Here is a 72,089-nt window from a genome sequence, read left to right on the forward strand (position 1 = left end):
TTAATTTCTAGTATCAGCTGATGTTTGCTGGAGCCACAGCTGTAAAAGCTGCTGGTCATGATATCAGTTTGGATATGTGGTGAGAGGGAAACATGAAGAGCTGAACAGGTGATGGAGAAACAGGTTTACCTTTTAGGTCACATGAATGAGTTGAAGGGAAGTTATGAACTGTTTCTGACAAATAACACCAGGATCCTTTTTTTACGTAGCTGACAGCTGGTAACTGTGCAGGGGCGGATCTACCAAAGTTTTTCTATACATTTCTTTCTTATTCTCATTTAAAATGTCTAGCTTTTATTAAATAATTATCTGAATCTTACATTATCTGATGTAAAATGTATAGAAATCTTAAATATACAAGAAGACAGTGTACATCATTGTCACAACAGCATCTGCTTTCATCCAAAGGCTTTATGGCTTTTCCTGTAATACCTGGTGGGCCGGTCTCTAGTCAAAATGCCCGGGCCAATTTTTTGTCCCAGTCCGGCCCTGGTTGTTTATATTTACTGCGGGAAGAAACGGTACAAACGGCGCTTTATAAGGAAAACGCTCAAAAGCACTCTCCACCTTTGCAAAAACAAAACCAAAAAAAACCCCACCCTTTCCTATTGGTCGAAAAATGAACCATGTCAAATCAAAAAATTATATGGCATTTAGTTGTTAAGAAATGGGAGGAAGTTTTAGGAGTGACGGCGGTGTTTTGAGATGTGAGTGATTTGAGACGTTTAGCGCAAATCTTGTTTAGTTAGTGTGTAGTGTAGTCAATAGTTTTGTTGTGTGTGTCAGAACAATGAGGCGACTGCTGAATTTTACAGGTGTTACAGGAGTGCTACATCTCCTGTTGTCAGGCCTGCAGGTATCAGGCTGTTGTTCTCCTTTATCTCATAGTGGACAGAAATTATTTTTTGGAGTGGCACAAATAATTTGTGTGGCATCAGATTTGATGCAGAACAGCTGATTGTTCTGTAAATATTTTGAAATGTTTGTTTAAAAAATGTCTTGGCTGCATTTTTAGGTAAACAGGTGCAAAAAACTTTGCTGTTTGCAAAACTCAGTAACTTTTTTGAAGAAGTAACTATGTAATTAATTGCTCAACATTGGTCATTGTATACTGTATTTTGCAGACAGAGAGTTACAGGACTCTCTCCCAGACCACAGACTTATAGTCATAATACAAATCAGAGCTTTATAAAAAAATAATAAAAAAAAGTTGTGTTTTCGAAATTGGAGTTCAAATTATTTTTACTTCCAATAGTGTTAACATACTACACAGCTCATGAACAAGATTTTTTTTATTAATTTTTATTGTAAGTGGGCTAAAGCAGTTAATTAAAAGTAGTCTAACATAAATGTAAATGCTGTAATTTGATTATTTTAATAAACCATGTAACTTCGACGGATTTGATGCTGGCGTGACCACAGTGCACAAGTCTGCTGTTGGTCACAGTGGTCCAAGGGATCGCTCAGGGAGTTTGTGTGTTCGCTAAGACACATGAAAAATTAGAGGGAACATTGGCGACCATTCTCTCGAATTTCTCCCGATTTTCCACCTGGACAACAAAATTGAAAAACCATATCCCAGATTGGTCCAGCCAATTCCAGTTTCCAACAATGGCTACTATTACCGCAGCTACCTAGTTTTAATATTACTCTTATTACTCTTTCTAGGTCGCAAAATAAACTTTTAACATATTTTCAGGTGACAATGTAGCTGTGTAAACTTCAAATATCTGAGCCGACAAGAACAGCAAACTCCCGGCAAATGATTTTCAAACCCCCACGGTCTTTTGCTACTCAGGTTAAACATGATATTTAAGTCACTTAACTTAAAAATGTTATTGTTTGGCCTGTGTCAGTGTTTTATTTGTTTGTGAGTAAATCGGTTTGGCAGAGATTAAAGTTGTTAGATTAGATTGGATAAAACTTTATTGATCCCTCGGGAGGGTTCCTCCTGGGTTTTCACACAGCTGAATAATCGTCAAACAGAAAACTGATTAAACAGAAGTGTTACATGGTCGAAAATTTACGCCAGCATCCGGTTATATTTAGACAGCAAGGAGCAGACGGTGACGTAATTCTGAAGGCTAGACTGTCCAATTTCACAGTGGCTCATTTCGAGGTCTACCTGGCAGTCGGAGGACCCGGCCCACTTAGATCGCGAAGGCCGGGTCCTCAGGTGGACACAGCCTCTGAATTTGGACTCCCCTGTTGTTTCTGGCCGATAAATAAACATTGTAAAATTCAAGTTTTTTGTATATGTATATATATATATATATATATATATATATATATATATATATATATATATATATATATATATTAGAGGTGCAATGATACACAAAATTCACGGTTCAGTTCGGTTCGATACTTTCGTGTCACGGTTCGATATTTTTTCGATACAAAAAAAAATGTTCATGCCTTTTTAATTTGTCATTTATTAAAATTATAAATATATATTTTAACTCAAAAAGTACAGTTTTTTAAATTTAATGTTGCCTGAAACAACAAATTAATAAAAAAAATAAATATATCTGATTGAGAAATCACTCATCTTTGGAAGAAGAGAGTTTATTACAGAGAAATTGGCTCTTTCCAAAATAAAAGCTATACTATACGTTGCTTCTCCTGGGCTATATTCTGCAGCACATATTAAACATATCAGGTCCCCATAAGGAGAATCATGTGCTAACGGCTGTCTAAATGACTCGGGGTAAAGTTTCGTTAGCCATGCGTGCTTGTTGTTTTTGTCTGCTTCCACTTGTCTTTTGCACTAGGATGCTGTCGGCGTAAAATGTGCAGTCATAATTCGTTGGTGTTCCCAGTAGTGCTGTCAGCGTTAATCTAATTGAAATGATGTTAAAGCCACAACACGGCAAATCTCCGTTAACGAGCTACCGCGGATCGCCCCGTGCGTGGGGCTGGACGGCCAACGCGTTAACCGAGCTAACTGCGCTAACACACTAGTTCCAACCGCAATGTAATTGAGCATTGCGTGGCACATCCAACATACTGTTTTACTTTAGTCCATGCCGCGCTTACCTTCAGGGTCATACGTCACATGAAGACCAAAATAGTTCCAAACGCCACTCTGAATTAGGGTGGGGGAGGTTCAATTTGCCAAGTTGCAACGACAGGCTATCTTTCCCTGCGCTCAGTGAATCTGTGATCGACTACTCCGCCTAGGCCGCACTGTCAAGCGCAGATCCACTGAGCGCTCAACACAGACAGCATCGTCAGAAGGAAAGTTGATAAAATAAATTAAAAATTTTGTATTGTTCGATAAATATGCGTACCGAACCGAAAGCACTGTATCGAACGGTTCACATTGATACGAGCATCGTTGCACCCCTAATATATATATACATATATATAATATATATATATATATATATATTCAGATAATTATTTATTAAAAGCGAGACGTTTTAAATGAAGATAAGAAAGACAACTATTTCTTTGTGCCCCTTTCCCTGTTAATGCCCTAACTGGCTCCCTGGCAAAACTTTGCTAGACCCGCCCCTGCACAGTTACCAGCTGTCAGCTATGTAAAAAAGGATCCTGGGTTATTTGTCTCTCAGAAACAGGTCATAACTTCCCTTCAACTCATTAATGTCACCTAAAAGGTAAACCTGTTTCTCCATCACCTGCTCAGCTCTGATGATTCAGTAAGGACATCTCCTGGTTTCATCTTCATGTTTCCCTCTCACCAGATAACCAAACCGATATCATGACCAGCAGCTTTTACAAACATCAGCTGATACTAGAAAGTAATATTAATACATTCTAACAACAGCTGATCAAACGTGCTGCTGTTGTTTAACGCGACAGCCGCTGGTTTCCTCTTTCTGGCGCAAAGTGGGCGATAAACAAACAAGAGAGAAAAGCCGATCAGCTGATCATTGATCAGTTTCATGATTGAAGTAGGAACAGGAGAGGGAGGGGAGAGAATGAGAGAAGAAGAGGCAGCTGTGCAGCGTAAAGATGCACAATAAATCCAGCTTTTGTGTCTTTTTTCCATTGTAGCTGAAGTTCGGGACATACTGTGTTCCTTTTTCAGCTCAATAACGAAACGTGTAATATTTTCTCTGAATACGGGACGATTGGCAACTCTACTAACTAACCTTGTGAATAAATAAAGTTCACTATCAGTAATCATCATAGCACCCACCCAGCTGTATAGAAACTCCATCATGCTAGCTAGAACGCAGTATAAGTTATTGTAACTTGACGGTAAAAAGTCAGCACAACGAAAATAAACTCACCTAAACTTGGTTTATATTTGACCCAGATAGACTGCAGGTCATAACTTCTTACCTGCAGTTTAGTTCACCTGACACTCGGACCGGGGCAGCCGCCTGGGTCTCTCCTTCTCCCTCCCTTTCCTCATTCACTTGCTGGCCTCTGTGAAAGCTCCGCCGTAGAAACCACTACCAAACAACTGAGTTATTTTTACACATCGGCCAGTATCTGGCCAATCCACCAGCTATCTTGTTTATACTGTTACAAAAACAAACAAACAAACAAAAATAAAAATGAAAAATCACCATCGGCCACTGGGCAAATGCCAGTATGCCCAAAGGCCAGTCCAGCTATGTTGGACTGCCCATATGAGTGCTCAGCCTTCTTGGGTTAATTGGGTGGAGTGCTGGGAATTGCGCCACCTGTGATCAGTTGTGGCAGAAAATTCTGGACAGACTGGTGAGGGTATGCTGGGGCAGGGGCCATGAAGAGAGAGAGAGTATGCATTGTATGCAAACGGCTATAAACAGCCATCATAATTCGTCATACAACGAGAACAGGACAAACAACAATTGACAATGACTAATTAATATTAAACATCTGTAACATAATGTATTGTTTGGAGTTTAGTCTGTTACTGTTACTATTTTTACCATTTCTTCTTGGAGCAACTGTAACACACATAATTTCCTTAGGGATTATAAAGTATTCTGATCTGATTGTTTCAGGATGACCTGCCATTATCCAACGACATATCTGCTTATCTGTATCTTTTGCTCGTTTCCGCCTTGCCTTTTCTATTTTTTTTTCTAAACTGAGCAACTGATGGCTTTGAACTTTTCTTGTCCATCTTCCTGGTTTTAATTTTGCACTCCAGTATGAACACAACTTGAGGATCGCCACAACTTAACCTAATAGACCTACATCTTAGTTCACAAATTCACTTTGTCTAAGGTGTATTTCTGGGATTTCACACAACCAGGACTCAGATCGTGAGACATAATGGCTTGGATTTACATCATTATGAATGAAATGTGCTCTATTTGGAAGCAGCCGCCCCCCTCCCCTTTCAATGGGTTGTGTGTGAGACTTTAAATCATCAAACTGTAAATTATAAATTTTAAATTGTTATTGATCCCTTTACCCCGAGTCCTAAAGTGCATATTTATTTTCTTACTCTTCTTATATTTATTGTTTGTTTACTTGCACTGCTGTAACTGGAGCCTCGTCTCTCTATATACTGGACTGTATGTAGCGGAGATGACAATAAAGTTTACTTTGACTTCAGGGCTCTCGCTCACTTTTCGCATATAGAATTTTGAAAAAACATAGTTCAAATTATAAGTCTGCAGCCCCGCCCTCTCCTCCCTGTGTCGCAAGCAGCAGGTGCACCTCGCAAACGGAGGGCGCCCTTACTCTCAGCAAATGTGCGATAGAAAACCGATCAGTCTATGCCATCTCCAGTATGCGCTGGCTGATGTCGGGGCAGCATGAGTACGAGCAATTTATTTTTTTGCCGATGCCCGTGATGCCCCCCCACCGATGCCGCCCGGGCAACCGCCCGTGTCACCCGTATCAAAAACCGCTACTGCGTCTACCATTGTTTACAGCGCAGTCGGCCACAGTTTTTTTCTTTTTACTTACCTTCCGAAAAGAAAACGTCATTCATGCTATTCAATAAGGCTACTGAACAAATTTAAACTTTTTAAAAATATGCAAAATTGCAAAATGCTTAGCTGTGTCACTAATAAAAACCTCTGTAACTTTGCTCTGCTTCACTTCAGCAGAATCAGGTAATATTCAAATGTTAATGACTTTCTTACGTTTTTGATCTATTGCAGAATATTTATAAGGTTATCTGCTATAAGATCCCAGGCCAGGAAAATCGCCTTCATCTTTTCTGTGTTTTTTGACACAAAGGCATCTGCTGTGATGCTTACACCTTTGATTAAGTCTTGCAAGTGTCAGCTTTCTTTTTATACATATAAAAATATGGAAATGTACTGATAGTTGATCAGAATTATAATATTTCTGACTGAGGCAAAATTTCACCGATTACAATCGAATCGAATCAAATTGTGGATCGAAAACTATTCAGGACCTTGTGAATCGGAATCTAATCAATTCTAGATATCAGTGACGATACCCAGCCCTAAACATGACTCAAGTGCGGGACCCAGGCAAAACAAAGCAGAATAATCAGTTAAAAACTTAATTCAATCTGGAGATATTTACAAATAATTTAAACTGTGGCAAGTGACTAATTCGACTTGAACAAACACAAACACGAGTGATCTTTTGCATGGGCAAGAGTCTTGACTAAACACAAAGATCAGATTAACTTGAGTGAGTCCTGTCAGTAGCACATTAAGCTAGCCAATATACTTTTTTTTTAGATAACATCTGTGTAAAATAAAAATTGTAATCTCAAAAGACTGATAAAAAGTTAGAAGACAAGACATATACATGTATTCCTTTTACTTACAAGGTATCTTGACACCTTTTAAAAAATCCTACCCTGCAAAACTTTTTTTTTTTTTACACCTTTTAAGTTATAATGGTTTTCCCTTTAACTTGCCTCCATAGCTCCATACAATTTCAGACATTGTCTCCTCAATCAGCGTAGCATTGGTGGTTTTACATGAATCTTATTTAGTAAAGTTCAGGACTTCATATTCTCATTGTCAATTATCAGTAACTAATGTATTTTGGCTGGACAGCACGGAAGCATGGTAGTTAACACTGTTGCATCACAGCAAGAAGGTCCTAAATTCATCTCCACCATCTACTGTATTTTTGTGCGGAGTTTGCATGTTCTCTCTGTGTTTTCACTGGTTCTCTTGTATACTCTGGCTTCCTCCCAGAAGCCAAACACATGCAGTTAATGAGGTTAGGTTAACTGGTGATTCTAAACTGCCTGTGAATGTGAGTGCCAATAGTTGTCTATATGTATGTGTTAGGCCTACGACGGAGTGGCGACCCACCCTGTTCTCCCAATAAGGATAAGCACAAGAGAATGGATGGGTGAATAATTTAATTAGGAAAACCACTTTCCTAATTAGTCAGAATAAATTACTCTGAATTAAAGACTACTCCTGTTATATTATAAGTCCTTTCAGAGAAATTACCAGCAGTATTATATTACTGTGAATAATATATAATTTGTCACATCTATTGGCACTTAGCCATAAGCAATTAAACTTCATTTTAAAGCTAATGTAAAGTTGTTTGGTTTGAATTCACAGGTTCTGGAGAGACAAAACTGACTATTGAGTCTAGCACCTTGTCGGTCCTCAATGACCTGCTGGCCAAAGTGTCCTATACCAGCACCATCTACCATATAAACACTGGAGACCTTGGTATGTGTCAAAATGTGAAGAGCTATAACCCACATTTTTAAATGACAATTGAATTTGCAAAATGTCGTGTGCATTTTACATTAGCATTAATGTATGAGTCCTGTGTGTTATATTTAAAATAACTGAAATAATGAGTCCTGAATTGCTTCTTTGTTATTTTTCTTCAAACAAAAGTCCCGCTTGTTCTGAACCTAAACAAATGTTATTTTTGTGTTCAGTCACTTTCCAGTTTGAAAACTATGAAGCCGTGTTTCCCATTACCATCCAGCAGCCTCATGTACCAGTCCTGTATGACATGGGAACAGGTAGAAGTGTACTCTTCATCAGGGGTCAAAAGCCAAGTCCATATTCATTTAAATGCTTCTTTATTATTTGCATCTTGTTTATCATTGCATACAATTAAGAACATTAGTTATGTTGAGGCAGAATTATTGTCTCCTTCCATCATTGTCATTTTCTCATTAACCTACACTTGTGGAACCCCCCCCCCCCCCAAAAACAAAACAAACAAACAAACAAACAAACAAACACTATACTCTCAAAACTCTTCTTCATTCCTAGTTGTTTCCAGCTGAAAAACTTTGCTTAGTTAAGAACTAGTAACTGATTAGTTAGAAATATCATCCTAAAGATGTAGGAAATCCACAAGAATATAATAATTATGTCAGAATGTTTGAAACGGACTCACGCGCAGACCAGGTATCCTTGGCAAAGAGAAAGTGCGTTTATTTACAGTGAGACACCAGGTGAGGATATATATACAGTGCGGCGGGGGAAAGGGTCTGGGGCTCCAGGGTCCAGGGAGAAACAGGGATTAATCCAATACACGCTCTCAGTGGGTTCCAAACATACACACGCTCGCTCGGGTCCAGGGTAGACCTATATACACACAGAGAAAGAAGTCCAGGTTAGGGATAGTCTCAAACTCACAGATACCGATTCAGAAACAGATTCTGTTTCAGAGCGACTGACGCTGATGGCTCAACAATCCAGTGAAGGATGACACAGGTCCTTCATCATAAATAGTGCTCCAAATCAGCTGGGATCGGCTGCAGGTGTGACTGTGAGCACAGGTGCGTGGGCCAGGGGTGGAAGCCCGTAATGAGCACTGCCCCGGCAGAGGAGAGAGAGCGCAAAGGAAAAACAAACAAAACATGTTGCCAAACACAGAGTCAGCCAGTGAGGCACGGGGACCATGACAGTACCCCCCTCAACGGGAGCACCAGGCTTACCCGAATGCGAAAGGTGGAACTCCAGCAGCATGCGCTTATCCAGAATGGCCGCTCGCGGGACCCAAGAACGCTCTTCCATGCCATACCCCTCCCAATCCACTAGGTATTGGCACACCACGCCAACACACGTTGAGTCTTTTGGCAGATTGCAGGTAGGCCAGGTTTTTGTGGTTGGTCCAAACGACGAAGGGTTGAGCCGTGCCCTCCAACCAGTGCCGCCACTCCTCCAAAGCGAGTTTTATTGCCAGCAGCTCTCGGTCTCCAACGTCGTAGTTTCGTTCCGCTGGGGATAGCTGGTGGGAGAAGAAAGCACATGGATGAAGTTTACCTGTCTGTTGCTGTGACAGCACGGCCCCCACGCCTGAGTTAGAGGGGTCGACCTCGACCACGAATGGTAATGTGAGGTCAGGCTGGACCAGGACGGGTGCTGAAGAGAACAGGTTCTTAAGTTCTTAAAAAGCAGACTGGCTGCGTCGGTCCACTTAAAAGGAACTTTTGGAGAGGTTAGTTGAGTGAGAGTCAAGGCAACTCAGCTGAAGTCCCGAATAAACCTCCTGTACAAGTTTGCAAATCCAAGAAACTACTGCAACTGGAGTCGATTCGGAGGCTTTGGCCACTCCACAACAGCTTTTACCTTGGCTGGGTCCGGATGGAGGTTCCCTCGGTCGATTATGTAACCTAGAAAGGCAACTGTGGAGACATGGAATTCACATTTTTCTCCCTTGACAAACAGTCGATTCTCAAGGAGGCATTGTAGAACCTGCCTGACGTGGTTTTTGTGTTCTGAATGGGATTTTGAAAAGATCAGAATGTCGTCTAAGTAGACGAAAACGAAGCGGTTAATAAAATCCCGAAGCACATCATTAACTAATGCCTGAAAAACTGCCGGGACGTTGGTTAAGCCAAAGGGCATAACCAAATACTCGAAATGCCCCAGGTGGGTGTTAAAGGCAGTTTTCCACTCATCACCTTCGCGAATGCGGACCAGATTGTAAGCGTTTCTCAAATCCAACTTGCTAAAAATGGTTACTCCCTGAAGGAGTTCGAAGGCGGAGGTGAGAAGGGGCAGCGAGTATTTGTTCTTGACGGTGATTTTATTCAGCCCGCGGTAATCGATGCATGGTCGGAGTGTTTTGTCTTTTTTTTCCACAAAGAAAACCCCCGCGGAAACAGGAGAGGAGGAAGGGCGAATTATGCCGGCAAAAAGGGATTCAGAGATGTATTTCTCCATAGCCTCTCACTCAGGGAGGGAGAGGCTATAGAAACGACTGGTTGGCAACGGAGTGCCGGGGAGCAGGTCAATAGCACAGTCATAAGGATGGTGGGGAGGGAGTGACTGTGCACGGTCTTTCTGAAAAACCTCAGCAAGGTCATGATAAACCGAGGGAACATTGGCTAAGTCGAAAGTCACAGGCGGCTCGGATGGAGAGGCCACCCAGCTGGAAGTCGAGGCAGCTCTTAGGCAAGTCATGTGGAACTCCTCCCCCCACCTAGTGATACATCCCTTCTGCCAATTGATACGTGGGTTGTGTTGTTGAAGCCAGGGGTGCCCCAAAACCAGCGGAGTTTGAGTGGCTCGGAAGACAAAAAAACAAATCTCTTCCGAATGGTTGCCTGACAGGGTGAGTGTTACAGGTTCGGAAACGTGCGTGATGTCGGGAAGACACTGTCCTGACAAAATGGTGACACGCAGGGCATGAGGCAAGAGGTCCAGATTCAGACAGAGCTATTGACCTAATTCCGAGTCAATAAAGTTCTGTTCGGCAGCAGAGAGATGCGCTCGGCCGCAGAGAGATGAGAGCTGCCTATCTGCATGGGTTCTTCCTCACTGCCCCCACTCCCTAGGTGCTCAGGAAAAAACAGATTCGGGCGCAGCTCCCGCTCCCAGTTGCCCCAGTGCCTCATGGGAGGTGTAGTGTCGCTGCATCCGGTGAGCCCGCAGCTGCTCATCCACCTTAATGCATAAAGACATTAATTCATTAACAGAAGTTGGCAGGTCACGCATGATTAATTCATCCTTTAATTCTTCCCATGTGTTGTTCAAAAGCACGCTTCTCAGCGCTTCCTGACCCCAGCCTGTTTCTTCGTCCAGAATCCAAAAATCTATTGCATAGTCAGACATGCGCCGCTTACCTTGTTTGAAGTTCAATAAGCGGAGTGCAGCTGTTTCAGTGCCGGAGCCTTGGGAGAACACAGTCTTAAACTTAGATAAAAAAATCTGTATATGTTATCTCAGGGTCTGAATTCAATATGACCTGAGCCCATTTCAGTGCTCGATCTCTCAGCAGTTGAACGAAAAACGTTGTTTTAGCTCCGTCATTGTTATGAAAACGTCACTGTTCTCTGAAGATCAATGAGCATTGCGCTAGGAAACCGGCACATTTGTCTGACTCACCCGAGAACGGCTCCGGCATAGGCAGGGGTCCCTCCGGAGAAGGTTTAACGCCCGGAGGTGGACTGGCTGCCGCAGCGGCAGTCGGAGAGGCTGGAGGGGCTGCGTTCGCAGACGGGAGATTCCCTGTCTGTACGTCAGCCTCCAGAGGAGTAAGTCGGGCGGCAGCATGAGTTAATGCAGCGATCTCATTCCTCAATTGCATTAGCATTTGTTCGTGACGAGCTAACGCCACCTCCTGAGCAGCCAATGCCTGAGCCACAGGATCCTGACCCGCTGAGCCCATGTTGGCTGGATAGTTCTGTCACAATGTTTGAAACAGACTCACGCGCAGACGAGGTATATATATATATATAAAAAAAAACCACCCAGCACGCCCCTGCGGGCGGTTTATCCTTCAAGCTCGGGTCCTCTACCAGAGGCCTGGGAGCTTGAGGGTCCTGCACAGTATCTTAGCTGTTCCCAGGACTGCGCTCTTCTGGACAGAGATCTCCGATGTTGTTCCCGGGATCTGCTGGAGCCACTCGCCTAGCTTGGAAGTCACCGCACCTAGTGCTCCGATTACCACGGGGACCACCGTTACCTTCACCCTCCACATCCTCTCGAGCTCTTCTCTGTGCCCTTGGTATTTCTCCAGCTTCTCGTGTTCCTTCTTCCTGATATTGCTCTCATTCGGAACCGCTACATCGATCACTACGGCCGTCTTCTTCTGTTTGTCTACCACCACTATGTCCGGTTGGTTAGCCACCACCATTTTGTCCGTCTGTATCTGGAAGTCCCACAGGATCTTAGCTCGGTCATTCTCCACCACCCTTGGGGGCATCTCCCATTTTGACCTCGGGACTTCCAGGTTATACTCGGCACAGATGTTCTGTACACTATGCCGGCCACTTGGTTATGGCGTTCCATGTATGCCTTGCCTGCTAGCATCTTGCACCCTGCTGTTATGTGCTGGATTGTCTCTGGGGCATCTTTACACAGCCTGCACCTGGGGTCTTGCCTGGTGTGATAGACCCCAGCCTCTATGGATCTTGTGCTCAGAGCTTGTTCTTGTGCTGCCATGATTAGTGCCTCTGTGCTGTCTTTCAGTCCAGCTTTGTCCAGCCACTGGTAGGATTTCTGGATATCAGCCACCTCCTCTATCTGCCGGTGGTACATACCGTGCAAGGGCCTGTCCTTCCATGATGGTTCCTCGTCTCCCTCCTCTTTCTTGGGTTTCTGCTGCCTGAGGTATTCACTGAGCACTCGGTCAGTTGGGGCCATCTTCCCAATGTATTCTTGGATGTTCCTTGTCTCATCCTGGACTGTGGTGCTGACACTCACCAGTCCCCGGCCCCCTTCCTTCCGCTTAGCGTACAGCCTCAGGGTGCTGGACTTGGGGTGAAACCCTCCATGCATGGTAAGGAGCTTTCTTGTCTTTATGTCAGTGGCTTCTATCTCCTCCTTTGGCCAGCCTATTACCCCAGCAGGGTACCTGATCACGGGCAGGGCGTACGTGTTGATGGCCCGGATCTTGTTCTTACCATTCAGCTGACTCCTCAGGACTTGCCTGACCCTCTGCAGGTACTTGGTGGTTGCAGCTTTTCTAGCAGCCTCTTCATGGTTCCCATTCGCCTGCGGGATCCCCAAGTACTTGTAACTGTCCTCTATGTCTGCAATGTTGCCTTCTGGTAGTTCAATCCCCTCAGTTCTGACTACCTTCCCTCTCTTTGTTACCATCCGACTACACTTCTCCAGTCCGAACGACATTCCAATGTCATTGCTGTATAGCCTGGTAGTGTGGATCAGTGAATCGATGTCTCGTTCACTCTTGGCATACAGCTTGATGTCATCCATGTACAGGAGGTGGCTGACAACTGCTCCGTTCCGTAGTCGGTATCCGTAGCCAGTCATGTTAATGATCTCACTGAGGGGGTTCAGGCCTATGCAGAACAGCAGTGGGGACAGAGCATCTCCTTGGTAGATCCCGCACTTGATGGTGACTTGTGCTATGGGCTTGGAGTTGGCCTCTAGTGTTGTACGCCACATCCCCATTGAGTTCCTGATGAAGGCTCTTAGGGTCCCATTGATCTTGTACAATTCTAGGCATTCCAGTATCCAGCTGTGGGGCATTGAGTCATAGGCCTTCTTGTAATCAATCCAGGCAGTGCACAGGTTGGTCAGTCTGGTCTTGCAGTCTCGGCTGATTGTTCTGTCTACCAGTAGCTGGTGTTTTGCGCCTCTGGTATTCTTGCCAATTCCTTTCTGTGTCCCTCTCATGTATTGACCCATGTGCCTGTTCATCTTAGCCGATATGATGCCAGACAGGAGCTTCCATGTAGTACTGAGGCAGGTTTTATTTATATATATATATATATATATATATATATATATATAGCAGCTGGATAGCGTAGTGGTTAAACTACACGCCTTTGGAACAGAGGATCGCAAGTTCGATTCCTGCCTGGGGGCGTCTGTATCCAGTAAGGGTCCTAAGGCTAGACCCCCTATGCTAAGCAAGCCTACCGCAGACATGAGCGAGACAGATAAATATGAAGGCATGCCGGCTTGGACGTCGCCCGGATCAACAAGGTCCGCGTCAGGTGTTGAGGAACCAGGGCACCCTGACGAAAAGTGGGCTACTGGAACAAGAAGGCATCGGTGGGCAAGAGACGAAAACAGGGTGTTGTTGGAATGCTACTACGCAAGTAACACCGGTGGAAGGGGCTACATGAATAGGATGAGGGACCTATGGATTCTTCGATACCCAACATCCACAATGACGGCGAAACAACTAGTAGCTCAGTGTTCCAACATTCGAAAGAAGGGACTGCTCTCACAGCTAGAGATTGACGAGGTACAACATAAATGCTATGGCAAGGAGGAGTCAGGACGCCAGGTCAGGGGGGAGATATCATCACCCCCACCCGAGATTGGGTACATAGCCCCAAGTGCGATAGGAGAAGGATCGTTGAGTGCGAGAGGAACTGACCTGAAAAATAGGATCATGGCCAAGCTTGAAACCTGGATCCCCCGTAGCAGGTTACCAAGATTACGTGAAGTACCCTCAGAAGGTCTGCTAGATGATGTTAATGCAGCACTACGGGCAATACCTACAACCACGATTACCGACACTAACAAGCTGATCTACAATACGGCAGCAGTGATCAGTGAGATGCTTGGCTACAAGTTGAACAGCCACAAGGGGCAGTACCCTCCATGGAGAAGGAGGCTAGAGGGCAAGATCAAAGTAGCACGGAGGGAGGTTAGCCAACTAACGGAGTTGCAGAAACGTGCGACAAATAAGGTGCCTAAGAAATACAGCAAGCTATCCATACCTGAGGCCTTGGAAACTGCCAAGCAAAGACTCACAGCCTTGGCCAGCCGCTTGAGGAGGTACACCAGAGAGATAGAAGGCAGGAGAATAAACCAGCTGTTCTCCACAGAACCAGCAATACTGGAAGAGCATATGGGAGAAGGATGCAACCCATAACGGCAATGCTCAGTGGCTAGAGGATCTGAGGGCAGACCACAGCGACCTCCCTGAACAGGGTCCAGTAACCATCACAGTGGCAGATATCCAAGAAAGGGTCTCCAGTATGAAGAGTTGGACAGCACCAGGGCCTGACATGGTTCACGCCTACTGGCTGAAGAAGCTGACTGCACTCCACGAGCGTCTGGCAGCACAAATGAACCAGCTGCTAGTTAACGAGAGACACCCGGAATGGCTAACTGAAGGCCGGACGGTCCTGATCCCCAAGGACCCCAAGAAGGGACCGGTCCCCTCCAACTACCGACCAATAACCTGCCTCAGTACTACATGGAAGCTCCTGTCAGGCATCATATCGGCTAAGATGAACAGGCACATGGGTCAATACATGAGCGGGACACAGAAAGGAATTGGCAAGAATACCAGAGGCGCAAAACACCAGCTACTGGTAGACAGAACAATCAGCCGAGACTGCAAGACCAGACTGACCAACCTGTGCACTGCCTGGATTGATTACAAGAAGGCCTATGACTCAATGCCCCACAGCTGGATACTGGAATGCCTAGAATTGTACAAGATCAATGGGACCCTAAGAGCCTTCATCAGGAACTCAATGGGGATGTGGCGTACAACACTAGAGGCCAACTCCAAGCCCATAGCACAAGTCACCATCAAGTGCGGGATCTACCAAGGAGATGCTCTGTCCCCACTGCTGTTCTGCATAGGCCTGAACCCCCTCAGTGAGATCATTAACATGACTGGCTACGGATACCGACTACGGAACGGAGCAGTTGTCAGCCACCTCCTGTACATGGATGACATCAAGCTGTATGCCAAGAGTGAACGAGACATCGATTCACTGATCCACACTACCAGGCTATACAGCAATGACATTGGAATGTCGTTCGGACTGGAGAAGTGTAGTCGGATGGTATCAAAGAGAGGGAAGGTAGTCAGAACTGAGGGGATTGAACTACCAGACGGCAACATTGCAGAAATAGAGGACAGTTACAAGTACCTGGGGATCCCGCAGGTGAATGGGAACCATGAAGAGGCCGCTAGAAAAGCTGCAACCACCAAGTACCTGCAGAGAGTCAGGCAAGTCCTGAGGAGTCAGCTGAATGGTAAGAACAAGATCCGGGCCATCAACACGTACGCCCTGCCCGTGATCAGGTACCCTGCTGGGGTAATAGGCTGGCCAAAGGAGGAGATAGAAGCCACTGACATAAAGACAAGAAAGCTCCTTACCATGCATGGAGGGTTTCACCCCAAGTCCAGCACCCTGAGGCTGTACGCTAAGCGGAAGGAAGGGGGCCGGGGACTGGTGAGTATCAGCACCACAGTCCAGGATGAGACAAGGAACATCCAAGAATACATTGGGAAGATGGCCCCAACTGACCGAGTGCTCAGTGAATACCTCAGGCAGCAGAAACCCAAGAAAGAGGAGGGAGACGAGGAACCATCATGGAAGGACAGGCCCTTGCACGGTATGTACCACCGGCAGATAGAGGAGGTGGCTGATATCCAGAAATCCTACCAGTGGCTGGACAAAGCTGGACTGAAAGACAGCACAGAGGCACTAATCATGGCAGCACAAGAACAAGCTCTGAGCACAAGATCCATAGAGGCTGGGGTCTATCACACCAGGCAAGACCCCAGGTGCAGGCTGTGTAAAGATGCCCCAGAGACAATCCAGCACATAACAGCAGGGTGCAAGATGCTAGCAGGCAAGGCATACATGGAACGCCATAACCAAGTGGCCGGCATAGTGTACAGGAACATCTGTGCCGAGTATAACCTGGAAGTCCCGAGGTCAAAATGGGAGATGCCCCCAAGGGTGGTGGAGAATGACCGAGCTAAGATCCTGTGGGACTTCCAGATACAGACGGACAAAATGGTGGTGGCTAACCAACCGGACATAGTGGTGGTAGACAAACAGAAGAAGACGGCCGTAGTGATCGATGTAGCAGTTCCGGATGACAGCAATATCAGGAAGAAGGAACACGAGAAGCTGGAGAAATACCAAGGGCTCAGAGAAGAGCTCGAGAGGATGTGGAGGGTGAAGGTAATGGTGGTCCCCGTGGTAATCGGAGCACTAGGTGCGGTGACTCCCAAGCTAGGCGAGTGGCTCCAGCAGATCCCGGGAACAACATCGGAGATCTCTGTCCAGAAGAGCGCAGTCCTGGGAACAGCTAAGATACTGCGCAGGACCCTCAAGCTCCCAGGCCTCTGGTAGAGGACCCGAGCTTGAAGGATAAAACCGCCCGCATGGGCGTGCTGGGTGTTTTTATATATATATAAAGGTGGCAGGTAATAGATGCCCGCATAGCAGAGAGGTCTGGCCCTGATCTTGTGTCAAGCCAGCATTGCTGGCTGACTTCTGGCTTGGTAGATGGTATGTCATCCAGATATGGGCCAGGCCTGGCATAAATGGCACTGTCTATGTGATGGCATGCCACATCTGGCCTGATTGTGGTTTGGTTTATGTGGCCCAGGCTCATAGAAAACAGGTCTGGCCCGGATCCGGCATCAAGCTGGCACTTCTGACTGACTGGTGTCATGGCAGGGTGTATATCAACCAGATGTGGGCCAGGTCTGGCAATGATGGCACTGTTTAAGGTACACATTAGGCTGACATCTGGGGCCAGAGGTGAAACTGTTCCGGGCCAGCACAGGACCAGCAGTGTGTCTGCAACTGGCCCATGGCTGCACACAACATACACATGACCCGTATACCCAGTTGTATCAGTCTTTACATCCTCCGAGCAGGGGGTAACTGCTCATGCACTCAAGGGAAGTCTAGGATTCCCACCGCAGCGAGGAGCGCTTGTGGTGCAGATGACGTTTCCTCTTAGAAGTGGGCGAAAGGGAAGCTGATGCCACATGAGCTGAAGATGTAGTGGCAGCAACCTCCTCATCATCTGACCTCATGCGAGATCCATCTGAGGCAGTGAGGGCAAGTGACTTGTGCGTGACGTAAAGGTGTATTTAGGCGACTCTGGGCAGAGGAAGAGGCTCAGCGAGCCAACCCTGAGCTGGCCAATGTCAGCCTGCGCCAGCACAAGGGCATAGAGCCCCTCTTTCAACAGAACCAGGGAGTCCAACACTTTTGCCAGTTGATGAATGGTGATGCGGCTCCCTTCTGCGTCCGTGGCCTCCAGCACGATGGACATTGTCCTGGAGTCTGAGGACCTGCTGATGAGTGCTCAATTCTGCACAGACTGCCTACCTCAACTGCTTAGTCCATGCTGGTCAGGTTGTGCTGTCATGGTGGACCAAAAACGCAGACTTGGGAGAAAAACAAGGTAGCAAAGGGCGAGATGGTTATTTAGGCTGATGTCAAAACAAAAATAAAGCAAGGCAAAAGCTAAAACTAAAACATGAGAACTGTGACTTGAACATTGCCTTAACAGGAACATGAGAAACTATGACATTAGAGAACTAGAACATGAACACTAACCTGAACAGGAGAAAGAAAACTCTGTGACGAGACCTGACTTGGCGTGGAGACAAACAGACAACCCAACAAAGAACAGGTGATAAATATACAGAAGGGTAATGAGGGAAGAGGAAACATCTGGGGAGACACAGCTGACACAAATAGACGTGATGCCACAGGGGAAAGTAAAACAAAGCACATTTAACATGGAAGTACTAGACTCTTCAAAATAAAATGGCAGGGCTCGCAAAATTTCAAAATCCCTGGTAGCCCTTCGGGCAGGCACTCTTCAGTTTTTGGTTGCCCAAAATAAATTTAAGTAGCCCGAATAAAAAAAGAAGAGGACAATTTTTTGATAGATGTTTTGTTTCCTTTACAATATTATACTTTAATGTATAATATTGTAAAGGAAACAAAACATCAATCTAAAAATATTTAAAACACAAATTACAACAACAAATTACAATCATCAACTCAAATATTTGGTTCTAATTGAACAGAAATTTCTATGAACTTGCAAGAACTGTGTAGAACATGAATCAGTGTTCAGTAAGAGGCAAGTGGAACCAAGATCTAGGACATTTGCGTTTTGAAAATTGCAAAGACTGCTAAATCTTGCCAATGGTAGTTCACTCTGTGCAACATAGTACGCTGTTCTAAACAGCTTTTTCAGGACTTCTTGTTATGCTTGGTTTGTTTTTAGTATGTTTTTTGCAATTGGTTCTGGGAGAGATACTGCAGACTGGGCAATAATGCATTTCTTGCATTTCTCATGGGTTCTGATGGAGTCTTTCTTAAAATGACTAGTCCCAGTAACAAAGGCGCTTGTCGACTCAGAAATTGAGGGAAACTCACAACAGGCCTGGCAGAACATCATGTTATTTAGCTTGTCATATTCCAGCCACATAAATTATTTTGTCCATGAAACCAAAAAAGCTGTGCTTTCCTTTTGCCTCATAGTCTGATTTGTCATAACTTTTCCGATTTGTGGTAAGCTTTTCTTTGGCTGCCCCTTCTTCACCCTGACCTGTCTTGTTTGGCTCTGCAGAACTAAAATACCTGCGGAAAGCCATCTGCTTTTACACACATATATACATAACGATCAGCAAGTCTGTGCGCAATCAACCTCTATCACGTTTAAGCTTGCTGCAGGAGATTTCACTTGTCATGTTTGATAGTAAGCTAACCATTGATAAGAAAATGCCAGAGGAATTGGTGCGCAATTAATCTGTGACTTACCAATCAGTGCTGCCGCTCTCTATACACAGTTCGCGCGATCGCAAAGTGAAAGTGAAAGTAAAAAACAAGCGCAAATTCAAACGCGATTTTAATGTGTCACATATTGACAGTGGCTCATCGATGCTGATGACATAATTACTCAGCTACATTTGCGAAAGAATGGAAAAGCATTGACATATCTTTCCTTCCTATGATAGCCTGACAGGCAGGGCTGAGATGGATTTTGGTAGCCCGACTGGAAAAATCGCTAGTCCCGGGACGTCGGGCTAGTGATTTTGTGAGCCCTGAATGGGATACGTTGAGAGACATAGACATCACACACAATCTTGATGTGGACACAACACTGACATGAGAAACATGACAGACTGGACAGGAAACATGATACATAACTAAGGAGACACAGATGGCACAAAACCCAAAATAAAACTCAACTAAATCCTAGCTAATTATAAAAACACAAGACATTAACATATTTCCAATGTAACATACGGAATAAAAGAACCCTCACTATAGGGTTTGAGAAAGTCTTTCAGTTACAATGTTCCTATTACATATTATTATTATTATTATAATTAATAAAAATAATCTGTTTATTGTATAAGATTAAAATAAAATGATAAACTTTAAGGGAAATGTTTACTGAGGTTATAAATCAAGTGAGCATAAGGGTAATGTTTTGAGACTTTATTACCAGTGTTGGAAAGGTTACTTTTAAAAAGTATTCCACTACAGTTTACAGAATACATGCTCCAAAATGTATTTTGTAACGTATTCTGTTACATTACTCAATGAGAGCAACGTATTTTGAATACTTTGGATTATATTAATATATTATCAAGCTTTTTACAACTAGATGAATGCACTATTGCTGTGTGATTTCTAATTTTTAATGAAGGATACTCGCCATACCAACACCAACTAGATTTTTAAATCTTAATATAAAATGAGTAACACTAGGGTGGGCATTAGGTAAGACTGCACTTTTTGCTTCCATCTTGTATAGAAAACTATTTTGCGCATGTATAAAACAGGTCTGCGGCTCCAAACTGTAGTTAAGGGACATCTGGCTAATACATTGGGTTCTGTGTCTGGCTCATTACCGAAAAATAGCTTTACTTTGTTGTGTGGGTCAACTTTGCTAGCGAGAGACATCCATTAGATTTTTTTAAACCAGAGAATGCACCTACTGCTGGTTATTAGAAGGAATGCACATTTAATTTATTTTGAATGATTCAGAAATCTAATGCTACTCGGTGCCATTACTAGTAATCCATCTTTTATAACAATATTCTCTGTATACTTCTGTTTGTTAGATATCAGCTCTCAAGTTACCATTGTCACAAAGACCTTCCTGCGCTACAAACAACTGAGGGTGTTGTTGGATAGCATCCGGAAATTCTATAGTAACATAAAAGTGATTATTGCAGATGACAGCTTAGAACCAGAGAGCATTACTGGAGAAAACATCCAGCATTACATCATGCCTCCAGCACAGGTATGCACATGCAATAATTTCATGATTTATGAGTATTTAGCAATATTTTGGACTAAAATTACATTTATAGAACATAAGATATGCAATTGTCGATTAAATTTATGGAAGATTTATCAAGTACAATTTCAGTCAAACCATCAAACCAGGTACCATTCCGATATATGAATTCGGGATGTTTTTTTTTCCCTCAGGGCTGGTTTGCAGGCAGAAATCTGGCTGTGTCGCAGGTTACCACCAAGTACTTCTTGTGGGTGGATGACGACTTTTTGTTTTCTGAGAAGACAAAGATAGAGAAACTTGTGGAGGTGATGGAGGCAGTCCCAGAACTAGATATGGTAAGGATAAAATAGCTTGTGTTGGATCGTTCAATTTGTTTTAACTGGTTTAAGTAGAACTGTAACAGCTACAGTAGTAGGCTGATGACCCTAACGTTGTACTTTTAGAATATGCAGTCTTTGTTGTTCTCCTAGGTTTTTGTATTCAGGTGGCAAAAACTAACAATTCTAACTGACACAGAGAAAAATTATTTTCAAGATTCAAGAATTAGGGTGAAGGGGTTGGGATGGTATTTTTACAGGTGATACCATACACTTAATGAGTTAAAAAGGAAGGGGAAAAGAGGAAGAGAGCTGAGTATATAACAAACTGAGATGGTCTTTTGTTTTTAAAAGTAATTTAAGATTATTCTTCTCAATCACCAGTTTTGAACATCTGTTACATCTGTTTAGGGTTGACTTTATAATGAGTTGTTTGGTTTTTCTCTAATTAGGTTGGTGGGTCAGTGCAAGGGAACACGTTTCACTTTTCTATTCTGTATGAGGAAGGAGATGCAAACGAAGGTGGCTGCCTCTACAGGAAGTCTGGTGGGAAATTCCATTCCCTTCCTAGTTACCCACAATGCCATTTGGCCAGTGGAGTGGTCAACTTCTTCCTGGCTCGTACAGATGCCATGCAGAGGGTGAGATTTGACCCGAAGCTCCAGCGAGTAGCACATTCAGGTAAGTCCAGATCTCAAAACAGTTTACATTGAAAATTGCAGTATGATTTTTTGTCAAATGGCAAATCTCTCTTTCTGACTTTAGAGTTCTTCATGGATGGCCTGGGCTCTTTGATGGTTGCCTCATGTGGTGATGTGACAATTGACCATCAACCTAAAACAGGCGAAAACCGTAATCCTACCTACAACAAATTCAGAAGCCCTGGAAGAAATGATAGAGAATTCAAACTGCAGCTTCACTTTTTCAAAAACTACCTTAAGTGCATTAGATATGGATAGAAGACTATAAACGAACATAAGAGTCAGTTGTTGTCATACATGTTGCACTTCATCTGAACATTTTCTTATCTTTCATTTTTATTGTTTTGTCATTGTTCCAGAATTGACAGAGCTTGGGATTATTAGTGAAAATAGCTATTTTGTGGCTTTCTGTTGGGTTTTATTGTTCCTGATTTGATTTCTTAATTATTCTATAGAAAGTTTGATGTCTTATGCTATTGTTAATAAGGTTAGGGTTATTTAATCTAGTATATTGAACTTTTATTGTTCTGTTTTCTCCACTATTTCTTTTTCTTCAATATAGCAATGCTTTTGTTGCTAGCAGATAGTCATAATCACCCATAGTTTGCATGGATCACACAAACATTTACTATTTACTCTCTGAACATAAAAAATGAAAACCAAAAATATGTCACACAAATCAGAAATGGATAATGCTCACTTTCAAAGAACTCTTCATAATTTCAGTACTGTTGAAATAGTAAGCAAGTGCTTGTGGTCACTTTCATACAAAATATGCATACAAAATATGTGGAATTTGGCATCCTGCTAGGGACGAAAGCAATAGTAAATTGTAAATGGCGTTTATTTGTATAGCGCTTTACTTAGTCCCTAAGGACCTTTAGACTGCTTTACATGACATTCAGTCCAAGGGCGTCGATTTGGCATGGACGGAAGGGACATGTCCCCACCAATATTCAGCGATTATTGAATTGTCCCTACCAATAATTTGATCTATTCGAGTAAAGAAAATCAAACCCTATAAAAAGAAAAAAAAGAAAAAGATCTGTCAACGTCTCATTCACCTAGCGGTGCAGAAAGGGTTAAATTACGTCCTCTACTGGAGTCCTACCTCATGTGACAAATATGGCCAATGTGATTGGCTGTGCCTTTCAGGGAGCTCTGTTTAGTTTTTGCAGCGGCAAGCCTGCGCTGCGAGGAAGAGAGGAGGATGGCAGCAAAAAGGAAGAACCTGGATATAAGTATTTTTCAAAGAAACCTGCAAGTCACTTGATGGGTTGAGATTTTATTATTGTCATTTGTATTAGGAAATATTTAACCATATATGCTTAGAGGTGGATAATCAATTGTGTAGTGATAGGATGTGTGATCTTTAGCAGGCTGCAAAGGCTACATCCTGGGAGCATGGGAAGAGGTCGTACCTTGTTTTATTGTTTTACGGTAGGATTAGCGTAGCTATGTTAGTTTTAGTCTAAGTGCCTTTTTACATATAGATGAACTGTTGGATTTTCCAGACCAGCAGGTTAAGGGAAGTCGTTTATGGGGCCATACTCTGACCCCACACACACACGCACACACACACACACACACACACACACACACACACACACACACACACACACACACACATACAGTATTCTCTGTTCACATGTATACCTATGTAAGATGTTATATATTAATGACCCTATGCATATTCATTTAACCACAATAAAAGGAGTGCTATGGGGGGGGGGGGGGGGTCATATGATTGTTGGGTTTTTCTCTGTATCTATGAAGCGCCTTGAGGTGACTTATGTTGTGATTTGGCGCTATATAAATAAAATTGAATTGAATTGAAATTGAATGAAGTGTATGGGCAGAAATCTGTGCCATCAGAAACTGAATTTGAATAAGTTCAATTTGAATTTGAATTGCTCAGATTGAATCTGAATTGTAACTTGAATAAATGCTTTTGAAAACTGAATTTGAATTAGTCTAATTTGAAATTGAATTTATGGTTTGAAAATGATCATCACTAAATTGAAATTGAATTTTATATTTTGAAAATGAATTGATTTGCTTTGAAACTGCATTTTATCCTTTAAAAATTCAGCTCTCGAATAATTTCAGTTTCACTTCTCACCATTCAGTTTCAGTTCTACAATTCAATTTCAGTTCCAAAATTCAGTTTTTTGGAACTTACATCCAGTTCCGGTTCAAGCTCAGATGAATAGAACTACGTTTTACTAGCGGACCGAAAGTGTTACTGACGGGAATCTACAGCGTCTTGAGCTGAATTAAGACTTCAGAAGTCATTCGTCATGTCGAATGACCAGCGGATAAACTCTCAGGTTGGTAATAAATGTATTACATGTATAAGAACAAGCGTCATGTTAACAAAAGATAGCCGTACAGTAACTGTTATGCTTATTGTAGCTGTTAGCTAAAAACGGTAATTTAGCGTAGTTTGCCCTGAATTCAGCTTTGACAAACGAATATAATCGACTGTTTCTAGTAGAATTCCAAAGTTGTCATCTTGTACCCTCTCAGAATGCTTGCAGAGACCCCTACAGTAGGGAAACATGCAAAACGGTGCCCAAACCTTTGTATTTTAGCTTTATTTATGCCTTACACAGCATCCCAACTCTTTAGCTAACTTCATCACTTTAGCTAAAGTGAATAGTTAGTCTAATTCATTAGTGCAGCATTACTGGATCACCTCTGTTTGAAGTGATATAATGTGATATACAACTATCACTGAAACAGCAAACTTTGTAAATAAGCAAACAACACTTCTCATTCTCTAAACGTTTGGCCACAGCTGTAGATTACACTATCAGTGCTTGTTCACTCTTGACAATAATTACATTTCTAAATTTACTTTGTGCATTTACAGGTAAACAATATCTAATATTTTATCTAAATGACTGCTTTGTCTTTGAAAAGGGTGAAGAGCCTGAGGCCGGTGACAGTCCAGTTCTACTTTAAGTACATCCTTACAGTGGCTCACAGGACAAGGCCACATTCCTGTCCTGCCAGAAGAGAAGAGAAACTTCAGAGTCTTCATGCAGTTCAACCACACCTGTCATATTCCATATGACAGGGGTCTCAAACTCCAGTCATCAAGGGTCAAAGTGTCATGCAACTTTTCCATGCCCTCGAGGACTGGAGTTTGAGACACCTGCCGTATGGTGTTCATGCTGTTTTCTACCCCACAGTTACAGCATGTCTGACTGCCTGTTCAGCATATGCAAAAATATATGATGAGTTTAAGCATGTGATGACTAAGGCCTTCCATTATGGTGTTTGTCATCACATGTCACAGACATCTGGATGATCATTTGTAATAAATAAAATACTAAAAACGTGTTACTTCATCTTTTATCTTTATTATTATTATTATTGTTCTTATTTTACACTTTTCATTGTTAGGCATTAGGTTTATTTGTAGTAGTCCTTTCCAACGTCTTTCCCTCTTCCATGTTACTGTGTCAGCTTGTCAGCATCTATTTGGGTTTGGAAGTTGAACAGAAAGTAAAGAAATCCAAAGTGCCATTAAAACCAGCAGAGGTTCTTATATTTCAGAAGAAGGGATTAATTCAAAAGAAATGACCTCAATGCCATATTTTATTTAGGAACCCTAGAGAGCACTTTGCAAAATAACACATTCTTATAATTTCACCCTCAGATGAGCCAAGCTACGACTGTCAGGGAAAGTGATGTAGGTACAGAGCATATGAGAGTGGTTAAGTTTGTCTCTTGTCTAGATGAAGGCACAAGAGGGATCAATGGCAAGGCGTAGAGATTCAGTATCTTCAGTCTTGAGTGGACACTCCATTTCTGGCACAAAACACCTGTAAAAGATGGTCGATTTAGGAGGTGACCCGACAACTTCAGCCTGTCAAACATAGTAATGGAGCAGTGTGTTTTTTAAAAAGAATAAATAAATAAATAAAATCTAATTAAGCATGCACTCAGTACCCTAAAAATTATTACGGTAGTTAAACACAGTGATAGTCACATATCATATCACTTCAAACAGAGGTGATCCAGTAATGCTGCACTAATGAATTAGACTAACTATTCACTTTAGCTAAAGTGATGAAGTTAGCTAAAGAGTTGGGATGCTGTGTAAGGCATAAATAAAGCTAAAATACAAAGGTTTGGGCACCGTTTTGCATGTTTCCCTACTGTAGGGGTCTCTGCAAGCATTCTGAGAGGGTACAAGATGACAACTTTGGAATTCTACTAGAAACAGTCGATTATATTCGTTTGTCAAAGCTGAATTCAGGGCAAACTACGCTAAATTACCGTTTTTAGCTAACAGCTACAATAAGCATAACAGTTACTGTACGGCTATCTTTTGTTAACATGACGCTTGTTCTTATACATGTAATACATTTATTACCAACCTGAGAGTTTATCCGCTGGTCATTCGACATGACGAATGACTTCTGAAGTCTTAATTCAGCTCAAGACGCTGTAGATTCCCGTCAGTACCACTTTCGGTCCGCTAGTAAAACGTAGTTCTATTCATCTGAGCTTGAACCGGAACTGGATGTAAGTTCCAAAAAACTGAATTTTGGAACTGAAATTGAATTGTAGAACTGAAACTGAATGGTGAGAAGTGAAACTGAAATTATTCGAGAGCTGAATTTTTAAAGGATAAAATGCAGTTTCAAAGCAAATCAATTCATTTTCAAAATATAAAATTCAATTTCAATTTAGTGATGATCATTTTCAAACCATAAATTGAATTTCAAATTAGACTAATTCAAATTCAGTTTTCAAAAGCATTTATTCAAGTTACAATTCAGATTCAATCTGAGCAATTCAAATTCAAATTGAACTTGTTCAAATTCAGTTTCTGATGGCACAGATTTCTGCCCATAGAAGTGTTTCGAGTGATTAGGTTAGGTTGATTAGGAACATCAGAGACTGCCTATATCCCTCTCTCCACCCCCACCCGTTTCCTTACAGAGCGTATCTGGCCACGGGGAATACCATCACAATCACCCTTCACAGAGCGGTGGGAAATCTGGAGAACAGGTAGAGCTATGTGAGGATCTTTGTGGACTACAGCTAAGCATTCAACACCAAAATTCTCACTACCAAACTGTACCACCTTCAGATCTCCCCTGCCACCTGCTCCTGGATCAAAGACTTCCTCACCAATTTGGACTTTCAATAAACACTATGTTACTGCATGTGAGAAGTAGCAAGTTGGAACAGTGTCCTGACCCTGGTTCATATGTACAATCTGTACTAATATTTATCAACTTTAATCAATCAATCAAAGCTTTATTTGTCACAAGCAGGTTGCCCTGCAGTGAAATGGGACCCCCCCCCCAACAATCTTACACACATAACACAGACATCACATGGGGTTACAAGTCGGAGATCGGTAGCGTTACAGAAAAACACTGAAATGTACACAACAACGGGAAGGTATAAGAGGAAAAAAGAGACCTCCACTCATGCTGTGCTTCCATGGCAGGACAGCACGAGAACGGGAAACAAAAAAACTCCTCTGCACAAAAAAGCACATGAATGTCCACAGCACAACATTGTGAAAGACGTGACAAGCCACAGGGTTGCTTAGGGGATGAGGAGTAATCCCAGGCAACTGTAACGCTAAGTTATTTAAGGACTAGTTTATTTCAGTGGATGAGTTTACTGACTGACGCGCAGAAGAAATAGTTCTTTATGGAGCCTAGATGGTGTGAATCATGAGACCAAAGACTGCAATGTCTTGTACCAAAAATATATTGAATAAATAGGGGAAAGGGGAAATGGAACAAAATAATTGATACAACACACAGCGTAAATGTCCACAATTAAATAATAAATCAATGCTGTGATTTTTCTGTGCAAGAGTCCTTTTGCCAAGAGTCCTTTTTTGGTCCTTTTCTTTTTAAAGTTCACTTTTAAGGTATTCCTCCTTAGGGTCCAGCTTCATACAATGGGGAAATATGTCCGTAATCCACAGACGGCTAAGTGGGGGAAAAGAGGGGAAAACAAAGAATGGTCCTACCGGCTCACCACTTCAATATGAAGAAGATCAATTCAAAGGGGGGAAAAAAAACCTGACCGCTGAGTTGAAATGAGTTTATAAATGAATTGAGGGGAGAAAACGCTTTTTTTTCCAACACCGTTCTAAATGCCATAAGCTCACAGCCACAGCAGGAGTCGAACCCAGAAGTATCCCTCCACAGCCGGTTTTCAGAGTTGCCGCGACGTCGAAGGAGCCAATCAGAAGAGGGACCTCAAATCAGTCATGTGACAGGGAGTAGTTGACATGGGTTACACAACACAGCAGCCATCCTGCAACGGCGCCGTCTCCAGCGCCGGCCCAGACCCGCCTCGTGTTCCCAGGGGGCAAGAAGCATCGAAGGCGTTGGAAAGGGAGGGGGGATGAGTGAGTGCTTATTAGTGTAAGTGTATGTGTGTGCGTGTCCATAGTTCAGCTGAGACAGTGTCCTTCGCCCTATCAGGCTTAGTAAACAGTCCTCCAGCCAATCCAGGTGGCCTTGCATGGGATGGGAAGAATAGTCACTCATTTAGGCCGCAGATCTATTTTATTCAATTTTCCTTTTTTTCCCTTCATCATAAAACATGTGACATGCTGTCATGCACTTCACAAAAGAAGTTTGTTCTGACGTATTCAGAGTTGTGTATCTAAATACAGGATTCACTCGCACATCAAAACAGGAAACTCAGTGTTTTAGAGTCTCTACTCAACACACAACAAACTCCAACACATCTCATTCACTCGTGCTAGAATTCAGTCACCTTTCATTAATCTAAAACCGATCAACTAATTTGCATATCAGCTATTAACCCACTAAGTTGACAGGACGACAGGAAAGCATGTTCAAAATATTATCACAAAAGACAATTTCCCTCATACAGTAAATCTATATTAACAACTAAATTTATTGTCTGATCACTGGTTGGTCAAACCAGGATCTTTTTTCCCACAAAAGTTTAAATTGTTGTCCTGCAACCTAGAGAGTCATTTTTTTTTGCATTGGATAAATTCAGTATTTGATAACAAGTGTCTGCTAAATTGACACTATTTTAACACTGATGAAAGATAACAAGCTAATTTTCATTGCATGGGTGTTTGTGTTATTAGGCAGGTCTAATACATGTCTGTGGAGCTGCATATCCAGCAGAGCATGTAATGTGCTATGAGTTCCACTGGTCTTTGCATCACACGAGGTGACTTAGACAAGATGATAAACAGACTCACACGCTTAAGATGTTGTCTAATCTTCATGAGTTATTTCGTGTTTGGAAGTGTTAGTATGGTTAATGCATATTCTGCTTGTGTGTGTGTGATTTTGTATGTTTCTATTTTTGCAGTGTTTCAGACTCCTTCTCAATTTTCCCACTTAAGCAGTCAGTTTTCTTTTCCCAGGTTTTTTTACCCCAAATTTTAATTTCCCACATTAAATAACAAAATTTGTGTTCTCACCACTCTCACTGAGGCGACTTCTTAGCAGCTGCTGCCGGTTTCTTGGCTTTGGCCGCGGCGGGCGTTTTGGCTTTGGTCTTAGTAGCCTTGTTCATCTTGAAGGATCCGGAAGCCCCGGTGCCCTTGGTCTGCACCAGAGTGCCCTTCGCCACCAGGCTCTTGATGGCGGTCTTGACACGGGCCTTGTTCTTGTCCACATCGTAGCCTCCGGCAGCCAGAGCCTGCTTGAGAGCGGCCGCGGACACGCCGTTGCGCTCCTTGGAAGCGGCCACGGCTTTCACAATCAGCTCGCCCACGCTGGGGCCGACCTTCTTGGGCTTGGAAGTCGTCGTCTTCTTCTTCTTGGCCTGCACCTCTGCGCAGGGCGTGTTTATGATGGAGCCTTTCCCACCACAGCGCCGGCACGTTGAGCGCATCACGAAGGGTCCATTTTTTTCATGTAGCTATGGTCGCTAGCAAGCATGCTAGCCGCATGTGGCTTGCCCGAGTCACTCAGTCCTTTCTGAGCATTTCGACATGCTGCCGCCGCAGAACCTGGCCTCAGATCCAGCAGGTTTAGCGCGCTGATCTCCAAAAAAGTCCCGAAAGCCAGAAAGACGTCAAATAAGTGTCTCGTGCTAAGCGCTCGAACAAAAACTCCTCTTCACGCCGCCATCATGCTCGCCCCTCCGTGGAATTCATCCAATCAGATAGGAAGATGGGTTTGCTTTCTTCTTCTGCTGCTTTTTTTTTTTTAGATTGCTTCTGCAGCCTCTGCTCCGATACTGCCGCTGCTGATCAGGTTTTTTTCAAGTAAGAGTGAGAGTTTTGAGACAGATCGTGCTGTAAATAAGTCAGCCAGAAACTTGGCTTGAACGTTTCCAATGATGTTTAACTATAAATTTCTTCCGTCCGACCGCTGCATGTGGAAAATTGATACAGGTCTGCTTTTCACCTGAAAGTGACAAACTAAGACATTTTCATTATCATCATCACTGCTTAATCAACACACATCTCTCTCTCTCTCTCTCTCTCTCTCTCTCTCTCTCTCGCTCTCTCTCTCTCTGTGTGTGTTTGTGTGAACAATCCTTTCTTAAAAGCAGAAAATGACATTATAGTTGTTTTTTTGGCTGATCAACACAAAACCTTTTTCCTATAATTATTTTTCATCTACCATGTACATTTTGTCTCTTTTTCACTCTTTTTTTTTTTTTAATAATAGCTGGTGACCTGCAGAATCACCGCTCTCACAATCAGAGGCAATTACTTTTACACAGCGCACAAAAACACTGTGACGTCAAACACATTCACACTCACTTTTTCAGCTGCATAAATAAATCACATGGCTGATGATATGTGCCATGGTGATCCATAAATATGATCACCAGTTTATTTAACTATTTTTCAACCCAACAAAACAAATAAACAAAAACATGATGCTGATGTTATGAACACTCTACACACAAGTCAAGATGCAGGAAAACTGCTCACGGAAACGCTGCACACTCCAGTTATCACAGTTATCACAGTTCTGTTTGTGTGAATTATCTGCTTTCATTATTAATACCAGTTTATAGGTTATCCTTTTTATTATTAGTTTGAATGCATTAAAATTAAGTTGTAATTTAGCTTTTTGTTTATTTTACTTTATTCCTCTTGCATTTATATCTATTCAGTCGGGTCTGTTTCCAACCCTTTTTTAAACTACTTCAAACTACTGTGATCTCTAATTTTTGCTGGGTGAGGGATTATTATGTTCTTCCTAGTCTGAACTGCTCTCTTTACCTGAGCTGCTATCGTATTCTGAGTTACTGTCTTCTTTGTTTCTTACAGTCACGTACAAAATGTCCCTCTTTTCCACACCTCCAGCATGTAGTGTTAAAGCCACTGTTTGGTGTGTGTGTGTAGCCTCTACCTCTTGCTCTTCCACTATGCATTCCTCTCTCTTTCTTTTGGATTAGTCCTGCTCCGGCTTGCTGTTTTTCTAGACATTTCTCATCAGGTGTTAATTTTTCTTGTTTATCACCCATTTTCAAAGATTTTGCTGGGCCGTCGCTGGCACGCTTGACTTCAGAGTGGTTTACTGATACGGCCTTCGACTTCACCCTAACGGTGAAGCGGTATCAGTTTTATGAGATGAAACTCAACCGTTCTCCTTTGTCACCAGCACATGAGCCTCAGCAAAGAAAACAAAAATGGAAGTAGTTCAGCAGCGTATTGTGCTGTAAAATCAACTTACTTCCAGACACATACACACACATAGACAGTTGCGCGCTAATTTGTCACGAGATAATTTCAGCTACCTCTAAAACTGGTCGAAACATAGTTCCTTTTGCCGAACTTAAACCTAATTTTTGACGTTACTTTAAACCTTTGCAGCCATTTTATACTTGTTTTTATTTACTTAAACATATTTGAATTCGTCACGAAGTAATTTCAGCTACCTCTAAAACTGGTCGAAACACGGTTCCTTTTGGCGAACTTAAACCTTTTTTTTTTATCACATTTCTTTAAACTTTTGCGGCCGTCTTATATACCAAAATAGTGTTTCTCACTCTCCGACGTCTCACTGGTGGTTCAGATCATTGGACTGAATCCCACCGCCGTGGACCAGATTAAAAACACCGGCCCAGACCCGAATTTAACGTCCTGGGGCTCTCTCCTCGTCCAAGAGGGCTGTGCACAGGCTTCGGTGCTGGCTCCCCACGGCGTCAGGAATCAGTGCTGGATCCTGGAACAGAGTCACAGATAACAGTTCTGATAATTTCTGCTCCGGCTACGAAGGACCAAATAAATGTTAAGGAATATACTCTAAAACACTTCTTCAGTAAAGACTCAGAAAAGAGAAACACACAGAGTTCTTGCTAGCAAGGGCAGCTCCCTACTGAGAGACTCGCACTAAGAAACTGCCCCGGTCTTTATTTATACTTCTGTGTGTGTCCTGCTGATCAAAGGGTCATGAAAGCACAAAAGGTACATCCTTGGTCAGGAAGTCCAGCAGTTCATCTATATGTAAAGAAGCACTTAAACTAAAACAAACATAGCTACGTTAATCCTACCGTAAAACAATAAAACAAGGTACGAACTCTCATGCTCCCAGGACGTGGGGGTGCATTCTGGGAGTGCACACCAAGCCTGCAGCCTGTTAGAGATCACACACAATTGATTATATGCCTCTAAGTATACATGGTTGAATATTTCCTAATACAAATAACTACATGCAGTATTCTACCATATGCAAACTTATATCACTAAAAGATTATACTGACTACTAAATACAATTTTCCATTGACAGGTAGTTTTTGTACTGGCAATTAAATGGTTGAATAAATTCATCCATATAGAACGACTCTGGCCTCCCTGACTGTACTGAGCATTCCGGGCAACTAAGGTGGTCATCAGTTATGCCTGTGATGTTGATTAGTTTTAGGGAAAAACTCTGTTCCGATGGAATAACAGCACCAATGACAGTGGCGAAGATCCCCTGGAGTCATGGCCAGAGGGAAATATAAGCAAAAGGTGGCAGAACACCAGAAGTGTTATACCATGGCTTCAATTATATGGTTCTTTCGAGCAGCTAACCCTAACCCCAACCCCCATTAACCAGGCAGACCAGAACATGACAGATAAGATTGACAGATAAGATTTGTTCTTGGTCCCTCCAATGCCACCCGAGTTTTTTCTTTTTTTTAAATGACACTCTTCTGTAGGTTTAGGTTTACTTTGCTACTAAGCAAAGTATCTCAAAATATTTCCCCTAGATTGTCTTGCAGTACAGAATTTACATCAAATGCAAAAATAGAATGCCAGTGCATGAATTTAACATGTACGCAGATTAAAAGGATTTGGCTGATGGATGTAGTGTGAGGTGAAATAAGGTGAATTTCTATATCAAACCATTACTCTGATCCTTCTCCATGCCTTTTTTTAGCTTTGTTTTTTTTAACCCTTGTATGGTGTTCGGGTCTGTGAGACCCGTTTTCAGTTTTTCTCAAGAGAAAAATTAAACAATGAATTATTTTTTCAACCTGAAATTCATTGGCTTTGGCTTATTTTCTGTGAAGAACATAAATCCGAACTAATTTTCAATGACCGAATGCTGTACCTCCCCCCACGCATTTACATTACATACAAGGTGTTCGGGTCCACTGGACCCAGGTCTAGTAAAAGTGTTGAAAGTGTAGGTCCTGTGTTCCCACACTCTGTCTTCCTCCTTTCTGGTGCTGCTGATAGTGTTTTCTTCCCCTCCTGCTCCGCACAAAGTTGCAACATTGTTGAAAATTCAACCATCAACACCGTCTGCTCTGACATTCCCACACATTTTACCCTCTTTCTTGAGGGATCCAAATTTTATTTTCTCATACCCTGTCCCACCTGCAAATTAGGGGCAAAATACTATAAATAAGACTTTGCCAGTGTGGTTCTTTATGACAACTGATCAAGATGGCAAAAGATTATCTACTGCGAGGGCCATGCAATTGATTTTGGAAGAGAGAGGGGCTTCAGATGATGATGTTGACAAAGAGGTTTCAGAATATTTCACATTTCTGAAAATTCAGAGTCTGACAGTGACTTTGAAGAAGAGGATGAGGTTGAGCACCATTTAGTAACAAAACGAAGACGAGTACCCCATCTGCAGCCAGCTCCAGGACCAGAACAAGCCCACCAGACAGCAAGTGAAGAAATATGGATGTCAGTAACTGGTGACATTGAATGGTCTTCTTGCCCAAGAAATGAGCCACCCTGCAGAGCTGTTACTGTGATAAGCCAGGGCCAACACGGCTGAAGTTACTCATGTGCAGGACATCAAGTCTTCATTTGAGCTTTTCATCCCAGATTCCATCCAGAAATTTTTTCTGCATTGCAGTAATCTAGAAGGAAGGTGTGTTTTTGGAGAGAGGTGGAAGGAGATGGACCAAATTCATCTAAGAACCCCAAAGGCCTACTTTGGGGTTCTTATCCTTGCAGGAGTTTTCAGGTCCAAAGGGGAATCCACAGAATCCCTGTGGGATGCAGAAACCGGCAAGAACCTTTCCGTGCATCAATGTCTCTGGAAAACTTCCACAAAATTTCCAGGATTATTCCTTTTTGATAACCGAGACGACAGACCAGCTCGACGGCAGAGAGACGAGCTAGCTGCCATCAGGACAGTGTGGGATAAGTGGGTGCACCACCTCCCCTGTTTTACAACCCTGGGCCTAATGTCACCATTGATGAGCAGCTGATCCCATTTAGTTGTGAAACATATTGCTTCACGTGTAAATGTGTTGTGTCTTTCCACTCACTCCACTTGATTATAACTGATTTATTTTTTTATAACATTTTATAATAAAAAAAAAAAAAAAACGAGAAGCACATTCATTCATAAATGTGATCTAACAAAGGTAAAGGGAAAAAAATTAATCATGTTTGCTGTTCATATGGCTTGTAATTGGGATGAAGTAAACATCTGTTGAGTAATTTAACATAAAATTGTTTGATAGTGTTAATTTGGAAAGCCAAAACTCTAGCGGGTCCACCAGACCCATGAACACTGGCTGAGTAACAAAAATACGAACACCACACAAAGGTTAAACACCTACTTTATATGTTTCAATGTCATGCTGTTTCCAACAGGTCATATATGCCAGTGAAATCAAAGATAAAAACTAACAAGGATTTGGTGAGTAACGTCAACGGCAAAGCAATGGTAATATTTAAAAATAAAAAATGTTTAATAATAAATTTTTTTGATTCTTGCACTTCACATTTGTGATTAGGTAAGTAGAAAGTTTTCAGTCTCTGAAGTGCCAGAAGTACGAAGTAAAATATGTTTTTTATAGTGCTGTCATCGTTAATCTCACACCCCGTGCTTGGGGCTGATTCGCGCTAACATGTTGACACCGTACAGCCCCACGCACTGGGTGATCCGCGCTAACTCGCTAACGGAGATTTGCTGTGTTAATGCGGTTGTGGCATTAACGTCATTTTAACAAGATTAACACTGACAGCACTAGTTTTTTATTGTCATACAAGCTGGTCCATTTGAGTCTTTACTAATCTGTTCATCATTTTATTTTGTATTGCCTTTTTAAATAGATCTGCATTTCAAAAGTTATTCAAAAGTTCAAAACGTCTTTGGTGAAGAACAGAACTGGTTTAAACACCAGTATCACTTGATTAAAGAACTCTGATTAAATCTGTGAATCGTTAAATTTCAATTCACATGCCCTATGAAAGTGAAAGCTTCTGCAAGTCTTTCTGATGTTTCCTGTTCTTGATGTGACTAGACTACAATGTAGAGGACAGTCCTTCATGGAAAGCTTTTTAGCTAAACTTGCCATTGTACAGGGAGTGCAAAATTATTAGGCAAATGAGTATTTTGTCCACATCATCCTCTTCATGCATGTTGTCTCACTCCAAGCTGTATAGGCTCGAAAGCCTACTACCAATTAAGCATATTAGGTGATGTGCATCTCTGTAATGAGAATGGGTGTGGTCTAATGACATCAACACCCTATATCAGGTGTGCATAATTATTAGGCAACGTCCTTTCCTTTGGCAAAATGGGTCAAAAGAAGGACTTGACAGGCTCAGAAAAGTCAAAAATAGTGAGATATCTTGCAGAGGGATGCAGCGGTCTCAAAATTGCAAAGCTTCTGAAGCGTGATCAGCGAACAATCAAGCGTTTCATTCTAAATAGTCAACAGGGTCGCAAGAAGCGTGTGGAAAAACCAAGGCGCAAAATAACTGCCCATGAACTGACAAAAGTCAAGCGTGCAGCTGCCAAGATGCCACTTGCCACCAGTTTGGCCATATTTCAGAGCTGCAACATCACTGGAATGCCCAAAAGCACAAGGTGTGCAATACTCAGAGACATGGCCAAGGTAAGAAAGGCTGAAAGACGACCACCACTGAATAGGACACACAAGCTGAAACGTCAAGACTGGGCCAAGAAATATCTCAAGACTGGTTTTTCTAAGGTTTTATGGACTGATGAAATGAGAGTGAGTCTTGATGGGCCAGATGGATGGGCCCGTGGCTGGACTGGTAAAGGGCAGAGAGCTCCAGTCCGACTCAGACGCCAGCAAGGTGGAGGTGGAGTACTGGTTTGGGCTGGTATCATCAAAGATGAGCTTGTGGGGCCTTTTCGGGGTGAGGATGGAGTCAAGCTCAACTCCCAGTCCTACTGCCAGTTTCTGGAAGACACCTTCTTCAAGCAGTGGTACAGGAAGAAGTCTGCATCCTTCAAGAAAAACATGATTTTCATGCAGGACAATGCTCCATCACACGCGTCCAAGTACTCCACAGCGTGGCTGGCAAGAAAGGGTATAAAAGAAGAAAAACTAATGACATGGCCACTTTGTTCATCTGATCTGAACCCCACTGGGAACCTGTGGTCCATCATCAAATGTGAGATTTACAAGGAGGGAAAACAGTACACCTCTCTGAACAGTGTCTGGGAGGCTGTGGTTTCTGCTGCACGCAATGTTGATGGTGAACAGATAAAAACACTGACAGAATCCATGGATGGCAGGCTTTTGAGTGTCCTTGCAAAGAAAGGTGGCTATATTGGTTGTTGATTTGTTTTTGTTTTGTTTTTGAATGTCAGGAATGTATATTTGTGAATGTGGAGATATTATATTGGTGTCACTGGTAAAAATAAATAATTGAAATGGGCATATATTTGTTTTTTGTTAAGTTGCCTAATAATTATGCACAGTAATAGTCACCTGCACACACAGATATCCCCCTAAAATAGCTAAAACTAAAAACAAACTAAAAACTACTTCAAAAAACATTCAGCTTTGATATTAATGAGTTTTTTGGGTTCATTGAAAACATGGTTGTTCTTCAATAATAAAATTATTCCTCAAAAATACAACTTGCCTAATAATTCTGCACTCCCTGTATAATCATGGTGTTTCCATTTAGTGCTTGCTCAGGTCGCTGTCCAACTGTTCATTTCATTTTTCAGCAGCCATTGTGTGGAGTTTGGTTAGAAAAGGGACATTTTGTTCATGCATTTGTTTCTCATTCATTCATATGTTCATTTTTTGTCTTCCTAGGTTAATGTGTTTGGTTATGGTGCTGACCGTGATGGAAACTGGAGTCACTACTGGGAAATACTCACACAATACTAACATAAGGTTAAGAACTGGAGTACATCCTGGAAATTATGAGTATAACATCATCCAGCAACTGTTAGGGTTTGGTTTCAGCTAGAACTTTTAAAAGAAAAGTTTTTTTTAAAGAAAGACTTTGTTGATGTTGTGTTGTATAAATATATCTTAAATATATCTTAGTCATTTGTTAAGTGTTATGTTTGGAAAGAAAAAGGAAATTTTTGTTCCAATGTAGCTGTTGCTGTTCTGTGAGTCTATTGTGCAAGTGGTGTGATATGCCCATGTAGAAAGGATGGCAGTGCAACGCTGGACTTGCCCTTACTCTGGGCTCTGTTGAAATCTCCCAATTCTTTGAATCTTTGGGCTGAAGGAAGGACAATACTCGGTGTATTTATGCTCAATCAACAATCATTTATTTCCATACAATTCAACACTTAAGAGCATAAGGACCATCATGATGGGGAGACCTGCCTGCAGAGGGTCACAGCAAGTCTCCAAATGGTGACGGGTTGCTCAGCTTTTTATAGTCTCTAGTGGCCCCCACCTAGTCGTAAAAGCCTAAATATTCACATTCTTTCTCTCTTACGGCGCCTAAGTTATGACCTTGGCTCCCTGTCTTTCTGCTCTTCTGAAAGGTGGGGGTATGGAATGTGGTCTGTCTCTTCTATTATCGGCACAAGGTCCTCTGCACACAACATTCTCTTCATGATTCAGCAGTATGAAATGTCAAGAAACAGTGTAACACATTCAACAGTGTCGAGTAATACAGGTCAATCCAATAGATCTAATGATTTTCACACTCTTTTAAGTCAGAAGTATAATGCAAACTAAGACTACATACTGATCACACACTCTATGTTAAAGGGTATAATATGATCTACAGCAGTATCATACTTCAACTACTTTTGATTACATATTGTGATATTATTCTGTTATTATATGTTACCTTATAGATGTAATCAAAATAGTTGAATTAGGATATTGTTGTAGATCATATTATACCCTTTAAAATAGAGTGTGTGATCGGTATGTAGTTTAGTTCTCATTATACTTTTGAGTTAACAGAACATATTCACATATTAGTTCATTAGATAAATGTGCATCACTCTGTATCCTTGATCTGCTGGGAATGTGTTACACTGTTTTCTTGACATGCTTAATTGTTGAATCATGAAGAGAAGGTTGTAAGCAGGAGACTCTGTGTCTAAAGACAGGGGAGATAGACAGACCACATTCCACACCCCCACCTTACAGAAAGCAGAGAAACAACTGCCGAGGTCATAACTTAGGCGCTGTAACAGAGAAAAAATGTGATGTTTTGGCTTTTACGACTAGCTGGGGGCCACTAGAGACTATAAAAAGCTGAGCAACCCGTCACCATTTTGAGACATGTGCCTGACCCTCTGGTAGCATCTCTCCCGTCCGGACGTTCTAATGCTCTTATTGTTGAATTGTATGCAAATAAATGATTGTTGATTGAGCATTGATACACCGAGTATTGTCCTTCCTTCAGCCCAAAGATTCAAAGAACTGCGTGTTTTCAACAACTTGGTGCCGTGTGACCCGGATCTTTGGTGTGCTGAGGAGGTGTAGATTTGGCCTTTGGTGAGATCGTGGGGCAAAGTGAACAGAGGACCGGTCCAAAAATAAAAAGGTAAGCACAGCCTGTTGTATTACAAATACCAAATGTGCATATTGGGCTTTCCAAATTAATCTGTTCGCTGAGTCACATGTATTTTCACAGTAAATTTGTCGGTGTCTGGTTTTTGGCGCAAGATACTAACAACATAAGTTGAGGCTGAATTCCAGTGTGTTAAGTAAACTGCTTCTACCGAGAAACTAATAAGATACTACGTTGAGCTAGTTGCAGTAAACTGCTTCTACCGAGAAACTAATAAGATACTACGTTGAGCTAGTTGCAGCCACTTTACCTTCCACATTTAATTTTGTCTAATACTGGCTTCTGTAGCAATAATACGTTAGAATTTATTCTGAAGACGCGGCCATTAGTTCAGTACATTGAAGTCGAGGTTTGAAGTTTGTTTATGATGTCGGTTACGTCCTGGCTCTTGCCGGCTGTGAAATAGAAGTTGATTTAAGGAAAAGCAGATGCTGGCTTCACGGTGCGGTTAAACACTGGCAACGCGAGAGCGAAACACGTCCGTAGGTTTGGTTTATGATACGGCGTGTTCCGGTGATATGCGGCCGTGAAGTGCAGTAGTGGTTGGTGCTAATTTTAGTACATTGAACAGAGGTTTGACGGTGGTTTGTGGCGTCAGTCGAGTTTTTTTTTTTAAGGGCTGCGGTCATAAAACAAAGTAAAATTTTACTTGCCAAAGAAGTACATAGAGCAAAACCTGGTTTATGATGTCTGGTATAACTTCGGGGATGCAAGCATCACTTTTATGATGCGACTTTGCTCCGTTGTGGCGGTCATAAGCGCAGAGAAAAGGGTATTTTGGTCTATGGTGCAGTGTGCTTTAAGAAGATCTAATAGTTGAGCTCAGAGGTTTCTGTGTAAAATTCCCGCTGAGGAAAAGTGTTGTGTGTGAGTGTCAAAGCGCGCTCTGGGTGAGAGAGTGTGTGTGAAGCTGCGAGGCGCGCTCTGGGTGCTGTCTTGTGGGTAAAGCGCGCACTGAGTGAGAGTGTGACTGAGGCGCGCTCTGAGTGTGTTTTGTGTGGAGTGTGAAGCGTGAACACAGTGACAGTGACGGTTAATGTGTTTGATTAGGAGGACATTAGAGCAAAGACACATTTTTAGGATCAAACGTTGATGCCTAGTGTACCTGTGGACCTTTGCCCTAGGAGTGGCGACCCTCCTGTCCAGGGACGCTTGGCCAGGACCGGCGGCGTCCGGGTGCCGAGGTGGTGACTTGGGGAGGTGAGGGCCCCCGCATAGCTACGGATATAACACTGGAACGGCCGTGTAATCACGGGTTCTCATTTATTCCGGACTAGAACAAGACACATTTTTGCGAACAAACGTTGAGTCTAGATTAGTAAAGAAATATAAAAAGGTTGAATTCCTCGTTTCAGTGGTTGAAATTGTTGTGTGCCTGTCCCCTGACGAGTGTGAAATTAAAATAAAGAGGGAATTTGGAGCCACATAGAGATAGATGGGCATAATTGGGTGTATTACTCTGTGGTTTAATAAAAATAAAAAGGAGAGATAGTAAGAGGTGTGCAGTGGAGAATTATGGAGGAGTACAGAGAGGAATGTGTTGGGAGACTGGCGTACAGTTTACGCTGTCAAGGTAGGCGTGTTGCCTGCTTATCTGTTTAACAGTGATGAAAATGAAATTAAATAAATCTCTTAGTGTGTTAATACAGGAAGCTGTGGACCTGGACCAACTGCCCCCACAAGCACAGCGGCCGAAGCAAAATTATAGGTAATGGGAACCACACCCAGCACGAATCAGCAGCTGTGAAACAGACAGCAGCGAGGAGAGAATTAGAGGAGAAATTAAGAGAAGTTTTAACACATAAAACTGGGGCCAACGGACTTGTGGAGGTTGGGAAGGCGTCCGGAGCATCACAACAAAAAGGTGAAACAAAAACACACACAAGCAGAGAAATCTGAGAGAAAGGCTCCTTTTAAGGTAACGCGTAGTTTGAGAAAAGATAAAATTAACCTGCTTTTATACAAATGCACATACACGCAATGAAGGAACAGCTTACACTCATGAACACGTGAAGATTTTCCAGCAAGGTTAAAGAAAAATTAACATACTTAAATGATGAAGTCTATACATTACTGACAAAGAAACCCTCTGGGTTGCAGGACAACAATTTAACTAAAAAAAAAAAAAAAAGGAACACTGGTCTAACCAACCAGGCAAGACACAACAAATTTAGTGGTTAAAAGATTCAAATTGTGACATGTTTTCTGTTGATTGATTAATAAAAGTGATTACTGAATGAAAGAAAGTTCCTTTTTGGGTTTTTAAACATGATCTTAAGAATTTTAATATGTACTTGTGTTGTCCTGTCAACTTGGTGGGTTAGGAGTTGATTATATCGGGAGACAAAAAACAAAAAAAAGGGGGAGAGAAGGCTGACACAGGGCCTGGTCCCGGTGTGCCTCCCCTCTGAATAACACAGCCAACACAACATCATTTTCCTGTTCGTTTGTTTTTGTTTTTTGTTTTTTTGTTTGTTTTTGTTTTTTCTATACATATTTAATTACAGGCTGCTTTGCCGGCCCTGAAAGCCGAGGCTGACTGGACTCCTGCTCTCCCCCATACGTGACACTGACCAAATGCTGCAACAGCTGGACCCACAACAACGACCTGAGAATGTCAACACACCTGCAGGAATGTGATCTCATGCAGCCGAGACGGAGAGCACTAGACCTAAGGCCCGTTTCACTACACGGGGGAAAAAATTCCCAGACTGCGTCAGCTGACAGAGCTGTGACGAGACGCCCGCCAAGCCCGAATGAAAAGTAAGGCCGAGCGAAAGAATGCTGACCTTGATAACTTTGCATTCACACTGTGCAGGACAGTGATGGACCAACACGGATGATCGGGTGGCGAAAAAGGGCGTGACCGAGACAGGAGGAGTAACTGAGGTCAGAAGGCACCTCAGAATGGACAAAAACACAGAAGAAGATGCAGGTTTCACCTGCGGTGAACATCGACACTGGAGAAAGGACTGCCCCAATTGGGGTCAGAACCAGGACGGACTGAATTTTGAGCAGCAGCAGCAGCAATGGTCGCAAACAAACTGAAAAAGGAGGGGGGCAGGACCCCAGGGCATGCTTCAGGCCGTGGTTTACCCAGAACACCAGAACAGGAAAGTGATGAACACAAACACCCACACAAACACACACATCTACATGCACTGACTCAGAATGAAGAGAAACACACACACACACACACACACACACACACACACACACACACACACACACACGGGAATGTTGATTCACTGAGAAGTGATGCACACACATACACATGCACACGCTTGTGCAATGAAGAGTGATCCACACGCACACACACATACACGCTGATGCAATGAAGAATGCTTTGCTTATGCTGATATGCAAAATGCTGCACACAAACATCCCAATGCATAATTTTTATGAGGAGCCATTGATGACTTAGAATGTGTTATATGTCACCTAGAAGGCATTTATGTAGATTTTAGGAATAAGCTCTAAAACGGTTTGGTTATGAAAACAATGTCTGTGCGTGATGTCTGTTTATGGCTCAAGGCCTTGACTGAATTCTTTGCTGTGCTTCACACAGCCCTGATGAGGAACAGTGGCACAGAGTGAAATTGATGAATTAATAGTGTAAGTTTTAGGTCGGAGTACGGCATTTTCTGTGATTGAGTTTTAATTCAAGGAGGAACAAAAGGTGTTACGGCACCTGAGGTTCTCATTCCCACACAATATTGTCCCGGCAGGAAGCAAAATTTTCCTGTGAATTTCTGGTTGATTGTTTGGTTTTGTTTAGCGCTAGCTTGATTTTATCAGTGAGCTTTGGCTTGTGTTCTTTCTCGTAAGCGAGAGAGGGATAGTTTTATGCTTGGACATGTCTGCAACGGGCCCTAATTTGTGTTATTTTAGTAGTATTTTGTTGGTTATGTCTGTTTTCGTTTTTGTTACAGTGCACTGGAGAAAAAACATCTGAGAGGTGTGATCCACCGGTGGTGATATGTTGATATTTTGTGAGTTCATGATTTAACAATCAGCTCTTTAAACAAGGCCTGAAAGATTGAAATTTAAAGCGCTATGAAATATTCTTACAAAAACAGTTGCAAAGTGTGCTTCTCCATGATTGTAATTGGCTTGGGAGAAATTCACTTATAGGGAACACTGAGAAGTTCTGAGTCTAAAAGGATTGCACCGAGTCAATCCGGCCCAAAAAACAACAAGGAATTGTTTTCCTTTAAAATGATGACGTCATCTTGCTGGTGATGGAGGCTTGAATAGGTTGCGCGTGAGACTCCATTATCAGCAACATCTGGTATGAATGTGTATGGAGGTATGCATGTGAATGGACTGTGATGGACTGACGACTAAAAGTTTTGACTGACTTGATACTGAGACAATGACTGCACCAACTTTAGGATTAGTAAATGCCAATAAACAATTCATAAACAATTCACCCAGCCGACAAGAGAAGGGTGGATGCTTCGCTTTGTTTTGTTTTGTTTTTTCAGGAGCAGGAGGATAAGAGAGATTGGAGGAGGAGACTCTAGCTTCACATAAGTATGAACTGCAGACTTAACACTGTGGTTGCTGATTTTGAGTTACTGATGTTTGCATTAAGAAAACTGTGCTATATTAGCTGTGTTTTGATTAAGGTATCATGTTATATTATTGGGAATGCCAAATGCTACAGTGGAGAAGACTTTTGATACCACTCATGACTGGAACATGTCATTATTAACCATAGCAGGCCACTGTAAAAAGTCAATTAAATTTTATAGAGGAAAATCGCCAAAATTGAACAATACCTATGAATGACTGGCCACATTCAGAATAGAGATATGCAATAATAAACATTGGTCCACATGATTTAGGTTCTCACTTGAAATAGTAAGTTATTAAATGTAGAATATAATCGACAGGGACATTTGATAGGATGTGGCACTGCAAAAGAACAAGAGCAAAGTAAATAAAGAAAATATTGTGTTTAGTTTGGATAAATTCAAATTAAAATGTACCATTACACTCAGAGGATCAATATGAAATAAAACATATGCAAAATTTGTAGGAAGTACATGACTGATAACTGTTCTGTCCTGAGCGTTTGTTTCTAGAGCACCCACTTGACCACACCAACAGTTTCTCGCCACCGAGGAGGGGTACTTGCAAAAAGAATAAAATAAAAATCTGAGTTTAACAAAACATTTTAAATATAAATATCAAGCTTACCTTTCTTTTTCCATGAAATATCCTTGTGGGCACGCCAGCCATTTTGAAAAGGTGGGCAAAACAATTGGCAAGGCCACACCCCCACACATGTGATATAATTTTAAAGGTACTGTTGCCCTCTCTAAGAAACATCAGGACTTAGAGGAGTGGCAAGTAGAGTATGCAAGCTACAAGCAAAAACTAAAATGTGTACTACAGTGTGCAAAAAATGAAATACTGGGTCATCAGGGGGTCATGAGGGACATTTATAAAACTAAAAGTCCCACTAACCTTAAAGTGCACTTGAAAAGCTCACACAAGAAGGTTAACCTAGCTTACCTAGAAGACCTCATCAGGGGGAGCACACTCCCCCTCCTTGAAGAGCTCACCCACTCAACCCGCATCCCCAGAAAACAGCTAACCCCAGATAAGGCAGTGTGATGTATCCCGAGACAACAGGACTGGGACATCTAAATAAAGGTGTGAAACAATCGCCTTCAAAAGGTTATCAATTCACTTGAACCAAAATTAGGACCACTCGGTGCGGCAAGAGTTAATAGTTATTAGTCTCAACACCCAAGGATAACCAGAAGAGCATGATTGATATGATGGAACTGGGATTTTGTTACACTTAATTTTTGCAAAACACAAATAAAACTAAATTGAAACTAAGGATTTTCAGAAAATAAAAACTACACTAAACTAGCAAAGAATTGGTAAAAACTAATATAAACTGATGAAAATTGCAAAACTATTACAACCCTGGTGCAGAGATTGGCAAATCTGACCAGGAAACGTTATAAAATGGATTGTCAGGATAGTCAGCGTTAAAGCCACTTTTGACAGTCCATACTAGGATGGCATTGGACATCTTCGGGGCAGAAAAGGGTTGGTGTGACCAAGGTGTGGTTTGGCTTGTTGTATGTACATTTCAAAATGTTACAGCTCTGGATGGACCAGTTACCAGGGCATGGAAGGATGACAGACTTTATTACATGAGGAGAAGGGACATTTTCGGGATCGAAGATCCTCAGGGGTGACAAGGCTGGAGCAACGGTACTCGAGAGAAGAATTTCTGATACTTTCTGAGATATGATGTCACTAACCTTCTCTTTTAATTGTCTAGCTCCAATGAATTGACACATGGGAGTGTGTCAAAAAGGGGGAGTTGAGTCCGAACATCAAACAATGGTTTTATGAACATTTTATGACGTTATTTCTGTGTTTAATAATTTAGCTATGGTAAAACTTAAGCTTGTAATGTGTTAGACTTAGAAAGGGTTCACTAATTTTTGATTTCTTTTACACACACATAGATTATGATTAGAATAGGTCCTGAACATAATATTTTAAACCAAATTTGAATCATTAGAACAACAATGGATAACAATATTAGATTATCAAGGCTAGGGAGAGAGGTGTTTTGGTTTTCTGTCTCTTGCAGAGAAAGGAACAGACACCGGACGGGGACCCGGAGATGTGAGGACCCTTCACAGCAGGGACAGATGTAGGGACTGCCGAGACAGCAACTGGGGTCAAGTGTCATGACGTTTGGGCTCCTGGAGAAGATGGATCCCACAAACACAGCAATAACCATGAAGGGGTTGGCGAAAACCAGGAACACCAGACCAACGAGGTTCGAGAGGCTCTTGGCAAAAAGGGGGACACGGCGGTGACCCCAAAACACACAGATCCTTGTTTGAAATCGCAATAATCCCCAGAACTGTGCAATGACTAAAGGGTGGTCTAACCCCGGAGGACGAAGAAAGAAGCTGAGAATCACCCAACTGGAAGACACTGGTAGCTGCAGCAATAAAAATAAAGGTTAAAAGCTCCTTAGACAGAGGTTCTAGTCTAAGTACATTTGAAAGGTATAAGGGGGCATTAAAATGGGAGTGGAAAACTGGAGCACCAAAATAAAGCTGTGGGAGAATGGGGAGTGATGGGAGTGCCATCTGTAACTGCTGTTATGGTTGTAAATCTAACTTTGCTTGCATCTGAACTGCGTGAACACAGAGGTCATCCCCCATATGGTCCACCCGTCAAAAGGGGACAGAGGGCCTCAGGATCAAGAAAACCTGGACCTTGCAACGCTGAAGTGCATGTTATTAGTGATCTCTTTAATGAGAGATCAAAAGAGGGTATTGTGATATTATTCTGTTATTATATGTTACCTTATAGATGTAATCAAAATAGTTGAATTAGGATATTGTTGTAGATCATATTATACCCTTTAAAATAGAGTGTGTGATCGGTATGTAGTTTAGTTCTCATTATACTTTTGAGTTAACAGAACATATTCACATATTAGTTCATTAGATAAATGTGCATCACTCTGTATCCTTGATCTGCTGGGAATGTGTTACACTGTTTTCTTGACATGCTTAATTGTTGAATCATGAAGAGAAGGTTGTAAGCAGGAGACTCTGTGTCTAAAGACAGGGGAGATAGACAGACCACATTCCACACCCCCACCTTACAGAAAGCAGAGAAACAACTGCCGAGGTCATAACTTAGGCGCTGTAACAGAGAAAAAATGTGATGTTTTGGCTTTTACGACTAGCTGGGGGCCACTAGAGACTATAAAAAGCTGAGCAACCCGTCACCATTTTGAGACATGTGCCTGACCCTCTGGTAGCATCTCTCCCGTCCGGACGTTCTAATGCTCTTATTGTTGAATTGTATGTAAATAAATGATTGTTGATTGAGCATTGATACACCGAGTATTGTCCTTCCTTCAGCCCAAAGATTCAAAGAACTGCGTGTTTTCAACAATATATAAGGTAACATATGATAACAGAATAATATCACAATTCCCCCTTTGATCTCTTTTCTTCAAAGAGATCACTTACAACATACACTCCAGCATTGCAAGGTCCAGTTCTTCTTGGTTCTGAGGCCCTCTGTCCCCCTTTAACGGGTGGACCATATGTGGGATGACCTCTGTGTTCACGCAGTTCAGATGCAAGCAAAGTTAGATTTACAACCATAACAGCAGTTACAGATGACTCTCCCATCACTCCCCAATTCTCCCACAACTTTATTTTGGTGCTCCAGTTTTCCACCCCCTTTTTAATGCCATCTTATACCTTTCAAACGTACTTAGACTAGAACCTCTGTCTAAGGAGCTTTTAACCTTTATTTTTATTGCTGCAGCTACCAGTGTCTTCCAGTTGGGTGATTCTCAGCTTCTTTCTTCGACCTCCGGGGTTCGACCACCCTTTAGTCATTGCACAGTTCTGGGGATTATTCTGCCCCGATTTCAAACAAAGATCTGTGTGTTTTGGGATCACCGCCGTGTCCCCCTTTTTCCCAAGAGCCTCTTGAACCTCGTTGGTCTGGTGTTCCTGGTTTTCGCCAACCCCTTCATGGTTATTGCTGTGTTTGTGGGATCCATCTTCTCCAGGAGCCCAAACGCCATGACATTTGACCTCAGTTGCTGTCTCGGCAGTCCCTACATCTGCCTCTGCTGTGAAGGGTCCTCACATCTCCGTGTCCCTGTCTGGTGTCTGTTCCTTTCTCTGCAAGAGACAGAAAACCAAAACACCTCTCTCCCTAGCCTTGATAATAGTGTGGATGCCCTCAATGGGCATCCACACTATTGAGATCCTGTTTCTCTTTATTCTTTATTGTGTGGATGCACTATTGAGATCCTGTTTCTCTTTATTGTGTGGATGCCTTACGGTGTGTTCACACCGAACGCGATGGACGTGAATAGAGCGTCAGGTTTACATGTAAAGTCAATGGAAAGGCGCGATGACGCGCGATTGCGGGTCCCGCGAAAATTCGGAAGCAGATTTGCGTCGCCAAAACGCCAAAACGCGTGAAACGCGCGTCAGTGTAGCGCGTCTGGCGCGTTTGACTCGCGAATAAAACCACGCGCGTCAGTTTTTGTGTTGCATTTTGTGCATACGCGCGTTTCGCGTCTACCGCTCGAGTTGGAAAAAGCTGAACTCGAGCGTCAAATCGCGCCGCGACAACCAATCACGAGCCTGGTGACGTGGCTCTGACCTAGGTCAAAGGGGCAGATCCAGCCAAAGCCCTTCATTCTTCATTCAGTATGGAGGAAAAGCTAATCAGCGCTGTGGCTAACCACCCTGAGCTGTATGATGCCAGCTACTATTTTTACCGAGACAGGAATAAAAAGGACCTAGCTTGGAGACACATAAGTGAGGAGATCGGGCAACCTGGTAAGTTCATTCCTTCTTCTTTTTAATTTTCAGACTGACCCGATGAAGCCGCGCAAAAGCTAGCAAGCTAGCAAGCCTGCCTACTGTCCCGCGATTTTCCCACTGTTGTACAAATACCTTTCCGCTAACAAGATAATGTGTTTATTCAGAGGACATCTGCAGGAGAAAGTGGAAGAGCCTCAGGGACACATACAACAAAGAGAAGAGGACGGAGAAGGAAAGAGGAGTGGGTCTGCAGCAGGATCAGGGAGGAGATGGAAGTTCTTCGTGGTCATGGGGTTTCTGGACTCCTTCCTCACCCCGCGGGAGATTAGCAGCAATATGGTGAAGACCGTGGAGAACATCCCCCCCGAGGACCAGGGACAGCCCGCAGAGGCAGCAGGGGAGTCCCAGTCAGAAGGTATGTTTACAATGAATTAATGTAGGCAGTTAATTCATGCGTGTTGTCATACAGGAATATATTTTGTTTATTAACCCTTTAAGACCTACCATAGAACCAAGTCCGCCAGAGCTTATATTATATTTTTACATGCTGTGGAGCCATTTTTGGGAGCATTTCAAGTTGCTATACATCAATACAACCATTATAGCCCAGATTTTAATAATATGTCTGCATTAGGTGCATAGTAATTAAATAAATTGCAAAAAAGTGCAATAAACTACAAAAAAATTGAAAATCGTTTTTGTTTTTTTAACATATATTTCTAGTTAGAGAAATTTAAGAGGCTCATCCCTCAAAACTGTAAATACAAAAAAGTTGCACAAACTAGTTTCCCACCACAGGAAATTTATTTTGAGTGTCTTCATAGTTTTATTTTTGAAATACACCAATTTTTATACACTGCAGGAAAAACGAAAATAAATATTATAGTGCAAATTTGCAAAATAACAGCATATGCATCAAAATAAACTATTTCCAGCAGTGCAATATGAGTCCTAAGCATCCCAGAAACGACACAGAAAGTCATAAACTCAAACATAACTTTTTAAAACACAAGTATAGGCTCATAAGGCCCCGATCGTAAAAAAACTACATTTCCGCAAAATGACGTCACTTCCGGTTTCGGGCAGGTCATGCGGTCATGTGATAGTTCGCGCTGATGGACGTAGGAAGTGTTACAACCAGCTGATCGGATCGGCGAAGCGTGTTTCTGGAATATCATGTTTTTGTTGCTGCAAGTGATTTTTATGTAGTTTTTGCAAAGCTATATGTGGAAGGAAACTGTGACCTAGGACAAGCTGATGGCATAAGATGTAAGTACAACTCCTCCGGTTTCATATGCAAAAAAATTATTGCGCTAGCTTACGTGGTTGCAGAGCTACCGGGATTTAAAAATAGTTACGCAAAATGGAGCGTGCCCGCTCCGATCGGCTGTAAAGGGTTAATAAACAGTATACAGTAGTCCCGCTGTTCATCCGTCACTGCCTCGCCTTTTCGCTGATTTTGTTTTTATTGCACCGTATAGCATTGCATTCTGCAACCCAATTGACAAATCTCCTCCGTGTCGTGTCTCCTGTGCTTGCCAAACTTATCATGTTTGGTTTTGATATCCATCATGTCCAATAGAAAAAAAAACAGCACAAAAACACTCTTAACTATGACCCTCATTCGGAAATAGACACCTGCACCGGGAGAAAAAAAAGGCGCACAAAAGTGGCGCCGCAGATGGAGAAAAAGCGCGGCATAATACGTTTTAAAATCGACAAAGGTTTGCACTTTGAGAATCAACTTGTGAGAACTGTGACTACTGTTCATGTGCTGCAATAAATGAGAGACCACTGTATATAATAATAAGTATATAATAATATAATATTCTCTATGACTATTGTCTTGATAATAATCATGCAGCAGAGTCCTCCCCTGTTGCTTCTCCTGGCTCCCCAGTCCCTGGTCCCTCCACTCCTCCTGCTGCACCCACAGGTATGAACATCAAGCACTGATAGCTTTTTACTTGCTTGAATCCCCTTATGATCACCTTTACTAAATATCTACAACCAATCTGTTCATATCCTGTTTTTTTTTCAATTTTGAAAATGAAAATCTAGTAGCAGCCTTCTCATTACTTTGTGTTGTTTTGTGCTGTGTTTTACAGGCCCACAGAGGAGGACAGCTCGAAGGCGGGCGAGGGACGGGTCCCAGGACGGTCCATCGGCGGTGGAGCTGGCCATCCTGGAGTCCCTAAAGAGGCCACGCCAGTCTCCAAAGGAGCATTTCCTCCTCAGCCTTGTTCCTGCTCTGGAGAGCATGCCGCCTCAGATGGAGAATTCGTGAAATTTCAAATTTATAAATCAGTTTTTGAAAACAGCACAGCTGTGTTAAATTTGGAAACATTGGACCCTAATGATCAGTAGTTTTCTGATGAGGCAGCAGCTCTCCAGGGCAGAAACAATGTGCTTATTCTTCTCCTCCTTCTCCCTGAGGCTCTTCCACTCCAAGCTGCGTCCTTTTTATTCCTGTCTCTCTGTAAATAGTTAAATTTCATATATTTATGTTTAATGTTTTTGTCACTGCATTTATATATTTCATCAAATAAACATTTATAATGACAAATGTCTCTGTTCTACTACACAGCAAATATTGGCACCCGACTTGACACAAGTAGAATTTATTTCATATTACACTAATTACAAAACATACTAATACAGTGGGATGCAAAAGTTTGGGAAACATTGTGAAAAGTAATTATTTTCCTGTACAAATCGTTGTTTGTCACAATAAAAATTGTCAGTTAAATACATCATATAGGAGACACACAGTAATATTTGAGAAGTGAAATGAAGTTCACTGGATTTACAGAAAGTGTGCAATAACTGTTTAAACTAAATCAAGCAGGTGCATAAATTGGCAACACAAAAAAAGAGAAATAACATAAATATTTAGTGTATTTCAATGTGTGTGTCTCCTATATGATATATGTAAGTGACATTTTTTACTGTAACAGCGATTCATACAGGAAAATAATGGCTATTAATAAGGTTGCCCAAACTTTTGCACCACACTGTATATAGGAACATAGTGAAGACAAGTTACTTAAGAGAGTAAAAAGAGGTTAGATTATTTTGGAGTAGAGCTCCATTTATTAAGAAAATTTTAAAAAGACAGGAACACTCTTTAGAGGTTTGTGGGTGGCTCTTAAAAGAGCCGTTGTGGGGAAGTCACTCAGACTTCAAACAGGCTACTCCTTTGGTTGCCAAGACACAGCTCCCTCTGCCGAGAAGTGGGCCATGAACTTCTCCCTCACCAGGACAGCCTCTCTGGAGGAGTTGTTTGCTGCCATACGACCCAGGCCTTGCAACGGCTCCACCACAGCAGGTGCCACACCCCTCACAGCAGGTGCCCCTCTCTCGTCCACACAGCGCAGAAAATTGTGGAGAACACACGTTGCCTTCACACACTTCTCCGCAATTTCAGGACGGAGCTCCATGGCACGCCGATACAACCTCCACTGTGAGGAGAGGATACCGAAGGCACCCTCCACTATCATCCTGGCCCTGGAAAGGCGATAGTTAAAGATCCTCTTCTCTAAAGGGAGGAGGCGTCCAGGGAAAGGTCTCATGAGCTCACGCCGCAGCGGGAACGCTTCATCAGCCACAAAGACATGGGGCTGGGCTCCACGGTGTTCTCCACCAGGTAGAGGCTGGTCAGGAGGCAGATGGAGAGTCCCAGCCCGAAGAGCCTGACCAAAGGTGGAGTTGGCCAGAATACCACCGTCGCTGGTCCTCCCGTACCCCCCCAACATCAATGACGCGGAAGCGATGCTCTGCATCCACAACCGCAAGGAGAACAATGGAAAAAGTTCCCTTGTAGTTGTGGAACATGGATCCTGAGTTGGGGGGTGCCTTCGTCTGGACGTGCTTCCCATCCAGAGCTCCACAGCAGAGAGGGAAGTTCCAGCGCTCCTGAAATCCCTCTGCGATGGACCGCCAGTCTTTAGTTGAAGGCACAGCCATGAAATCGTCCACTAGACAGTCCCAGATGGCCGTCGCTACCTGGGGGATGATCTGGCTCACCGTGGACACACCGACTCGAAAACTGAACGTGATGGTCCTGAAGGAGTCCCCAGTGGCAAGGAACCTGGACAAAATTGTTTAAAATGAGTATTATGTGTACTGCAGTTACAAAATACATTATTGAAATTCCAAAATTACAAATTACAAAACATAAATCTTACATAAAACATTTTGTAATTATAAGGATAATTACATGATATATTTTAGATATAATCCAAAACAGTCTGCGGTGATTATATACAAATATTCAACTATCCCAGAATTAAACCAGGTCTAAATAAAAAAAAGGAGTGAGTATCACTACAAAGATTAACCCACATTGGTCCTAATACCAGTTTGATATCAGCAAACACCGAGAGCATACCTATGACACCACAGCCATGCTATCATTCAAACACTGATAACAGCATAAATCGAATTAAATCGGGACTTGATGAGACCGTCTGAGTATCACTAGGAATATTATAAACAGTCGTCTCGTACCAGTTTGCTATCGGTAAACACCGACAGCATTCACTGTTAGCATAGCACATCCATGATAGCAGTGTATAAACGATAGTTTATACACGCCGACAGCATTCACTGTTATAGCACATCCATGTTAGCAGTGTATAAACGATAGTTTATACACTGCTAACATGGATGTGCTATGCTATCAGTAAACGCCGACAGCATTCACTGATAGCATAGCACATCCATGTTAGCAGTGTATAAACTATCGTTTATAGACTGCTAACATGGTTGTGCTATGCTATCAGTAAACGCAGACAGCATTCACTGTTAGCATAGCACATCCATGTTAGCAGTGTATAAACGATAGTTTATACACGCCGACAGCATTCACTGTTATAGCACATCCATGTTAGCAGTGTATGAACTATCGTTTATAGACTGCTAACATGGATGTGCTATGCTATCAGTAAACGCCGACAGCATTCACTGTTATAGCACATCCATGTTAGCAGTGTATAAATGGATGGTTTAGCATATATTAGCACAGGTATCAATAAAGGACTACCGTATTAAACACTTTTACTAACCTCAGGCAGATGGACAGGCTGGGATTGAGCGCCTGTAATTGGTGTCTAGGCGGGCGATTCTGGGACCAACGCGGGAAAGCAGGTCCTAAAACTGGCCGAGTGACAGACGATGATATCGCTGGAATCTGCCGTCATCCAGGCGCAGCTCCTGGAGCAAATGGTGAAACTCACCAAACTGCTCACGCGTCTGATTTTCCTTGCCGGCTTGACCTGTGTTTTAGCTCAGTGAGATGAGCATCCGTTCTCAGACTGGGAGGCTGGGGTTCAAATCCCGCTTATGGCAACATTTCTTTCAGTCAACAGTTAAACTTTTTTAACTCTTTTCAACACAAATGTAAGCTTTTACACCCCTTTTCAGCACAATTTTCAGTTTTTTCACCACTTTTCAGCACAAATACCAGCTTTTTCAGCTGTTTTCAGCAAAAACCTCTTTCAGCAGAATACTGCTCATTCAACTCTTTTCAGCAGAATTTTCAGTTTTTTCTACTGTTTTCAGAAAAAAACTCTTTTTAGCAAAATTCTGCTGATTGAACTCCTTTCAGCAGAATTTTCACCTCTTTTATGCCCAAATTCTGCTTATTCATTTCATCTGAAAAACTTTCAGCCTTTTCACCTCTCATTAGCACAAATCTCAGCTGTTTTCAGAAAAAACTCTTTTGAGCAGAAATTCTGCTGATTCATCTCTTTGCAGCTCATCTTTTTGCTTCCTTGCCTCTTTTCTGCAAAATTTTTAGCCTTTTCACCTCTTATCAGCACAATTCTAAGCAGCTTCTGCTAATTTCACCAGAATTGTCAGTCTATCCACCTCTATTTGTTAGAAGGAGTTTGGCGCACTGAGGTGAGACGCTGCCTTTAGACCAGAAGGGCCAGGTTCGAATCCTGCTCAGGGCAATGTTTTGTTTTTTTTTTTCAGCTTTTTTCAGCCAACATCTTCAGCGTTAAGGCATCCACACAGCATTTTCGCAGTAAATGCAAATTTTCTAGTCTAATATTGTTATCCATTGTTGTTCTAATGATTCAAATTTGGTTTAAAATATTATGTTCAGGACTCTCTGACCCAGGGACTTATTCTAATCATAATCTATGTGTGTGTAAAAGAAATCAGAAATTAATGAACCATTTCTAAGTCTAACACATTATATGCTTAAGTTTTGCCATACCTAAATTATTAAACACAAAAATAAAGTCATCCGATGTTCATAAAACCATTGTTTGATGTTCAGACTCAACTTCCCCCTTTTTGACACACTCCCATGTGTCAATTCATTGGAGCTAGACAATTAAAAGAGAAGGTTAGTGACATCTTATCTCAGAAAGTATCAGAAATTCTTCTCTCGAGTACCGTTGCTCCAGCCTTGTCATCCCTGAGGATCTTCAATCCCGGTAATTTCCCTTCTCCTCATGTAATAAAGTCTGTCATCCTTCCATGCCCTGGTAACTGGTCCATCCAGAGCTGTAACATTTTGAAATGTACATACAACCAGCCAAACCACACCTTGGTCACACCAACCCTTTTCCGCCCTGAAGATGTCCAACGCCATCTTAGTCTGGACCAGGGTTGTAATAGTTTTGCAATTTTCATTCGTTTTTATTTTTATTCAGCTTCGACTTCAGATTTTCAATTTTATATCAGTTTTAATCAGTTTTTACCAATTGTTTGCTAGTTTAGTTTAGTTTTTATTAGTTTCAGTTATAGTTTTAGTTGTGTCTGCAATAATTAAGTGTAGCAAAATCCCAGTCCCATCATATCAGTCATGCTCTTGTGCTTATCCTTGGGTATTGTGACTATTAACTCTTGCAGCACCGGGTGCTCCTAATTTTGGTTCCAGTGAATTTATAAACTTTGTGAAGGGAATTGACTCCTCTGCACACTGGAATAAACATAATCAACATGATCCACATTTTACTGCGTGTTATTTCACCATCTTATTGATTCAAATGCTCCATCCTATTTGGTTTGCGACATTATGTTTATCCACTCTGTCCCTAAATGTTTGAAGAATTTTCAAGTTTGGGGTCAAATTTTAAGAATTTGACCATAAGTGAATGTTATGGTGTCATCACCCCCTTCGGGCTTACCTTTCCCAGTTTTGATGATATTCCTCCCTATTCTTTGCAAATACCCCCTGTTGGTGGCGAGAAACTGTTGGTGTGGTCAAGTGGGTGCTATAGAAACAAAAGCTCAGGACAGAACAGTTATCAGTCATGTACTTCATACAAATTTTGCATATGTTTTATTCCATATTGATCCTCTGAGTGTAATGGTACATTTTAATTTGAATTTATCCAAACTAAACACAATAGGTTTTTCTTTCTCTACTTTGCTCTTGTTCTTTTTCAGTACCACATCCTATCACATGTCCCTGTCGATTATATTCTACTTTTAATACTTACTATTTCAAGTGAGAACCTAAATCACGTGGCCCAATGTTTATTATTGCATATCTCTATTCTGAATGTGGCAAGTCATTCATAGGTATTGTTAAAGTTTTGGCGATTTTCCTCTATAAAATTTAATTGACTTTTTTACAGTGGCCTGCTGTGGTTAATAGTAACATATTCCAGTCATGAGTGATATCAATAGTTTTCTCCACTGTAGCATTTGGTATTCCCAATAATATAACATGATACCTTAATCAAAACACAGCTAATATAGCACAGTTTTCTTAAAGCAAACATCAATAACTCAGAATTAGCAACCAAAGTGTTAAGTCTGCAGCTCATACTCATGTGAAGCTACAGTCTCCTCCTCCAGTCTCTCTTATCCTTCTGCTCCTGAAAAAACAAAACAAAGCGAAGCATCCACCCTTCTCTTGCCGGCTGGGTGAATTGTTTATTGGCATTTACTAGTCCTAAAGTGGGTGCAGTCATTGTCTCAGTATCAAGTCAGTCAAAGCTTTTAGTCGTCAGTCCATCACAGTCCATTCACATGCATTCATCCACACACATTCATAGCAGATGTTGCTGATAATGGAGTCTCACGCGCGACCTATTCGAGCATCCATCACCAGCAAGATGACGTCATCATTTTAAAAGGAAACAATTCTTTGTTCTTTTGTTCTGGATTGACTCGCTGCAATCCTTTTAGACTCAGGACTTCTCATATGATCAGTGTGCCTTATAAGTGAATTTCTCCCAAGCCAATTACAATCATGGAGAAGCACACTTTGCAACTGTTTTTGTAAGAATATTTTATAGCGCTTTAAATTTCAATCTTTCAGGCCTGGTTTAAAGAGCTGATTGTTAAATCATGAACTCACAAAATATCAAAATATCACCACCGGTGGATCACACCTCTCAGATTTTCTTATCTCAGTGCACTGTAACAAAAACGAAAACAGACATAACCAACAAAATACTACTAAAATAACACAAACTAGGGCCCGTTGCAGACATGTCCAAGCATAAAACTATCCCTCTCTCGCTTACGAGAAAGAACACAAGCCAAAGCTCACTGATAAAATCAAGCTAGCGCTAAGCAAAACCAAAAAATCAACCAGAAATTCACAGGAACGTTTTGCTTCCTGCCGGGACAATATTGTGTGGGAATGAGAACCTCAGGTGCCGTAACACCTTTTGTTCCTCCTTGAATTAAATCTCAATCACAGAAAATGCCGTACTCCAACCTAAACTTACACTATTAATTCATCATTTTTCACTCTGTGCCACTGTTCCTCATCAGGGCTGTGTGAAGCACAGCAAAGAATTCAGTCAAGGCCTTGAGCCATAAACAGACATCACGCACAGACATTGTTTTCATAACCAAACCGTTTTAGACCTTATTCCTAAAATCTACATAAATGCCCTCTGAGTGACATATAACACATTCTAAGTAATCAATGGCAATCAATGGCTCCTCATAAAAATTATGTATTGGGATGTTTCTGTGCAGCATTTTGCATATCAGCATAAGCAAAGCATTCTTCATTGCATCAGCGTGTGTGTGTGTGTGTGTGTGTGTGTGTCATTTCTCACTCAATCAACGAGTGCACATGTTTTCATGTGTGTATTTCAATCTGTGTGTGTAGACGTGTGTGTGTGTGTGTGTGTGTGTGTGTGTGTGTGTGTGTGTGTGTGTGTGTGTGTGTGTGTGTGTGTGTGTTTGTGTGGGTGTTTGTGTTCATCACTTCCCTGTTCTGGTGTTCTGGGTAAACCACAGCCTGAAGCATGCCCTGGGGTCCTGCCCTCCTCCTTTTCAGTCTGTTTGCGACCATTGCTGTTGCTGCTGCTCAAAGTTCCGTCCGTCCTGGTTCTGACCCCAATTGGGGCGCTCCTTTCTCCAATGTCCATGCTCGCCGCAGGTGAAAACCTGCATCTTCTTCTGTGTGTTTTGTCCATTCTGAGGTGCCTTTTGACCTCAGTTACTCCTCCTGTCCCGGTCACGCCCTTTTCGCCGCCCGATCCTCCGTGTTGGTCCATCACTGTCCTGCACAGTGTTAATGCAAAGTTATCAAGGTCAGCATTGTTTTGCTCGGCCTTACTTTTCATCTGGGCTTGGCGGGCGTCTCGTCACAGCTCTGTCAGCTGACGTAGTCTGAGAATTTTCCCCCGTGTAGTGAAACGGGCCTTAGATTTAGTGCTCTCCGTCTCTGCTGCATGAGATCACATTCCTGCAGCACTGTTGACTTTTCAGGTCGTTGTTGTGGGTCCAGCTGTTGCAGCATTTGGTCAGTGTCACGTATGGGGGAGAGCAGGAGTCCAGTCAGTCTCGGCTTTCAGGGCCGGCAAAGCAGCCTGTAATTAAATATATATAGAGAAAAACAAAAAACAAAAACAAAAACAAAAACAAACAAACAGGAAAATTATGTTGTGTTGGCTGTATTACAACGAGAGGGGAGAAACACCGGGACCAGGCCCTGTGTCAGCCTTCTCTCCCCCTTTTTTTTGTTTTTTTCTCACCCTATAATCAACTGATGACAGGACAACACAGGTGCATATTAAAATTCTTAAGATCATGTTTAAAAGCCCAAAAAGAAATTTTCTTTCATTCAGTAATCACTTGTATCAATCAATCAGCAGAAAACATGTCACAATTTGAATCTTTTAACCCCTAAATTTGTCATGTCTTCACTGGTTGGTCAGACCAGTGTCTTTTTTCTTTGAAGTTAAATTGTTGTCCTGCAACCCAGAGAGTTTATTTGTCAGTAATCTATTTATCCTTTAACAACAGGTGTATGTTAAGTTTCGCTGCTTTAGCCTTGCTGGAAAATCTTCACGTGTTCATGAGTGTAAGCTGTTTCTTCATTGCGTGTGTGTGCATTTGTAGGCAGGCAGGTTAATTTTATCTTTTTCTCAAACTAGGTGTTACCTTAAAAGGAGCCTTTCTCTCAGATTTCTCTGCTTGTGTGTTTTTGTTTCACCTTTTTGTTGTGATGCTCCAGACGCCTTCCCAACCTCCACAAGTCTGTTGGGCCCAATTTTACGTGTTAAAACTTCTCTTAATTTCTCCTCTAATTCTCTCCTCGCTGCTGTCTTTTTCACAGCTGCTGATTCGTGCTGGGTGTGGTTCCCATTACTTATAATTTTGCTTCGGCCGCTGTGCTTGTGGGGGCAGTTGGTCCAGGTCCGCAGCTTCCTGTATTAACACACTAAGAGATTTATTTCATTTCATTTTCATCACTGTTAAACAGATAAGCAGGCCACACGCCTACCTTGACAGTGTAAACTGTACGCCAGTCTCTCAACACATTCCTCTCTCTACTCCTCCATAATTCTCCACTACACACCTCTTACTATCTCTCTTTTTTTTTCTTTTTTTTTATTACACCACAGAGCAATACACCCAATTATGCCCGTCTATCTCTATGTGGCTCCAAATTCCCTCTTCATTTAATTTCACACTCGTCAGGGGACAGGCACACAACAATTTCAACCACTGAAACGAGGAATTCAACCTTTTTCTTTTTACTAATCTAGACTCAACCTTTGTTCGCAAAATGTGTCTTGTTCTAGTCCAGAATAAATGTGAACCCGTGGTTACACGGTCGTTCCAGTGTTATTCTGTAGCTATGCGGGGGTCCTCACCTCCCCAAGTCACCACCTCGGCATCCGGACGCCGCCGGTCCTGCCCACGCGTCCACGAACAGGAGGGTCACCACTCCTAGGACAAAATTATTTTCCACAGGTACACTAGACATCAACCTTTGATCCTAAAATGTGTCTTTGCTCTAATGTCCTCCTATTCAAACACATCAACCGTCACTGTCACTGTGTTCACGCTTCACACTCACAAAAAACACACTCAGAGCGCGCCTCACTCACACTCAAAACAACACCCAGAGCGCGCTTCGCAGCTTCGCACACACTCACTCAGAGCACGCCTTCACACACACACACACAAAACACTTTTCCTCAGTGGAAGTTTTACACAGAAACCTCTGAGCTCAACTGTTAGATCTCCTTAAAGCACACTGCACCATAGACCAAAATACCCCTTTCTCTGCGCTTATGGCTGCCACAACGGGGCAAAATCGCATCATAAAAGTGATGCCTGCGTCCCCTGAAGTTATACTGATACCATAAACCAGGTTTTGTTCTATGTACTTCTTGGCAAGTAAAATTTTACTTTGTTTTATGACCGCAGCCCTTGAGACTCGACTGACGCCATAAACCACCGTCAAACCTCTATTCAACGTACTGAAACCAGCACCAACCACTACTGCACTTCACGGCCGTACCACCGGAACACGGCCGTATCATAAACCAAACCTACGGACGTGTTTCGCTTTCGCGTTGCCAGTGTTCAACTGCACCGTGAGCCAGCATCTGCTTTTCCTTAAATCAACTTCTATTTCATAGCTGGCAAGAGCCAGGACTTAACCGACACCATAAACAAACTTCAAAACCTCGACTTCAATGTACTGAACTAATGGCCGCGTCTCCAGAAGAAATTCTAATGTATTATTGCTACAGAAGCCAGTATTAGACAAAATTAAATGTGGAAGGTAAAGTGGCTGCAACTAGTCCAACGTAGTATGTTATTAGTATCTCGGTAGAAGCAGTTTATTTAACACACTGGAATTCAGCCTCAACTTATGTTGTTAGTATCTTGCGCCAAAAACCAGACACCGACAAATTTACTGTGAAAATACGTGTAACTCAGTGAACAGATTAATTTGGAAAGCCCAATATGCACATTTGGTATTTAAAATACAACAGGCTATGCTTACCTTTTTATATTTGGACCGGTCCTCTGTTCACCTCGCCCCACGATCTCACCAAAGGCCAAATCTGCACTTCCTCAGCACACCAAAGATCCGGGTCACGGCACCAAGTTGTTGAAATCTCCCAATTCTTTGAATCTTTGGGCTGAAGGAAGGACAATACTCGGTGTATTTATGCTCAATCAACAATCATTTATTTCCATACAATTCAACACTTAAGAGCATAAGGACCATCATGATGGGGAGACCTGCCTGCAGAGGGTCACAGCAAGTCTCCAAATGGTGACGGGTTGCTCAGCTTTTTATAGTCTCTAGTGGCCCCCACCTAGTCGTAAAAGCCTAAATATTCACATTCTTTCTCTCTTACGGCGCCTAAGTTATGACCTCGGCTCCCTGTCTTTCTGCTCTTCTGAAAGGTGGGGGTATGGAATGTGGTCTGTCTCTTCTATTATCGGCACAAGGTCCTCTGCACACAACATTCTCTTCATGATTCAGCAGTATGAAATGTCAAGAAACAGTGTAACACATTCAACAGTGTCGAGTAATACAGGTCAATCCAATAGATCTAATGATTTTCACACTCTTTTAAGTCAGAAGTATAATGCAAACTAAGACTACATACTGATCACACACTCTATGTTAAAGGGTATAATATGATCTACAGCAGTATCATACTTCAACTACTTTGATTACATATATAAGGTAACATATGATAACAGAATAATATCACAGCTCCCTCTTTATTCTGGCAACTTGTACAAAGAAAACAGCACACAGTCTTCATTAACAATGTGCAAAGCAATTGCAACATTCAGCTTGGGAGTTTTTTTTGTGACGTTGACCCAGTGTTTTGTGTTTTGTGTTTTTGGTTCTTTGATTTTGTTATTTCATTATATTCTAGCTTTGCATGGGTTTTAGGATTATTCTTAGTTAAGGTTTAGGTTTGGTTAGAGTTTTAGTGTTCTGGTTTTCTGTCTGTGTTCCCAAGTTGCTGTCTCCCCTGTCTGCTGTATCCCCACGTCCAGTCATTGTCTGTGTCTGCCCTGGTCCCACGTCTCTGTTCCCTTTGTTAAAGTGTCTGCCTGTGAGTCTGTGTTATGTTTCCTGTTTTACTTTGAAAGTCCATGTCTGATGTTAATGTGTCTGGTTTTGCTTCCCCTAGTCTCTTTAGGCCTGATTTGCCCCAGCTGTGTTTCCCTCCTGTTACCCATTCCCTGATCGCTCTCTCTATGTATTTAAGCCCTGTGTTTCAGTTTGTCACTAGTGATGGGCAGATGAAGCCCCATGAAGCACTGAAGCGTTTCATCCAATTGGTTCACCCCAACGCGAAGCTTCATGAAGCTTCATTTGCTCTAGCAGGACACCTACTGGACGTAAAAATAATAGCTGGCATGAATTTGAAGAGTGTGGCATTTTGCACACAGCCTGTAAATGTCAACAACAAAAGGAGTGTGTAAAACATGTATATTGTAGTGATGGCAGTATACTGTGTATATTTATAGTGGCAGTATGGGAAATGATTATTTGGAAATGCTTGAAATGGAAATGATCATTTACTGTGAGGTGAGGTGTGGTTGGGGTGTGGACAGTGGTTGTGCTTTTGTAACGTTGAGGTATGGACAGCTACACACTGCCTGTTCACATTTCATTCTGTAAAAACAAAATTTTCACTGCTTTTATGACCTTTTTAGTGGGGAGAGCATAGCTAGGATTTCATGATTTAACAAATCTTTTAAATTCTTTGTCCTCCACAATGCTAAATGGCTGGGAGTCCTCAATCACCATGCTAACCAGGTTTTCATCTATTTGAGATTCTTCTCCTGAGGAAAGACAATAAAGACAAAGCACAAATATAAATATCACACACGTAACTTATAACAGTTGTATAATATTGTTATATTCCACCAGTGTGTGAATGAATAGTGGCATTGTAAAGCGCTTTGGGTGCCTTGAAAAGCGCTATTGTGCTGCCACTGCTGGGGTGCAGTAGCTCCACCACCCCACTAGGGGGAGGAAGCGGGTTTGTGTACTCAAGTTTCTCTAGTAAATAGAGGAAAAGTTCATGGAGTCTGGCCAAGTTGATACCAGCACACAAAATATTAGCTCTGAAGTTGGCTGTACTGGAGCATGAGAAATAAATGCTTGTAAGTACGATTATATTCTGTGTTCATGTTAAGCATGTGATGTAAAATGGGTTGTTGACTCTCATATTTGAAGCCGGCATGTTAGCTGCACTGCCGATGCTAATTGTGTTAGTATGTCAATAGGAAATTCCATTATGTGTTAGCATCAAGCTAGCGGGATCTTGAGTTAACATGTTTTCATTTATTTTTCTTGGTTATACCAGCTATAGTTCAAGTTGCTAAGTCTTCAGTCTGTACTTTGTAATGTGAGAAATATATTATGTTCCAGATGTATGTTTTAATATGCTTTTCTTATGTTTGTAGTTTTACAGTGCCTTCATTAGGGAGACAAATAAACCCTGCAATGAGAACTGGAAGCCTTTGCCTCTCCTTTTGAAGAACTGTTTATCTATCTGCCAAACTGGGCATCAACGTACAGGGAGGGCAGAACAGCTATATAAATCCAATCCATCATCATCATTATTATTATTATTATTATTATTATTATTATTATTATTATTATATCATTTAGTAACATTACAGCATGCTATATTATCATGGCATTTGATGGCTCACCTGTCTTGCTCCACAATCAGTGTTCGCCTTATTCTCATGCAAAGCTCTGTAGTGCCTAAGCATGGATGAGGTGTTGTTGTTATATCCCAGCTCCCTGGCACATAGCAAACACTTCACCTTGTACAAAAGTAACGACAGCTTAACATAAATTCTATTGCACCATCAGTATTATGAAAATACATCTTCTGTAGAAATCTACATACCTTGTTGGGAGGAATAAAATCACAATGTTCCCACACAGGGGAGGACAGCCTCCTCTTCTTAGCTGGCTCCATTCTCTCCTGACTTTCTCTCCTCACTCTCATAAACCTCCAAACTGTCTCCAAACTCTCACTAACCGCAACTCTCCATCAAGCACCCACATTTTTGAATGAAGTCTGAGGGGTTTATATCTCTGTCATATCTCGCGGCAAAGTTCGAACCACTGCATGAACCAGTCACGTGGTACAGCCGGGCGGTAAGGCTTCGGACGTCATCATTTTCAGCTCCTCCCATAAATGAAGCAAGCCTCGATACGTGCATCGTGGAAACGCCCCCTCCATTACTCGACACACGCTCCGAAGCCTCGATACAGAACGTCCCATCACTAGTTTTGAGTTACTTTCTGTCTCCGGAGGAGTCTGCACTTTGGGTCCTTCTCCTGCCTGCACACAGCCGTCACATAACAGCAACTAGCTCAGCAACAATTAATTAAGTTCTATGAAGGCCTAATGAAAAAAAAATGTGATTGAATGCCAAACATTCAGTGGGGAAAGTACTGAAAGCCAAATGGATGTGTATCTATAACTATAGTTATTTCCTAACCCTCATAACTGAAACTGATATTAAGATTTATTAGGAAGGATGACAATTAATCTCTAAAGGGATTTTCTTTCCTAATCCATTGCTTAATTTAAATATGTAAATAAATGCACCCAGGAGTTATACTATATGGTAGTTTCTAACATATGAGGTTTTTAAGAAATGAAGTATTTTCTTAAGAGTTGGTGGAATTACAAAAAGACAAACGACAGCAGGCAAGCTGTCGGATGTCTAAACATGTACATTGTGTTTAACTGAAATACTATGGTGTAGCATTCTTAGTTAAAATAAGCTGTTTACGTGAAAAGAAACATTTTACAGTTATGGTGAAGTAACTTATTAAGAGAGGGGGCGTTTATGGTCTTGTACTGAATATTGTCTGCATTTTCTTTCATGTTTTTTTTCCTGTCCTGTTCAGTACTTCAGCAATCAGAATTGTTGTGTGAATACAATACAATACAATTTTATTTATATAGCACGTTTAAAACCAGGGGGTACACCAAAGTGCTTCACAGTAAGGAATAACGGTAAATGATTAAATCATTAAAACAAGGTAAAATAGACAAAATAGAGAAAACAAACAAAAAGCTTTAGTAAATAGAGATACGGAGAAATCATGATTATCCAGAGAAATGAGTAGCGATACAGCAATTAATGCTCTGCTGCTGCCAGAGATATGGTGGCTGAGACGCAGTGGAGCGGAGGTGGAAGCGCCTGCCTTAAAACAGCACATATTAGCTGCATTTAACCTTCAGTTACTCAGCTCAAGAGTGAGGCTGGTGCCATTCCAGATATGTTAACATTGTACAATCTTCTGGATAATCGGATCTTCCCCACACTGAAAACTGTTATTCAGGTTGCCCTAACAAACCCAGTTAGCAGCTGTAGTTGTGAAAGGTCTTTTAGTGTCTTAAGTCAGCTCCATACCTGGCTGAGAAGGACCATGGGTCAAAGCAGACTCCAGCACCTGGCTGTGATGTCAGTTGAGAAAGAGATGCTTGAGAGACTTGACCACCAAAATGTGACATAGACAGATTTGCCAACCTCAAGGTGAGGCGACATAGGTTAAAAGACAAGAAAAAATCTGCAGAGCCATAGTAGTATCTGCAGTAAAGATCTTTTCATACATTGTATACATTGTACCATAGGCCAAGGTGTCTCAATTTTTCAAATTTTTTAATAATACTTTGTACATTTCAAGGACTCTTCTATTTTTGGAGTGTATTTTTATGTGTCTGTATTATATTATACATACACTTTTAAAGTGAATCTCTGTCCAAGAAATGTACTCAGTTTACTTTTTACGCACTATGAGCATCATTCATTATTCTCCCGCAGTAATTAAGGTTAGGATATGTATTTTTTTTTTACATTCCAATCCATTCTTCTTTGGCAGTAGTAGTCTTTAGCAGCATTTAAATAACCTTTATCAGATTTGATGCTTTTCAAAAAAGTGTTTTGCTTTTCTTTCACAAATGTGGGGATTAAATTGTGTTAAAATGTTCAACACAGTGTTGTCATGTTTTGTAGCGAGAACCCAGGCACAGAGAGACTTGATGAATTTAAGAATCTTAGAATTTAATAAAGAAATTTGCAGACCTGCACAGAGAGGATAAAATTATGATGACTGATAATGGAGATGAAAACAACAGATGATGAGGACAGAGAGGAACAGGGGTTTAAATGCACCAAGGAGACAGTCAGAACTTGGGACTGGAGACATTTAAGGATGCAGGGACTGACAGAGACGGGGAAGAACTCTCAACGTGACGAGTAAAGTTTACCTTGCCTGGATGGGCAGCTCTCTGGGTGCTCAGCACCCCCAAAGCCCTGATCCTAGAATCGCCCCTGATTAGGGATGGGTATCGTTTAGGTTTTATCCGATACCGGTGCCAAATCGGTACTTTTGAAACGGTGCTGGTGCTCAAACGGTGCTCAAACCGGTGCTTAAAGAATGGAGAACACAAAATTGGTCCAAAAACCTCTCATGTTCAGCTGGTTTTTTGTAAAAAGATAACAATGTTAGCCTTTTCTGCAGCTATAGGGGATATATGGTATCACTCTTGGCTGGAAGCAGTGCTTAATCAATGGAAAAAACACAAACTTTATCCAAAACCTCTCATGTTTAACTGTTTTCCACTTTTTCTTTGGTCATTTTAGCCTTTTTGGCCAGGGTGAAGGGAGTATCGGCCATCAAACAAGAAGACAGCCGCATGTAGCTATGATGATGTTTGCTAGTTCACCTTACATGCATTAATGTAATAACGTGGTTAGCCTACTCAACGTAAATTACACACGAACATTAAGCTACTCACGCAGAGAAGAACGGCTGCTGCTGCATCATCATCCTCATCATTTCTGATACACTGGCAGGGCTAGGGGCCAGGACTCTCCTTTTCGTGTTTTTGGGGGATATTGCTAACTCCGGGTCCGATAACAGGCAACCCACGCACAGTAGATGCGCTCGGTGTGAGGTCTCGCAGCAAGCTATCATACGGCGCATTTCTCGGCTTTAAAAAAAAAACGCTATGCGTCGCCAGGTGTTTCATCGGATTTGAGGTGTTACCTCCTTTGACAGTATCACAGTATCAGCTTAAAGCACTTGTTGCAGGCTGCTGAGTTTGCATATTTTGCTGTGAAGTACAGCCAGACTTTTGACCGCTTCGCCTTGGGCATTTTAATCTGTAGCTCTGCTCTAAAAGAACGTACGTACCTGGACCCGCCTACTATCCTCAGAAACGTAAAATGATTGGCTAGAAGTGTATCACAGCTCAGGAAAAAAAAGCACCGAAATAAAGCACCGAAATGTGCGCTGCTTTTCGGTCTGGTTACTACCGTTTATGTCAGAACCGAATCGGGCAACTAGCTGGTCTCATGAAGTGTGACTATCAAACACCATAATCTCAGTTTTTTTTCTCATTTAAAATGAGAGAATTGGCTGATAGCCACTCTGTAACCTCAGACAAACAATTCAATGAAGCTGACAGGTCATCAGACAATTGGAAATAGATTTGAATGTCGTCAGCATAACAGTGGTAGGAGATAAAACCCAGAGGTAGCATGTACAAGGCAAACAGTAGAGGGCCCAGCACAGACCCCAGTGGTACTCCACAACAAAGAGGGGCGGACGAGTAGCAGTCCATCATGACAGAGAAATTCCTACCCGAGAGGTAGGATTTAAACCAATTAATAACATGTTCCAGTCTCTCTAAAATAATTTTATGGTCTACCATATCAAAAGCAGTGGACAGATCCAATAAAATTAAAATGGCAGGGCAACCTGAGTTGGTAATTAAAGGAAATGAGGCCCAATCCGGATTTTAAAGGATTGAACCCATCCTTTAAAATCCGGGATGGAAAAGATGAGCCGAGTTCGAACTTCTCAATTGATCAATTATACTTTTAAAAGTAAAAGTGAAATTGGCTCAAACTGGTAGAAGTTGGACAGAGATTCACCAGGAGGAAGAGGATTCACTACAGGAAGATGTGGGAGTGAGGTTTTAAGAAGTGAAATATTCCGTGTAAAATAATTTAAAAATTGCTCACAGAGAGCTGGGGGGGCAAGTCTAGTTTATCAGGGCAAGGATTGATGGCAGAATTGAAATTTTAGACAGGGCCCGGGGGTTATGGCTATTAGTCGCGATGTTGTTGGACAAAAAAGCATCTTTAGAAGTCTTAACAGCATCCCGATATATAGTGCAGCTGCTACGTAAAATGTTGTAAAATGTCTGAAGGCGAGGAAAGAGCCCAGCTGATTTATTTTTTCAAGTGGAGAAAAAATGTCAATGCCATATTGTCTAATGCAGTCACCAAATATTTAGATATTTAGAATTTTACAAGGTTGATCTCCTGAAATTTGTGTTATTGTTAATATCTGTGGAGAGTGGAGAGTTGTCATATGAGAGCAGGCAAAACTCATACACGCACAAACAGTCAGAGACAGGGAGGCAAGAGAGCTAAGGTGGAGAGCAAGAAGAACTGTCAGCAGTATACACACGCACACACACACGATAAAGGTTGATGTGGATCACCCAGCTTTGACAATGTATGGTATGCTGCTTTTCAAGAGGTGGACCCTTGACTGTCGACCAAATTATGGTCATTATATATGATGATACATAGAGGGCGCTCTTTTACTACTTAATAGAGCAGAAGAAACTTGACACCCTAACCCTGTTAAACATAACAGGTAGGGTTATGTTAAACATAACACGTAGGGTTATGTTTAACTCTAAACCTACACAAAAAAGTATCTTTTCTTTAAGGACTTATACTCCCAGGAGGCAGTATTCTTCCAAAGTCATGGCTTAATTTTAGTTCTGTAAATTATTTATTACTTATTAATATTTAAAATATTGTAAATGAGAACAAGAAAAAAGAAATCATTTTATATATAAAGCCAGATAGAGTGGTTCAGTTTCCCTGATGTGGATCAGGCCTAGTTTGAGAATAAAATGATTATCACTGACATTTATCACACTGACATGAGACACAGACTTTCAAAGTAAAACAGGAAATATAACACAGAGACTTGACACTGAGACAGAGTCATGACTGACCGGAGAGACAGAGGGAACATGAAGCACAGATAAAAAAGGGTAACCACAACACAGGTAAGGTACAGAAACTCCAAGCTTCTTTAAGAATAACCAAGAAGTATAAAGCAAACACAAAACACTGGGTCACAGCCAGGACCATGACAGCAATGACAGGAATGCAAAAGACAAACAATGAAAACCTGGAAAGCCAGTTGCCTGGTAATCAAAGGGCTAACATAGAGACAGACAACCACTCAAGCTAACATTCATACCTGCAGCCAATTTAAAATAACACTTCACCTAGAATCCACCCAGTTACAAATAGATCATCAGTTGTAAGAAATTTGAAAAAAAGTAAAAGCTTATTTGTACTTTACATGTACTACCTGGCGTTCTAACACAAAAGCTGACAAAATATTCAGTTTTCCATGCTCAAATAAAGAGACGAAAAAAGGGCATATGACCAAAATAATTTGTTTGTTTGTATGACCAGAGTAAAATGTTGTACCTTAGTATACAACATTGGAATTATATGACAGTTGTTTAGCAGGTCAGATGAACACACTGGGAAATTGCTTCTTTTTAGAGAATCCATCTTAGAATTTGCAAAGATCTAAAATAAAGTGTGTCCTGTGGCCTCAAATATCAGGTCACAGAACACTGATTTGGTTTCTGCTTATTAAATTTCTTATAACCTTCTTGCCATTGGTCTATGTTGAGTCAGTCTTGAGACTGACAGTTCTTAACTTTTGTTTTTTTAAGCAGAAAACCTGCAGAAACGGGTAACGGGAGTATTATGATAATTTTCCTGAAAACTACCATTTAATTTCTTTCCAGTTTAGAACAGAAAATGATCAAAACAAGAAGCAAACAATGGAAAAAACCTATTACACCTTCCTGTGTTTTGGCACAAAAAGCAAGTACCACACAAAAGATCTAACGCCCACAGCATGCAAGACTGAAGGGTGGTTTTTGCAGCGCTTTCCCAACACTTTTGCTTTAAAGACAAAACCAGGAACTAAGAACTCAAATTAATTACAAATTAAAGGTAAGACAAACTAAACAACTGCAAGCAGCTGTAAAGTCAACCACACAAGATAAATACAATGGAAAAAACAAAAGAGAAAAGCTAAACTAGAGCTAAACTAAGTTAGACTGAACATAATTCAGCATAAACAGAAATTGGGAGTCCAAAAATACAAAATGCTTGGTCCAAAACCCAGAACAGTGGTTCCCAGAACCCAGAACAGATACAAGATGAAATTGGAAGAGAAGACCAACAAAAACATTAGAGCAGAAGTTATACATATATATATATAAGAATCTGTATTCCATCACAGAAATGGAAAAGGATTTAAAGTTTACCCCTGATGTCAACCAATTATTTCTGAGGTTTCCTTTAACCTTTTAACCGTGTGTAGTCAAAGTTCACTTAACATGTCTTTCAATAAAACCATCCTTTCTGCGCGCTTACAGGTGTTTTTCTTCGTTCTACCCAAAGCGGAAACTAGCGCAACTTGTAAGCAAACTTGACTTTCAAAATAAAAGCACCAAAACGTTGACTACAAAAAACGAACAAAGTAATGTACAGCTTAAACAATTTACAATCATGACATGGATCTTGACAAGATAAAGAAATAATCCAAATTATATACAATGTCATCATGCCAACAGTTACAGGTCATGTAGTGGTATCTGGTTCAATTTGCTGGATATGATGTCACGGTCCTGGGTCGGTGACCCAGTGTTTTTAGTTTTGTACCTTCACTTTTGATTTTATCATGGATTATGACCGTTTGTGTTTTGGTTTCTGTCCCACATTTCAGGTCTCTATGTTCTGTCTCCCTAGTCTCTGTTAAGTTTACGTGTCGGTGTGTTTCCTGTTTTACATTTATAGTCCCTGTCCTGTGTGTATTGTGTCTGGTCTTGCTCCCCCTTGTCTCGTCACCCCTGATTTGACCCATCTGTGTTTCCCTCCTGTCTGTCATCCCCTGATTGCTCCCTCTGTGTATTTAAGGCCTGTTTTCTCTGTGTCAGTGTTGGGTCGTTAATGTCTGCTCGCCCTCATACTATGCTGTGTGTTCTGTTTATCTGCTTGCCAGTCTGCTAGTTTATTTCTCTCCAGAATAGCTAGTTTTCTGTCCGGTCCGCAACTCGCAATAAAGCTGTGCATTTTGAGTTCACCTTGCCTCTGTGAGTCCTGCATTTTGGGTCCTTTTCCCTGCCTGCACACAGCCATGACATATGACATATCTAGTCTTTGATTTTCCATGTTACAAGATACTTTCTACTTCAGCAAATTAAGACAAGGCATCAGGTTTCACTTTAAGCACCATAGCTTAAAGTGAAACTGAATCGACCAAAAACTAGCTGCCATCTGACTTGATGGGAGTTCAACTGTTTATTTGCAGGTTGAACAGGTTTCTTTGTTCTGCCCAAACAATGAATGGTGGCGCGGTCCTCTCTAGCCTCTGATCTGACAAAGTTAACTTTACAGCATCGTAGGAAGAGAAGCAATGATAGTTCACAGCCCAGCGTAAACTCGAGGTGCTGTATAAGGTCTTGATTTATTTGTTTGATTTATTTGTTGTGGATACAAGTAATTATGCTATAGTAATAAGGGAACATTGAAAGTGTACAACTCGTTGAGGGGACGGAGGACCTAAAGGGTTGGGCAATTGAAAGGTTTCATTTTTGATATGATTTCTTTTGTTATATTTTAGCTATTATTCTCACATGGAAGTAAACTTAATGGGAATAATTAGGGTTTACGTCGGCTTTTAAAAAAGACGAAAAGGGGAAACTGTTGGGGTTTGAATATATAATCTGAATGCGTATTTGCTGATTATGTTGTTTTATGTATAAGAGAGGGCCAGCTTTGAGTTTGAGCACTGACAGGAAACTGCATGCTTTTGCAAAAATAGGACCTGCACCCAGAAAGTGAAAGTAAGCAGACTTTCACTTTGATCGAAACTTGAAGTGTGTGTGACGTCTAGAGGAATTATATAAATGACTAAGCTTCCTGTTTTGCTTCAGACTTTGGCTGACGTTTCTGTGTGTCTGCTGAGTCTCCATATTCTGGAATATGTAAAATTAAAGATCCTTTTTTAAGTTAGACCACTTTGAGCCGTGTCTTTCTTGGCCGTAAAGAATCCAAAGAAGTGGATTTAATACGCCTCTGCACAAAAAAGTTAGGAAAGCTCAATTCTCACTGTTTAACTGCTCTGGCTCCTGTTTCAGGCGTTCTGTCCCGGACAGGACTCTCACTGTGAACTTTGATTATGTTATTGTAAACAAACTGATTGTAAACTCGATCGCTTCTGTGCATTGTGTCTGCTTTTGGGTCAATTTCTGTGC

At 41.8% G+C, this 72,089-nt stretch overlaps 2 protein-coding genes across 2 annotated transcripts; one reads left to right on the top strand and one right to left on the bottom strand.

The window, feature by feature from the left end:
- Window positions 1–7,459: 7,459 nt before the first annotated feature.
- LOC113018325 (beta-1,4 N-acetylgalactosaminyltransferase 2-like) lies at window positions 7,460–22,850 on the top strand (the record flags this gene model as incomplete). The annotated part of the gene is made up of 6 exons (XM_026161379.1): window positions 7,460–7,598; window positions 7,817–7,903; window positions 20,683–20,864; window positions 21,056–21,199; window positions 21,634–21,862; window positions 21,947–22,850. Coding segments are annotated over 6 exons (975 nt in total), but the record flags the coding sequence as incomplete, so codon positions are not given.
- Window positions 22,851–29,346: 6,496 nt separating this feature from the next.
- Window positions 29,347–29,757, bottom strand: LOC113018327 (histone H1-like). The gene has a single exon (XM_026161381.1). It carries the CDS (start codon window positions 29,755–29,757, stop codon window positions 29,347–29,349), a length of 411 nt encoding a protein of 136 aa, XP_026017166.1.
- Between the last annotated feature and the right edge of the window lie 42,332 nt (window positions 29,758–72,089).

The sequence above is a fragment of the Astatotilapia calliptera genome, unplaced genomic scaffold (genome assembly GCF_900246225.1).
Source record: "Astatotilapia calliptera unplaced genomic scaffold, fAstCal1.2 U_scaffold_60, whole genome shotgun sequence".
NCBI classification, from domain to species: domain Eukaryota; kingdom Metazoa; phylum Chordata; class Actinopteri; order Cichliformes; family Cichlidae; genus Astatotilapia; species Astatotilapia calliptera.

Bases quoted from the DNA above. Each gene is read 5' to 3' on its own strand.
- LOC113018327 (XM_026161381.1), bottom strand. From the start codon at position 29,757: ATGCGCTCAACGTGCCGGCGCTGTGGTGGGAAAGGCTCCATCATAAAC.